Genomic DNA, 64,267 nt, shown 5'->3' with positions numbered 1-64,267 from the left:
CACCCACATGGTAAACAAACAATTCAACAGTATATGAATACACACTGTTTGCAATAAATCCCACACTGGAACTAATGTAAAAAGGTTAAAGAAGAACTTAGTGCTTCTTAACATTTACTCATTTCCTCCCCCTCTGGTTGACAAATCTCAGGCCTACGAGAAAGGTAGTCAGCAATAAGGTTTTTCTTACCTGGACATTGCTGTATGGTGAACTGGTATGTCTGGAAGGCAAGGCACCAACGTAATATTCGGGCATTCTGATGCTGCTTGGAGTGCATCCATGTCAATGGTCTGTGATCAGTTTGTAAAATGAACTCTCTTCCAAGGAGGTAATATTTTAAAGAGTCCACAGGCCACTTTATTGCCAGTCCTTCTTTTTCTAGTGTAGAGTACTTTTTTTCTCGCTCAGAGCTTCTTACTCAAGAAAAGGACAGACATTTCTTCACCAGCCTGTCCCTGAGCCAGTACTGCTCCAAGTCCAACAATTGAAGCATCCACTTGTACGACAAAAGGCTTGGTAAAGTCAGGACTCTGCAACACAGGAGCTTGACATATCTGATTCTTTAAGGTTTGAAAAGCATGTTCACAGTCATCATTTCACATGATCTTTGAAGTAGATTTTTTTGTTAACTCAGTCAGACTAGCTGCCAAAGTTGAGAAATGGGGAATAAATCTTCTATACCACCCAACTAAACCCAAAAATGACCTCACTTGCTTCTTTGTTTTGGGTCTGGGGATTGCTTGTATAACTTTTATCTTTTCAATTTGTGGCTTTATTTGTCCATGTCCAACAAGTTATCCAGGGTATTTTACTTCTTCTTGTGCCCAGGCACACTTGTTCACATTTAGGGTCAAACCAGCATTCTGGATCTTTGCCATCACAACCTTTAGGTGTTGTATGTGATCCTCCCAAGACTTACTGTCAATCACAACATCATCCAGGTAGGCAGCAGCAAACTTCGAGCATTCACTAAGGATAATATCCATTAAACATTAACGTTTTTGCTTGTATTCATGTAAATCATAGATCTGCTGGAGAAGTCACGTGTCAATACAATTCAGTTTTATTTATATAGCGCCAATTCACAACACATGTTGTCTCAAGGCACTTCACAACAGTCAGGTACATACATTCCAATTAATCCTAACCATTGAACAGTGCAGTCAGAGTTAGTTATTTATTCAAATTGGATAAAAAGTTTTTCTGTCTAAGGAAACCCAGCAGATTGCATCCAGTCAGTGACTTGCAGCATTCACTCCTCCCGGATGAGCATGTAGAGACAGTGGACAGTCACTGGCGTTGACTTTGCAGCAATCCTTCATACTGAGCATGCATGTAGTGACAGTGGAGAGGAAAAACTCCCTTTTAACAAGAAGAAACCTCCAGCAGAACCAGGCTCAGTGTGAGCGGCCATCTGCCACGACCGACTGGGGGTTTGAGAGAACAGAGCAGAGACACAAAGAGAACACAGAAGCACTGATCCAGGAGTACGTTCTATGGGAAGGAAAAGTAAATGTTAATGGATGTAGCTCCTTTAGTCGTTTCACCTAGAAAGAAAGAACAGATCAACTCTGAGCCAGTTTTCAAGGTTAGAGTCTGAAAGAGAGCACATACAGTGAGTTACAGTTAAGCTCAGTCAATTGCCATGTCTAGGAGAGAGAAAGGGTTAAACACGAAAAGACAGGGCTATGTGGATCATCTGTAGAGGGTGAGCATTAAGTTGTTGCCAGCAGAAGCTCAGACGATTCCCCTCTCCAGAAAGGTGACACAGGTAGACACAGAGCCATGCCAGGTGTAGCTTCTAGGAACACAGACTAAAACTGGGAACTGGTTCCACAGGAGACAAACCTGATAACTAAAGGATCTGCCTCCCATTCTACTTCTAGAGACTCTAGGAACCACCAGTAAACCTGTAGTCTGAGAACGAAGTGCTCTGTTTGGAACATATGGAACAATCAGATCTCTGATGTATGATGGAGCTAGATCATTAAGGGCTTTGTGAGGAGGAGAATTTTAAATTATATTCTAAATTTAACAGGGAGCCAATGAAGGGAAGCTAAAATAGGAGAAATATGATCTCTCTTTTTAATTTTCCTCAGAACTCTTGCTGCAGCATTCTGAATCAGCTGAAGGCTTTTAACTGCATCTTGTGGACATCCTGATAGTAAAGAATTACAATAGTCCAGCCTTGAAGTAACAAATGCATGGATTAGTTTTTCAGCGTCACTCCTGGACAGGAAATTGCTAATTTTGGCAATGTTCCAGAGGTGAAAGAAGGAAATTCTAGAAACCTGTTTAATATGGGATTTAAATTACATGTCCTGGTCAAAACCAGAAGTCAATGTAATGCCATCCAGGTTAAGTGATTGACTAAACAGTTTCGTTTTTAAAGACTTCGGTCCAAAGACGACAACTTCTGTCTTGTCTGAATTGACTGAAGTCATCCAAGTTTTTATGTCTTCAAGACATGCTTGTAGTCTATCTAACTTGTTGGGCTCATCAGGATTTATGGATAAGTAAAGCTGAGTATCATCAGCATAACAGTGAAGATTTATCCTATGCTGCCTGATAATTTGACCTATTGGAAGCATATATATAGTAAAGAGAATTGGCCCAAGTACTGAACCCTGTGGTACTCCACAATTAACCCTGGAGTTTAAAGATGATTAATCATTTACATGAACAAACTGGAATCTGTCAGACAAATACGATTTAAACCAGTCAAGCGCTGTTCCCCTGATCCCTACAGCATATTCCAGCCTTTCTAAGAGAATATTGTGATCGACTGTATCAAATGCATCACCGAGATCTAACAGGTGTCGAGGTAGGAAAACTTTACTGGCCATCAGTTAACTCTTACATTACTCCTCACCTCTCATCGATTCTTTTTATTTAGCACTCCAAAGGACAATCCTCAGTCAGAGATCAGTTGTACGTTTCCACAAGTTTATTAAAACCAATCTGAATTCAGAGAGGAGACACACACTTACACGGGTACCTGGAAACGTCTGTGTGTTCCCTGGGGGCTGTGTTACATTACATTTTATACCCCACGCTGCTATGCAGTACACATACACAATCATTCTGTCTGTGGATGTCTCCCCAGCAACAGTATCAAAGAAACAGAGATACATTTCATCATTTAATTAAAGAATTGTTTCCCACACGTCTTCAGGAATCTTCAGGGAGAGGAGTACCATGCCTCCCTAATGCACTGCCGGCTTCTCACGATACTACGATGGCCGGGGGGTGCAAAACACTTTTACAAGTACCGAAACAAATTTACACTTCAGAAAACAAATTTACATTTCAGAAAACACTTTTACATTTTAGAAAACAAATTTACATTTCAGAAAACACTTTTACATTTCAGAAAACAAATTTACATTTGAGAAAACACTTTTACATTTCAGAAAACACTTTTACATTTCAGAAAATCAACCGGAAAGGGAATGTACCAACGCCGAGGCTGACCCGGAAGTCAGCCTCAGGGGCTGCATCCTTCGAAGGCCGTATTTGTAGACCGATTATGTTACAGCGCGGCGACGAAGGCTGTCCCAATTCATGAATCATTCCGAGCAAATGATGCCGACAAATGTGTCCTTATTTTGACCGATTTGAAGGATGGGTCGTGAGTATCCTTCGCGGCCCATCATTTCCCATCATTCATTGCGGGTCGAAGCGGATTGGTCAAGCAGGTGAAGCCATGGCGGACCATAGCAACAAAAGCTGTGAGTAAATTGTGGGAAATTACACTTTCTGTGACACAAATTAACTTCTACAATGTTTTTAGTGCGGGAATATAACTATGTAGAAATATCTGCTTGTTTTATCTAGACATCGCTTAATTTCAAACGTGCTCCGACGTGTTCGGAGTTTTCCGTTCCCGGTGTAGTAACTGGCTCACCTCGCCAGCCCTACCGGCGGTGGAGCGAGCTAGCCCGGTAGAGATCTGACCGGACTATCGGCACTAAGCTCCCGCTGGCAGTCATCACAGTGAACGTTTAACACAAGTGATTTCTAACAGTTTATGTTATTATTTTAATTGTTACTGAAAATCGATTTAACATTTCAGGTGATATTAAGGTTAACCAGAATAAATGGACAGTTTTATGTAATCCAACTGTATCGCTGGAGAGTGTGATTGAGAATAAATAAGCTTTTCAATATGAATTTTTAATGAAGAAATTTTCTATATGTTTTAAAAGTTTATTTATAATTCAGTTAGCATTATAATTTCTGATTCCAGGTACAATCCAGAGACAATCATGTTCAGGTAAAAAAGATGTTTGATTTAACTAGCCAATAAACAAAGAGATAGCAACTTTATGGCTAATGTATGTCGACATATTTTATATATATATATATATATATTTGGAGGTGTATTCCTCGTCGGGTGTACCTGGAATCAGAAATTATAATGCTAACTGAATTATAAATAAACTTTTAAAACATATAAAAAATTTCTTCATTAAAAATTCATATTGAAAAGCTTATTTATTCTCAATCACACTCTCCAGCGATACAGTTGGATTACATAAAACTGTCCATTTATTCAGGTTAACCTTAATATCACCTGAAATGTTAAATTGATTTTCAGTAACAATTAAAATACTAACATAAACTGTTAGAAATCACTTGTGTTAAACGTTCACTGTGATGACTGTCAGCGGGAGCTTAGTGCTGATAATCCGGTCAGATCTCTACCGGGCTAGCTCGCTCCACCGCCGGTAGGGCTGGCGAAGTGAGCCAGTTACTATGCCGGGAACGGAAAACTCCGAACACGTCGGAGCACGTTTGAAATTAAGCAATGTCTAGATAAATCAAGCAGATATTTCTACATAGTTATATTCCCGCACTAAAAACATTGTAGAAGTTAATTTGTGTCACAGAAAGTGTAATTTCCCACAATTTACTCACAGCTTTTGTTGCTATGGTCCGCCATGGCTTCACCTGCTTGACCAATCCGCTTCGACCCGCAATGAATGATGGGAAATGATGGGCCGCGAAGGATACTCACGACCCATCCTTCAAATCGGTCAAAATAAGGACACATTTGTCTGCAGCATTTGCTTGGAAGGATTCATGAATTGGGACAGCCTTCGTCGCCGCGCTATAACATAATCGGCCTACAAATACGACCTTCGAAGGATGCAGCCCCTGAGGCTGACTTTCGGGTCAGCCTCGGCGTTGGTACATTCCCTTTCCGGTTGATTTTCTGAAATGTAAAAGTGTTTTCTGAAATGCAAAAGTGTTTTCTCAAATGTAAATTTGTTTTCTGAAATGTAAAAGTGTTTTCTGAAATGTAAAAGTGTTTTCTGAAATGTAAAAGTGTTTTCTGAAATGTAAAAGTGTTTTCTGAAATGTAAATTTGTTTTCTGAAATGTAAATTAGTTTTCTGAAATGCAAAAATGTTTTCTGAAATGTAAATTTGTTTTCTGAAATGTAAATTTGTTTTCTGAAATGTAAATTTGTTTAGCTTCTTGTTAAATTGTTTTTTGAAATGTAAATTTGTTTTCTGAAATGTAAATTTGTTTTCTGACATGTAAATTTGTTTCGGTACTTGTAAAAAGTGTTTTGCACCCCCCGGCCACCATACGATACAGACAGAAAACACCTGCAAGCTTTAACCTTGAATAATAAACACTCATTGTGTGACCACACCAGAAGCTACTGTTTAAGGATTTTTCTAACTCTCAAAACCATAACTAAAAACTCCTAATAATAATCAATCTATAAGCAGCAAATCCCAAATATATCTTAGCTTTAGCTACTAATGATAAGGCATTTATATTTCCACACAGGACAACTACAGACACAAGTCCATTATCTGAGGCCATAAGAATATTATTAGTGACTTTCAGCAGAGCTGTTTCAGTGCTATGATGAGCTCTGAAACCTGATTGAAACTCTTCAAACAAGTCATTGCTGTGTAAATGCTCACACATTTGATTAGCAACTATTTTCTCAAGAATTTGAGATAAGAACGGAAGATTGGATATAGGTCTGTAATTTTTCCTGCTATTTATTCTTTAAAAAATATCATAGGTGGCAGACGTTCGATCAAGGCCTGACTGTCATCTGACTTTAGGAATAAAGTAATTTTTACTTTAGGAAGAAAAACGGTTATAAATGAACTCTCAGGAGTATGTCAAAGATTTTCTTTTTAATAGAATCAATTTTATTTAAGAAGAATCCCATAAAGTCATGACTGCTAAGAGCTAAGGGAATGGATGGCTCAACAGAGCTATGACTCTGTGTAAATTTAGCAATTGTACTAAAGAGAAACCTAGGATTATTCTTGTTCTCTTCTATTAATGATGAGAAATAAGCTGTTCTGGCTTGGCAAAGTGTCTTTTTATACAACAGTAGGCTATTTTTCCAGATTAAGTAGGAATCCTCTAGGTGTGTAGAGCGCCATTTTCTCTCCAATTTTCTAACATTGTGCTTTAAAGTATGCAGCTCTGAATTAAACCAAGGAGCCAGCCTCCTATGAATGATTACCTTCTTTTTCAAGGGGGCTGCATTGTCTAATGCATCACGCAATGATGAAGAAACACTATGAACAAAAGAATCAATTTGTGAAGGGGCAGAAAAAGAATTTTTGCCCTCCATTGTGCTTTTCAGTGATAATGAGGAAATTAAAAGTGGAACAGATTCTTTAAAGGTTGTTACAGCATTGCCTGATAATGATCTACTTTTATGAAATTTTCGTTCAGGTGTGGAGTACTCGGTTAAATTAAACTCAAAGGTTATTAAGAAATGGTCAGACAGGACAGGGTTATGAGAAAATATTGTTATGTCTTTACACTCAATGCCATATGTCAGCACAAGGTCCAGAGAATGAAGACAAAGGTGGGTAGGTTTGTTAATGTTTTGAGCAAAGCCAATTGAGTCTAAGATAGCATTAAACGCTATATTTAGGCTATCACTTTCAGCGTCAACATGAATGTTAAAATCCCCCACTATAATAACTTTATCTGTATTTAACACTAAATCAGTTAAAAGGTCTGAAAACTGATCTAAAAATTGCGAGTAAGGGCCTGGTGAACGGTACAAAACAACAAACAAAAGTGGTTTTAGTACTTTGCAATTTGGATGAGGAAAACTAAGGATTAAATATTCAAAAGAGTTGTAGCTATTGATTGGTCTGGGACTAATCAATAAATCGGACTGAAAGATGGTTGCTACTCCTCCTCGCCCAGTATTTTGAGGAATGGGAAAATTTAAATAATTAGTAGGAGTTGACTCATTTATAGTAACATAATCCTCTTGCTGCAGCCAGGTTTCTGTGAGGCAAAATCAATCAATCTAATTGTCACAAATCAGGTCACTAACTAGCAATGTCTTTGAAGAGAGAGATCTTATGTTCAGCAAGCCACATTTAATGGTTTTATTTTTCTTTTCGGTCTGAGTTGTGTTTATTTTTATGAGATTTTCCTGATTTCCTCCTTTTAGATTATTTTTTAACCTATTCAATATGGGCCGTGGGCGAGACACTGTCTTAATAGGGTAATGGGTGGGTAGCAGTACAAAAGCTGCAGAGAGGGGTATTAAACTAAGACCCTGCTACCTGGTCTGAACCCTGGGTTGTCAGAGTTTTGGAGAACAAATAAATTCGGCAAGATTCCTAGAAAGAAGAGCTGCTCCATCCAAAGTGGGATGGATGCCGTTTTTCCGGATCAGACCAGGTTTTCTCCAAAATGTTCGCCAGTTATCAATGTAACCCACATTGTTTTCTGTCACCTTCCAGCTGTATGCTGAGAGGAGCTACCATATCTTCTATCAGCTTATGATAGGCCACAAGCCTGAGCTCATTGGTAAATGACCAAATACTTCAAATCGGAAGTTTAACAAAACTTAACCTTATAAAATAAAAAACCTACAGTGTTTTGTTTCCATTGTTTCAGGTGTTCTGCTTATCACCAACCCCTATGACTTCCCAATGATCAGCCAGGGTGAAATCACTGTCAAGAGTATCGATGATGTGGAGGAGTTCATCGCTACAGATGTAAAATAATATTTTGGTGTCTTAAAAATTATTTACTTAAAACACATGTGCTGATGAAAAATGTAATATCTACAAGCTCACTGGTGCTGTGATGCATCATGGCAACATGAAGTTCAAGCAGAAGCAGCGTGAGGAGCAGGCTGAACCTGACGGCACTGAGGGTAAGTTATAAAATATCATTCTCATCTTGTAGATTGAAAAATTGGTTTAAAATTGCTTGATGTTCATCATGTTATGTTTCTTTCCAAAAGTGGCTGATAAAATCTCCTACCTCCTGGGTCTGAACTCAGCTGATATGCTGAAGGCCCTGTGCTACCCAAGAGTCAAAGTTGGAAATGAGATGGTCACCAAAGGTCAGACCATCCCGCAGGTAAATTAAACCCATCTGTGATGCTATGGTTTATTTCTTTCCAATCACAACTACATTTATCCTAACTGCTGTTATATGGCAGTTTATTACATAAAACAGAAACCTTCTTCCTATAGGTCAAAAATGCAGTCAGCGCTCTGTGCAAATCTATCTATGAGAAAATGTTCTTGTGGATGGTCATCCGTATCAATGAGATGCTGGACACAAAGCAGGCAAGAGCCTTCTTCACTGGAGCCTGGGACATTGATGGATTCGAGATCTTCGATGTGAGTAAATAAAAACATTCCTTGCAATTAAGTTAAACAAATCTCTATTATTACAGTTCAACAGCTTGGATCAGCTCTGCATCAACTTCACCAATGAGAAACTGCAACAGCTCTTCAACCACCACATGTTTGTCCTGGAGCAAGAGGAGTACAAGAAGGAAGGCATTGAGTGGGAGTTGATTGTCTTTGGTATGGACTTTGCTGCCTGCACTGAGCTCATTGAGAAGGTGAGTAGCTGTATTGGTCAGGTTAAAGTGATCATCTCCAACAATTTCTATGGATTTGACGCGTCATTTGAAATTTGTGTTCTAATTTAAATTGATAACTGCTCACAGCCATTGGGCATCTTTTCCATCCTTGAAGAAGAATGCATGTTCCCAAAACCCTCTGACTTTCAAGAACACGCTGATTGATCAGCATCTTAGCAAGAACAAGGCCTTTGAGAAGCTAAAGCCTGGAAAGGGCAAAGCTGAGGCTCACTTCTCCCTGGTTCACTATGCTGGTACAGTGGACTACAACATCACTGACTGGCTGGACAAGAACAAGGACCCACTGAATGATTCAGTGGTTCAGCTCTACCAGAAGTCTGGAAACAAACTGTTCTGCTTCGTGTATGCAGCTCATGCCGGAGATGAGGGTAAGAACCAGTAAAATAAGCAGACAATCCAAAATGAGAAACACCCTGAAAAGACGCAGAGTGATAGAAGTTCTAAAACTATTGAATTGTGATCTTGAAAAGCTTTTTTTTATTTAAAGTAAACTAAATTGTGCCATGATATTCATAAGTGATGTGTTGCTAATTTTACTCTATTAGCACAAATTTGTTCTTGTCCAAGCCTTTCTAGAATTAATGTTTGATAAAATTGTACTGCTACAGTAAAGAGAGTGCGGCACAAGTTATAATTTAATACCATTGTTATAAGGTCATAATTTAGCTGAGGCTGCTGGTGGAAAAAGTGTGGCATGAAGAAGGGTGGTACCTTCCAGACTGTGTCTGCTCTGTTCGGGGTATGTAAACTTCCATAGAGAACATCTGTTTGCAATTAAACTGGAGACTAATTGTAGCTGATGACCAAATTGGGGAGCACTCATCCTCACTTTGTGCATTGTCTGATTCCCAATGAAACAAAGACCCCAGGTAAGATGCCAACTTTTACAGATTTGAATGATTTAAAGCTTAGGGACACTGAGGAATTATTTTTGACTAAATATATTTCCAACAACCAGGTCTTATGGAGAACTTCTTAGTCATCCACCAGCTGAGGTGTAATGGTGTGCTGGAGGGCATCAGAATCTGCAGAAAGGGCTTACCCAGCAGAATCCTCTATGGTGACTTCAAGCAGAGTTGGCGGCTGTTTTTAATATAAACTGAATATTTGGTCATTTTAGTAAAGATCATAAAAAACTGATATAGTTGTATTAACTTTGTAGATACAAAGTATTGAACGCCAGCGTCATTTTTTGGGGTCATTGTCGAGTGTTGTCGGCTGGAGCTCTGGGTAACGTCACTTCCTGTTTTCGCTGTTGCACTTGGTGAATTGTTTGGTGTGTAAAGGCTCTCTCTTTGATCTGATTTCTCTCTGCTGTGATATCTCTGACTTGTTATAATACCTAAGCACGTTAAAACACATACTTTCTGTTGCTGTATTTAACGTTTGGGGACTCTCCGTGTCTTACACGGTTTTTCTAGTTGTGGTAAGGGGTCGCTAGCTTAGCGTTAGCTTTAGCTCCACCATGGCTACCCGTTCTGAGTCTCCTCCTCTCTCCTGCTCTCTGTGTCAGATGTTCAGTTACTCCCCTGCATCCTTTAGTGATAATGGTACGTGTAATAAATGTAGCATTTTTGTAGCTTTGGAGGCGAGGGTGTTGGGATTGGAAGCCCGGCTCCGCGCTGTTGAAAATCCAGCAGATAGCCGAGGCCCCTTAGCCAGCACGGAGCCACCGAGGGTAGCTCCCCGTACCAGTCCTCCAACAGAGCCCGCGCAGCCGGGGCCTCAGGCCAGCTGGGTGACGGTACATAGAAAGCATAGTCCTAGATCCCAGCCCACAGGTCACCACCAACCCGTCTGCGTTTCTAACAGATTATCCCCGCTCAGCAACACACCCGCTGAGAAGCCAACTCAATTGGCAGCTCCATAGTCAAAAACGTGGCACTAGAGACACCAGCGACGAGGAGGAGTAGCAACCATCTTTCAGTCCGATTTATTGATTAGTCCCAGACCAATCAATAGCTACAACACTTTTGAATATTTAATCCTTAGTTTTCCTCATCCAAATTACAAAGTACTAAAACCACTTCTGTTTGTTGTTTTGTACCGTCCACCAGGCCCTTACTCGCAATTTTTAGATCAGTTTTCAGACCTTTTATCAGATTTAGTGTTAAATACAGATAAAGTTATTAAAATGGGGGATTTTATCATTCATGTTGACGCTGAAAGTGATAGCCTAAATATAGCGTTTAATGCTATCTTAGACTGAATTGGCTTTGCTCAAAACATTAACAAACCTACCCACCTTTGTCTTCATTCTCTGGACCTTGTGCTGACATATGGCATTGAGTGTAAAGACATAACAATATTTTCTCATAACCCTTTACTGTCTGACCATTTCTTAATAACCTTTGGTTTAATTTAACCGAGTACTCCACACCTGAAAGAAAATTTCATTATAGTAGATCATTATCAGACGATGCTGTAACAACCTTTAAAGAATCTGTTCCACTTTTAATTTCCTCATTATCACTGAAAAGCACAGTGGAGGGCAATAATTCTGTTTCTGCCCCTTCACAAATTGATTCTTTTGTTCATAGTGTTTCTTCATCATTGCGTGATGCATTAGACAATGCAGCCCCCTTGAAAAAGAAGGTAATCATTCATAGGAGACTAGCTCCTTGGTTTAATTCAGAGCTGCATACTTTAAAGCACAATGTTAGAAAATTGGAGAGAAAGTGGCGCTCTACACACCTAGAGGATTCCTACTTAATCTGGAAAAATAGCCTACTGTTGTACAAAAAGACACTTCGCCAAGCCAGAACAGCTTATTTCTCATCATTAATAGAAGAGAACAAGAAAAATCCTAGGTAGCACAGGCTTTTAAGTTAGCTGTAATTAAACCTTTACTTAAGAATCCTTCGCTTGATCGAGATGACTTGAAAAATTACAGACCTAAAATTCTTGAGAAAGTAGTTGTTAATCAAATGTGTTAGCATTTACACAGCAATGACCTGTTTGAAGAGTTTCAGTCGGGCTTCAGAGCTCATCATAGCACAGAAACAGCTCTTCTGAAAGTCACTAATGATATTCTGATGGCCTCAGATAATGGACTTGTGTCTGTACTGGTTCTGTTAGATCTCAGTGCTGCATTTGATACAGTCGACCATAATATTCTCTTAAAAAGGCTGGAATATGCTGTAGGGATTAGGGGAACAGCGCTAGGCTGGTTTAAATCTTATCTGTCTGACAGATTCCAGTTTGTTCATGTAAATGATAAATATACTTTAAACTCCAGGGTTAATTGTGGAGTACCACAGGGTTCAGTACTTGGGCCAATTCTCTTTACTATATATATGCTTCCAATAGGTCAAATTATCAGGCAGCATAGGATAAATTTTCATTGTTACGCTGATGATACTCAGCTTTACTTATCCATAAATCCTGATGAGCCCAACCAGTTAGATAGACTACAAGCATGTCTTGAAGATATAAAAACTTGGATGACTTTAAATATTTTGCTTCTAAATTCAGACAAGACAGAAGTTGTCGTCTTTGGACCGAAGTCTTTAAAAAAGAAACTGCTTAGTCAATCACTTAACCTGGATGGCATTAAATTGACCTCCGGTAATAAAGTAAAAAACCTTGGTGTTACTTTTGACCAGGACATGTCATTTAAATCCCATATTAAACAGGTTTCTAGGATTTCCTTCTTTCACCTATGGAACATTGCCAAAATTAGCAATATCCTGTCCAGGAGTGACGCTGAAAGATTAATCCATGCATTTGTTACTTCAAGGCTGGACTATTGTAATTATTTACTATCAGGATGTCCACAAAATGCAGTTAAAAGCCTTCAGCTGATTCAAAATGCTGCAGCAAGAGTTCTGATGAAAATTAAAAAGAGAGATCATATTTCTCCTATTTTAGCTTCCCTTCATTGGCTCCCTTTTAAATCCAGAATAGAATTTAAAATTCTCCTCCTCACATATAAAGCCCTTAATGATCTAGCTCCATCATACATCAGAGATCTGATTGTTCCATACGTTCCTAACAGGGCACTTCGTTCTCAGACTGCAGGTATACTGGTGGTTCCTAGAGTCTCTAGAAGTAGAATAGGAGGCCGATCCTTTAGCTATCAGGCTCGTCTCCTGTGGAACCAGTTCCCAGTTTTAGTCCGTGAGGCAGACACCCTGTCTACTTTTAAGGCTAGGCTTAAAACTTTCCTTTTTGATAAAGCTTATAGTTAGAGTGGCTTAGGTTATCAGGGAGGGAGCCTTCCTCCCTCCATGTTGGTTGGAGTGAGGGGGAGTCAGGTTCAGCCTAAACCGGCTCAGTTATGGCTGAGGTGCAAACACACCCTCCATTTCGGCTACCTGTATGACCCCCTCTCTTTTCCAATGGTTATAATCAGTCTGACAGAGAGAGGTATCCCAATCCTTCTGGTTTTTAGTATAACAATGACCATCAGTTGGACCCTTTGTGGGGTGCCTTGAGACGACGTTGTAAATAAGCGCCGTTTAACTAAATAATCTGAACTGAAACTATCTGTGTAGTTATGCTGCTATAGGCTTAGGCTGTTGGAGGACATAATGACCACTTTCACCCTCTGCGCTACATTCTCACACTACTCTCCAATTTTGCATTATTTGCTGTTATTTCAGCTTTTAACCTTGATCTCTCTATTCTCTTCCTAGAAGCTACACCTGGCCTGGCTGTGTGTCTACCTGTGACACCTTTCTGGAGAGGGGAGTCGTCCGAGCTTCTGCGGGCAACAACTTAATGCTCACCCTCTACCGATGATCCACATAGCCCTGTCTTTTAGTGTTTAACCTTTTCTCTCTCCTAGAGATGGCGATTGACTGAGCTTAACTGGAACTAACTGTATGTGCTCTCTTTCAGACTCTAACCTTGAAAACTTGCTCAGAGTTGATCTGTTCTTTCTTTCTAGGTGAAACAACTAAAGGAGCTACATCCATTAACATTTACCTTTCCTTCCCATAGAACGTACTCCTGGATCAGTGCTTCTGTGTTCTCTTTGTGTCTCTGCTCTGTTCTCTCAAACCCCCAGTCGGTCGTGGCAGATGGCCGCTCAAACTGAGCCTGGTTCTACTGGAGGTTTCTTCCTGTTAAAAGGGAATTTTTCCTCTCCGCTGTCGCTACATACATGCTCAGTATGAGGGATTGCTGCAAAGTCAACGCCAGTGACTGTCCACTGTCTCTACATGCTCATCCGGGAGGAGTGAATGCTGCAAGTCACTGACTGGATGCAATCTGCTTGGATTCCTTAGACAGAAAAACATTTTATCCAATTTGAATAAATAACCAACTTTGACTGCACTGTTCAATGGTTAGCATTAATTGGAATGTATGTACCTGACTGTTGTGAAGTGCCTTGAGACAACATGTGTTGTGAATTGGCGCTATATAAATAAAACTGAATTGAATTGAATCCCTGAGGGACAGTTTATTGACAACAAGAAGGCCTCAGAGAAACTGCTGGGCTCCATTGATGTGGACCATACTCAGTACAAGTTTGGACACAAAAAGGTATGTCTCCCATGAGATAAATAAGACATAAATACTGCATAACATAGCAGAGGATATGTCATGAGGAAGGATTTTGTTAAGATTATAGAGAGGACGACTGCGTTGCTGAGCTGGGAGAGCAGATCGACATCCCGCAGCATGTTAAACAGAAGCTGGAGAAGGAGAAGAATAAGTACAAGATGGAGATTGATGACCTGTCCAGCAACATGGAGGCTTTTGCCAAGGCCATTTATTTTTCATTTCAGAGGAGATCTCAGATCTGACTGAACAGATAGGTGAGACTGGAAAGAGTATCCATGAGCTGGAGAAAGCTAAAAAGACAGTGGAGACTGAGAAGTCTGAAATTCAGGCTGCACTGGAAGAAGCAGAGGTAATACCATTCTCACCAGCTAATAAAACATTTAAATGACATAATACATGTATTTATGTTCAGATCACTTTATTGTCACATGATCTAATCTTTATTGTATTTAAACCTTTTAAGGGCACTCTGGAACATGAAGAGTCTAAGATTCTCCGCGTCCAGCTGGAGCTCAACCAGGTCAAGAGCGAGATTGACAGGAAGCTGGCAGAAAAAGATGAAGAAATGGAGCAGATTAAGAGAAACAGCCAAAGGGTGACTGACTCCATGCAGAGCACTCTTGATGCCGAGGTCAGGAGCAGGAATGATGCTCTGAGAGTCAAGAAGAAGATGGAGGGAGACCTGAACGAGATGGAGATTCAGCTGAGCCATGCCAACAAGGTGAGTTTAGTGTTATTGTGCCTTTCATTAACCTCAGAATTAACCTACATAAAAAATACAGAACTGCTAAAAACAGTCACAGCAAGAAAGTTTTCCATTGTTGATGCAAGTAGCAGCCATCTTGATTGTGGAAGTTGGGTATGGTCCTGTTGCTCTAACTGTCTGACTCGTAACTCCAATTTTGGGGTGCGTTCCATTTGAAAATCCCACTTCCAAGTACAATTGGAACACACCATTAGAGCCCAATTTAAACAGAAGAATTTAAGACAACCAAATGATACAAAATACAAATACAAAATAATATTCATCTTGTCTATTCATTTGTCTTGTTGTTTAGTATAAGTCTTCACAAATATTTTCTTGATCCCTGTAGACTGAGGAGGACAAGAAGAATTTGGCAAGACTTCGGGACCTTGTGGACAAGCTACAGCTTAAAGTTAAGACCTACAAGAGACAGGCTGAGGAGGCGGTAAGTGAAATAGTTGATTGTCCTTCACCAAACACTGCCCCATTTAAGTAAGGACAGTATAAAACCTTCAGTTTACTTTACACTAAACTAATTGTTTTCTCAAAACTCTCAGGAGGAGCAGGCCAACACCCACATGTCCAGTCTCAGGAAGGTCCAGCATGAGATGGAGGAAGTTCAGGAGCGTGCTGACATTGCTGAGTCTCAGGTCAACAAGCTCAGAGCCAAGAGCCATGATGCTGGAAAGGTAACATTTTCAATATATTTCATGATGGAAGCAACCCTTATTCCTTCCTTTTATATCAAGCTCATACAGTGCTTTAAACCATTCATTGCTGATTGTTCTTCCCCTGTTTTTCAGAGTGATTCTGCTGAATAAGAGACCAGACCTTAATGGAGCTTTTCAGCAGAGTTCATAAAATATGAATCAAAAGTTGAATTATTTTTCCACTGTAAAACCTAAATAAAAAATAAGCACTATCATATCATGTATTAGTGTATTTTCTTTATAAAAAACACAGCATAGTTGTACAGCAAGCATCAGATTCATACTGAACATTTTACTAATCAGTTATATTATATTTAAAAAGTATGTTTGTTTCCTCATTTGCTTTCAAAATGTGTTAGACAACACATGTGCTATGTAACAGTATAGTATAGTATAATAACTAGAAATCCAAATTCTTAATTACAAAAAAAAAAAAAAAGTTTAATTACCAACCCAAACTGTGGTAAATCTACTATATCTTGAAGACATAAAAACTTGGATGACTTAAATTTTCTGCTTCTAAATTTAGAAAAGAAAGTTATCAACTTTGGCTCGGAGTCGTTGAAAGAGAAACTGCTTAGTTTGATTTTATGTGGACAACATTAAATTGACCTCCAGTAAAGTGTCCCTACTAGATGAAGCCACTAAAAGTGATACTACCATTAATGTTTTTCTTTTCTTTCCCATAGAAGGTATGAATTCTTCTGTGTTCTTTTGTGTGTATGCTCTGTCCTCTCAAACTCCATGTCAGTTGTGGCAGATGGCCACTTACACTGAGCCTGGTTCTGCTGCAAGTTTAATGCAAGCAACTGCCCACTGTTGCTACATTCTCATCCAGGAGGAGTGAACGCTGCAAGTCATTGACTCGATGCAATCCGCTGGGCTTCCTTTCCATAGAAAACTTTATAACCAATTTGAATAGTAAAATAAATTTGACAGCACTGTTTGATTGTTATGGTTAAGTGGAATGTATGTACATGACTTAAAATCTGTATGATTTGATGAAATTGACTTTGTAAAATGCCTTGAGATGACATGTGTTATGAATTGGTGCTTTATGAATGAAGTGAACTGAATGAAAACAAATTGAATTACTGCAGGGCTCCCTTGAAGACCAACAAAATGATTCCGAGACGGTTTCTCTTTGAAGGTGTTTTTGTGGTACAATGTGGTGAAGAAAATGAAGAGAGGGGATTTTTACATGTGAGCACAAAAAAGCTACACAGTCCCGAACATCTTGCATATGTGTTCAGCTGAGAAAATGGAATTGATATAACTCCATTTAGTTTAATTTAACTCTGCCACAAATGGGCATAGCTGTGTGTGAAATTAATATTAGACATATGAAGCGTCTGCACCCTGCAACCGTACACTGGTGACATTCTGTTGCTTCTGACTTCTTGAGACTCAGCACTGGCTGTGATATTAAAATTAAATTGGAGACAAGTGCATATCATAAAGTGTTTGAACTAAAATCAGAGTCTAAATAAATCCTGGTGTTTAATGGGCAAAACACATTGCAAACCATGCACTGCACTCATGCTATGTCGTTTAAACTGTGAACATGAGACCTTGTAAATATTTATGAACCAATTTCAGACCTAACATTTACAATTTAGAAATTTTTACAAAAGTATGTATAGGAACTGTAGTGGTACTTTATTTCTTAAACATTCTTAAAATCCTTTGGGACTTGAATTTGTATTAGTAAACACTAACTAAACAGTTCTGCATCAAAATCAAAATCTTTAAAATTGTTGTTGGTGTACACATATATAAAATTCAATTCAGCAATATTTATTGTAAATCAAATGAAAGAAGGGTAAACTGACTTTATTTATTTATGTTGTTACATAATAGCTTGACACCATTGCATTTAATGATTGTGTCCTTATATACAGAATATGGACATGAATGGCAAGTGAAGACGTGATGAGCATTTTGCATTTTACCAAACTAAGCCACCCCCTACTGCTGAGTAGACATACTTGAGCAAATATAAGCAGCCGCTCTAGATGCCTGAGCCATCAGGCAGGCATCTGACTCAGGTGAGAGAAGTCAATTATGTATAATATAGATGTATGGTTTTTTTTTTCTTCAGGTTTGTAAATTTGTAGTTAAATATATTGGTAAACAATCTAGCAAAATTTAAATGGTAAAAATGAATTAAGAAAATATATGAATAAAATATTAACATACTGTGTGTTAAGGTGTATAAAACATTTTAATATGGGTTATTTTCTTTTTTATAGCATTTTGGGGTTTCCACAAGACATCTGTAGTTTTCAGTCAGGATCCTGTGGTAAGGTAAGCAAATCGCTTTCATGTTTAAAAAAATCTTTTTAAAATTACACACAAACACACATTAAAATAAGACTTTTTTAAATAATGAAAGATCATCTGTAAACTATGCAGGCTCCACCAAAGTGCCACCATGAGCACGGACGCAGAAATGGAGCAGTATGGCCCGGCCGCCATTTACCTCCGGAAGTCAGAAAAGGAGAGGATTGAGGCTCAAACTACTCCTTTTGATGCCAAAACCGCATATTTTGTGGTGGATCCAGAGGATCTGTACGTCAAGTGCAAAGTCACCAAGAGGGAGGGTGGCAAAGTCACAGTTGAGACAGATGCAGGAAAGGTAAGTAGTTTTGTTTTATTGTGCATTCTTTTTGTGTAGTTTTTCTTACTATCTTCTTATAAGATGCAATCATAAAACATACAAAAAACAACTTTTTGTTTTAGACTGTCACCGTCAAAGAGGATGAAATCTTTCCCAGGAACCCTCCAAAGTTTGACAAGCTTGAGGACTTGGCCATGATGACCCACCTCAACGAGCCCTGTGTGCTGTATAACCTGAAGGATCGCTTTGCATCCTGGATGATCTACGTGGGTTTGCACTTTAGTTCAAGGAAAATGATAACATGTATCATTTAAATGTCTCTTGGTGAATTAATGTTTATGTCTTCTACTATAACAGACCTACTCCGGGTTGTTCTGTGTGGTCGTGAATCCCTACAAGTGGCTTCCTGTGTATGATCCTGTTGTTGTAGGAGGATACAGAGGCAAGAAAAGGATTGAGGCTCCACCCCACATCTTCTCCATTTCTGACAATGGCTATCAGGCCATGCTCACAGGTAGGACAAACTTACTAGTGGTTACCAAAGCCAAAATAAAATGTGACCACATGAAGAGTAACATCAAAAAAAACATTTTTAAAGATTCTTTATTTGTATTTTAGATCGTGAGAACCAGTCTATCCTGATTACGTAAGTATAGCAAACACTAAATTGGACTTTCTTTTATAAACTCCACAATAATTAAGTTGATAATTGAAAATGTATCTCTTCTACCTCAGCGGAGAATCCGGTGCTGGGAAGACTGTCAACACCAAGCGTGTCATCCAGTACTTTGCAACAATTGCAGCTCTGGGTGGCAAAAAGGAGACACAAGCTGCTGGCAAAATACAGGTGATTATGCGTTTTAAGAAGAACTGCCAACTCAATACTTTCTTTAAATGTATGAAATGTTCATGTAAATAACTGTAAAACTCAGGGCTCCCTTGAAGACCAAATTGTTGCTGCCAACCCTCTGCTAGAAGCTTATGGAAATGCCAAGACAGTGAGGAATGACAACTCTTCCCGTTTTGTAAGTTAAGACAATGTTAAAACGGTGTTTGATATTTAATAGTTGATTTTCTGCACAAAGTAACACATACTTGTATTTCTGCTTAGGGTAAATTCATCAGGATCCACTTTGGTACTAGTGGAAAGCTGGCCTCAGCTGATATTGAAACATGTACGTCAAAAATGAAGTGTTATCAACACTTAAAGTATTTTTTTTCTATTTTATAGTTTAAAACTTAATATGGTTATCAAAGTTTCAGCTTGTATTCATGTAATTCTTAGATCTGCTTGAGAAGTCCCGTGTTACCTTCCAGCTGTCTGCTGAGAGGAGCTACCATATCTTCTATCAGCTTATGACAGGCCACAAGCCTGAGCTCATTGGTAAATGACCAAATACTTCAAATCTGAAGTTTAACAAAACTTAACCTTATAAAATAAAAAACCTACAGTTTTTGAAGCTGTTTTGTTTCCATTGTTTCAGATGCTCTGCTGATCACCACCAACCCCTATGACTTCCCAATGATCAGCCAGGGTGAAATCACTGTCAAGAGTATCAATGATGTGGAAGAGTTCATCGCTACAGATGTAAAATAATATTTTGGTGTCTTAAAAATGACTTACTTAAAACACATGTGTAGTGTACTTATACCTTTCTTTTCTACACAGACTGCTATTGATATCTTGGGCTTCACTGCTGATGAAAAGTTTAACATCTACAAGCTCACTGGTGCTGTGATGCATCATGGCGCCATGAAGTTCAAGCAGAAGCAGCGTGAGGAGCAGGCTGAACCTGATGGCACTGAGGGTAAGTTATAAGATATCACCAATATCTTTAGATACATTGAACAATCAGTTTAACATCGATTCATTTTTACCATGTGTTATGTTTCTTTCCAAAAGTGGCTGATAAAATCTCCTACCTCCTGGGTCTGAACTCAGCTGATATGCTGAAGGCTCTGTGCTACCCAAGAGTCAAAGTCGGAAATGAGATGGTCACCAAAGGTCAAACTGTCCCTCAGGTAAATTAAACCCATCTGTGATGCAATAATTTATTTTTATCCAAGTATAACAAACCTTATCTTAACTGTTGTTATATGGCAACTGTTAAGATAAGTTTACTTAAAAGAATTTCTTCATATAGGTCAACAATTCAGTCAGCGCTCTGTGCAAAGTCTATCTATGAGAAAATGTTCTTGTGGATGGTCATCCGTATCAATGAGATGCTGGACACAAAGCAGTCAAGAGCCTTCTTCATTGGAGTCCTGGACATTGCTGGATTCGAGATCTTTGATGTGAGTAAATAAAAAATTATTTTAAAAAGTCTTGTAAAAATGTCCTAACTTTCAATTAAGTTAAATGAATCTCTATAATTACAGTACAACAGCTTGGAGCAGCTCTGCATCAACTTCACTAATGAGAAACTGCAACAGTTCTTCAACCACCACATGTTTGTCCTGGAGCAAGAGGAATACAAGAAAGAAGGCATTGAGTGGGAGTTGATTGACTTTGGTATGGACTTGGCATGCCTGCATCGAGCTCATTGAGAAGGTGAGTAGCTGTATTGGTCAGGTTAAAGTAATCATCTCCAATAATATATATGGATTTGAAGCTTGATTTAAAATTTGTGTTCTGATTTAAATTCATAATTGTTCACAGCCATTGGGAATCTTCTCCATCCTTGAAGAGGAATGTATGTTCCCCAAAGCCTCTGATACAACTTTCAAGAACAAGCTGGTTGATCAGCATCTTGGCAAGACCAAAGCCTTTGAGAAGCCAAAGCCTGGAAAGGGTAAAGCTGAGGCTCACTTCTCCCTGGTTCACTATGCTGGTACAGTGGACTACAACATCACTGGCTGGCTGGACAAGAACAAGGACCCACTGAACGATTCAGTGGTTCAGCTCTACCAGAAGTCTGCAAACAAACTGCTATGTCTTCTCTATGCAACTCACGGAGCAGCTGAGGGTAAGAACCAGTAAAACAAGCAGATAACCCCAAATTGAGTAGGTCAAATGAGAAACACCCTGAATAGACAGAGAATAATAGAAGTTCTAAAAGTATAGATCAGTGCTGAAGAAAACAAATGTATAATAATATATGTATATTATAGCTTTTTTTTATTTAAAGTAACCGAAATTGTGCCACAAAAATTATGAGGTGCCAATTTTACACTATTATTACATCTTTTGATCCTGCCTTTGGAACACAAACGTCTGATGAAATTGTACTGTTACAGTAAAGAGAGCTTAGGACAGGTAATGTTTTAAAACCATTGTTTACAATGTCATAATTTTAGCTGAGGCTGCTGCTGGAAAGAAGGGTGGCAAGAAGAAGGGTGGTTCCTTCCAGACTGTGTCTGCTCTGTTCAGGGTATGTAAACGTTCATAGAGAACTATGAGAAGCTAGTGTGTTAAAATTATCTAAGGACTGATGTAATAATGCTGATCTACAGGAGAACTTGGGCAAGCTGATGTCCAACTTAAGGAGCACTCATCCTCACTTTGTGCGTTGTCTGATTCCCAATGAATCAAAGACCCCAGGTAAGATGCCCATTTTTACTGATTTTAATGATCCAAAGTTTAGGGACACTGAGGAATTATTTTTGACTAAATATATTTTCAACAACCAGGTCTTATGGAGAACTTCTTGGTCATCCACCAGCTGAGGTGTAACGGTGTACTGGAGGGCATCAGAATCTGCAGAAAGGGCTTCCCAAGCAGAATCCTTTATGGTGACTTCAAGCAGAGGTGGCTAGCTGTTTTTAATATAAACTGAATATTTGGTCATTTTAGTAAAGATCATGAAAAACTGATATACTTGTATCAACTTTGTAGATACAAAGTATTGAACGCCAGCGTCATCCCTGAGGGACAGTTTATTGACAACAAGAAGGCTGCAGAGAAACTGCTGGGCTCTATTGATGTGGACCATACTCAGTACAAGTTTGGACACACTAAGGTATGTCTCCCATCAGATAAATAAGACATAAATACAGCATAACAAATCAATGAACATCATTTAATTCTGAAATTTAATACATTTGCAATATCTACATAGGTGTTCTTTAAAGCTGGTCTTCTGGGTACTCTTGAGGAGATGAGAGATGAGAAACTGGCTTCACTGGTCACCATGACTCAGGCTCTCTGCAGAGGATATGTCATGAGGAAGGAGTTTGTTAAGATGACGGAGAGGAGGTTGGAGTGGTATTATATTTGCAAATGAATTGCATTACCTTTTTGAAGCCAGCTCCTTCTGTAGTAGAAATAACCTTTTTTTTGTTAAACTGATTTTCCAAACAGAGAGGCTATCTATAGTATTCAGTACAACATCCGTTCATTCATGAATGTCAAGAACTGGCCATGGATGAACCTGTACTTCAAGATCAAGCCTCTGCTGAAGAGTGCTGAGACTGAGAAGGAGCTGCAGAATATGAAGGAGAACTATGAAAAGATGAAATCAGACTTGACTACTGCTTTGGCTAAAAAGAAGGAACTGGAGGAGAAGATGGTCTCCTTGCTCCAGGAAAAGAATGATTTGCAGCTCCAAGTGGCCTCTGTTAGTACAATTCTCTTCTTTTAAAGGGAAAATTTACAGTTTATCAGATGTTGATGCTCTCTTTATATCCTTTCGTATGTACATTTAATTGTAGGAAATGGAAGGTCTCTCAGATGCTGAGGAAAGATGTGAAGGGCTGATTAAGAGCAAGATCCAGCTTGAGGCCAAACTCAAGGAGACAACTGAGAGACTGGAGGATGAAGAGGAAATCAATGCTGAGCTGACTGCAAAGAAGAGGAAGCTGGAGGATGAATGCTCTGAGCTGAAGAAGGACATTGATGACTTAGAGCTCACCTTGGCTAAAGTGGAGAAGGAGAAACATGCCACTGAAAACAAGGTTAATATTACGCACTATTATTTGAGTACAATACACGTAAATACAAAATTTATCAACTCTAAAAAGCTTGAGTTCATTTAAAATTGTGTATTTCATGCAACCTTTAGGTGAAAAACCTGACAGAGGAGATGGCTACTCAGGATGAGGCCATTGCCAAGTTGACCAAGGAGAAGAAAGCCCTCCAAGAGGCCCATCAGCAAACACTGGATGATCTCCAGGCAGAGGAAGACAAAGTCAACACTCTGACCAAGGCCAAGACAAAGCTGGAACAGCAAGTGGATGATGTAAGAAAACTGTTTATTTACCTTTATAGTTTGGCCACAAGCATGATCTGTTTTGGTTTTGATACATAAAACTGAATCTACCTCCTATGTGATAGCTTGAGGGTTCACTGGAGCAAGAGAAGAAGCTCCGTATGGACCTTGAGAGAGCCAAGAGGAAGCTTGAAGGAGATCTGAAGCTTGCCCAGGAATCCATCATGGATCTGGAGAATGACAAGCAGCAGTCTGATGAGAAAATCAAGAAGTAAATGCAGACTTTCTTTATTTCCAAAGAATGGTGTTAGTGTCATGTCACAATGTTCAACTCAACCTTTGTTTTGATAAATTCCAGGAAGGACTTTGAAATCAGCCAACTGCTTAGCAAGATTGAGGATGAACAGTCCCTTGGAGCTCAGCTTCAGAAGAAGATCAAGGAACTCCAGGTGTGAAAAAAATACTTTTATTGCACTTGGCTAAATTGTTTCATTCTTTTATTGAAGGATCTTAATATTACTTCCATTTACTTGTATCCTAGGCTCGCATTGAGGAGCTAGAAGAGGAGATTGAGGCTGAGAGAGCTGCTAGAGCTAAAGTAGAGAAGCAGAGAGCTGACCTCTCCAGGGAGCTTGAGGAGATCAGCGAGAGGCTTGAGGAGGCTGGTGGAGCCACAGCTGCTCAGATTGAGATGAACAAGAAGCGTGAGGCTGAGTTCCAGAAGCTGCGCCGTGATCTTGAAGAAGCCACCCTGCAGCATGAATCCACAGCAGCAGCTCTTCGCAAGAAGCAGGCCGACAGCGTTGCTGAGCTGGGAGAACAGATCGACAACCTGCAGCGTGTTAAGCAGAAGCTGGAGAAGGAGAAGAGTGAGTACAAGATGGAGATTGATGACCTGTCCAGCAACATGGAGGCTGTTGCCAAGGCAAAGGTGAGTGGGTGGTTCCTATTTTGCAGTGCTCAGACATACAAATTGAGGCTCATAAGTAGTTTTAACATTTGTCTCTGTTGGTTTCAGGGCAATCTGGAGAAAATGTGCAGAACTCTCGAGGACCAACTGAGTGAAATCAAAGCTAAAAATGATGAGAATGTTCGCCAGCTGAATGACATTAATGCACTGAAAGCAAGACTCCAGACAGAGAATGGTAAAACACCCAACCTTAATTTAACAAATTTTATCTGTAAAAATGTGTAAGATTAATACATGTGTGCCTTTCATAGGTGAATTTGGTCGACAGCTTGAGGAGAAAGAATCTCTTGTTTCTCAGCTGACAAGGGGCAAGCAGGCTTTCACTCAACAGATTGAGGAGCTCAAGAGACACATTGAGGAGGAAGTGAAGGTATAAAAACGGCCAATGAGGTTTTACATTAACGTTTGTCATTTGCAAAATATTAAGTTATTGACTGGAAATGTATCTTTTTTTTAAAAAGATCGTATTGTATGAGGAGGTCAATAGAAAATCATTTTACTCTCAACTTTGTGTTTCCCAGGCTAAGAATGCCCTGGCCCATGCTGTTCAGTCGGCCCGCCATGACTGTGATCTGCTCAGAGAGCAGTTTGAGGAGGAGCAGGAGGCCAAGGCTGAGCTGCAGAGAGGCATGTCTAAGGCCAACAGTGAGGTGGCTCAGTGGAGGTCCAAATATGAGACTGATGCTATTCAGCGCACTGAGGAGCTGGAGGAGGCCAAGTGAGTTCAAATAAATGTCTCTTAAAGAAAGTACATGTAATTTTTATTGTCTGTTTCTACTAACCTTCTTACCTTTTCTACTTCTTCACTACAGGAAAAAGCTTGCCCAGCGTTTGCAGGATGCCGAGGAGTCCATTGAAGCTGTGAACTCTAAGTGCGCCTCTTTAGAGAAGACCAAGCAGAGGCTCCAGGGTGAGGTGGAGGACCTCATGATTGATGTGGAGAGAGCTAATTCTCTGGCTGCCAACCTTGACAAGAAGCAGAGGAACTTTGACAAGGTACAGTAATTTTACAAGAAAAGCAGATTTATGCAGATAAATGCATATTCTTAATAAATTCTTACTTTTCCAGGTCCTGGCAGAGTGGAAGCAGAAGTATGAGGAGAGCCAGGCTGAGCTGGAAGGAGCCCAAAAGGAGGCTCGTTCTCTGAGCACTGAGCTGTTCAAGATGAAGAACTCCTATGAAGAGGCGCTCGATCAGCTGGAGACCATGAAGAGAGAGAACAAGAACCTGCAGCGTATGTCATTCTTAAATATGCAGAAGAAATTTAACAAAACCAAATTTATACAGATAGATGCCATTTTTAGCTTTAGTTGTGACATTTCTTATGAGCCTGAAGGAAAATCATCCATTTTTAAATGTCATTCTTTAAAGTCATATTTGGCAGATTTTCTTTTTCACTTCATTCTATTTATTTTTCACTTCAGAGGAGATCTCAGATCTGACTGAACAGATAGGTGAGACTGGAAAGAGTATCCATGAGCTGGAAAAAGCTAAAAAGACAGTGGAGACTGAGAAGTCTGAAATTCAGGCTGCACTGGAAGAAGCAGAGGTAATACCTTTCTCACCAGCTAATAAAACATTTAAATGACATAATACATGTATTTATGTTCAGATCACTTTATTGTCACGTGATCTAATTTTTATATGTATTTAAACCTTTTAAGGGCACTCTGGAACATGAAGAGTCTAAGATTCTCCGCGTCCAGCTGGAGCTCAACCAGGTCAAGAGTGAGATTGACAGGAAGCTGGCAGAAAAAGATGAAGAAATGGAGCAGATTAAGAGAAACAGCCAAAGGATGACTGACTCCATGCAGAGCACTCTTGATGCCGAGGTCAGGAGCAGGAATGATGCTCTGAGAGTCAAGAAGAAGATGGAGGGAGACCTGAACGAGATGGAGATTCAGCTGAGCCATGCCAACAGGCAGGCTGCTGAGGCCCAGAAACAACTGAGGAACGTCCAAGGACAACTCAAGGTGAGTTTAGTGTTATTGTGCATTTCATTAACCTCAGAAGTTAGAACTGGTAAGTCGGAGTTCATGTCATCTCCGAAATATAACGTTCAAGTTTCTTGCTTGTTTTTGATTGTATGGCTGGCAACTGTAACAGACGACAATAACAATGACAATAAACGCGGTATTCACGTGGTATTTCATGCAAACAAACACCATTGAAACATCGCCTCCTATAAACACTGAAATGTAGTACGTGTACGACTGACTTCATAAAAAATACAGAACTGCTAAAAACAGTCACAGTAAGAAAGTTTTCCACTGTTGATGCAAGTAGTAGCCATCTTGATTGTAGAAGTCGGGTATGGTCCTGTTGTTCTAACTGTCTGACTCGTAATTCCAGTTTAGGGGTGCGTTCCATTTGAAATTCCCACTTCCAAGTACAAATGGAACACACCATTAGAGCCCAATTTAAACAGAAGAATGTAAGACAATCAAAATGTCTGACTCAATCATTGTTTTTGTTGTTAGGACGCCCAAGTGCATCTTGATGATGCCCTCAGAGGACAAGAGGACATGAAGGAGCAGGTGGCCATGGTGGAGCGCAGGAACGGTCTGATGGTGGCTGAGATTGAGGAGCTTAGAGCCGCTCTGGAGCAGACAGAAAGAGCACGTAAAGTGGCTGAGCAGGAGTTGGTTGATGCCAGTGAGCGTGTCGGACTGCTTCACTCTCAGGTTGGGCTTTAGTCATTAACAAGAAATAAGGGCTTTCAAAGCTATGAAACTAACACATCTAAAATGTATCACCCTGATTAATTTACAGAACACCAGCCTTCTGAACACCAAGAAGAAGCTGGAAAGTGATCTGGTCCAGGTTCAGGGTGAAGTGGACGATGCTGTTCAGGAAGCAAGAAACGCTGAGGATAAGGCCAAAAAGGCTATCACTGATGTCAGTTCACTGTCTAGTTGAACCACTATCTTACCAAACAAGTTTAATTTAGCAAAAACTCAAAGGTTGCAATTTAAAAAACACCCATCATTTCAGGCTGCCATGATGGCTGAGGAGCTGAAGAAGGAGCAGGACACAAGTTCTCACCTGGAGAGGATGAAAAAGAACCTGGAGGTCACAGTCAAAGACCTGCAGCATCGCCTGGATGAGGCTGAGAACCTCGCCATGAAGGGTGGCAAGAAGCAGCTCCAGAAACTGGAGCAGAGGGTATGAATATTTTGTGCTGTGAATGCACATTGTGGTTTTCATATATAACTTGTATTAATATTAAATTATTTACTTATTAAACCCCTTTAAACAGGTTCGTGAATTGGAGTCTGAAGTTGAAGGTGAGCAGAGACGTGGAGCTGATGCTGTTAAAGGAGTCCGCAAATATGAGAGGAGAGTTAAGGAGCTGACCTACCAGGTGACTAGTCTTTTTCTAAAAACATTTGAAATACTTCTAATACAAAAGAATATTCATCTTGTCTATTCATTTGTCTTGTTGTTTAGTATAAGTCTTCACAAATATTTTCTTGATCCCTGTAGACTGAGGAGGACAAGAAGAATTTGGCAAGGCTTCAGGACCTTGTGGACAAGCTACAGCTTAAAGTTAAGACCTACAAGAGACAGGCTGAGGAGGCGGTAAGTGAAATAGTTGATTGTCCTTCACCAAACACTGCCCCATTTAAGTAAGGACAGTATAAAGCCTTCATTTTACTTTGAATGTAAACTAAATTACTTGAAATTTCAAAACTCCCAGGAGGAGCAGGCCAACACCCATATGTCTAGGCTGAGGAAGGTCCAGCATGAGATGGAAGAAGCCCAGGAGCGTGCTGACATTGCTGAATCTCAGGTCAACAAGCTCAGAGTCAAGAGCCGTGATGCTGGAAAGGTAACATTTTCAATATCTTTCATGGTGGAAGTAACCCTTATTCCTCACTTAATAGCAAGCTCATACAGTGCTTCAAACCATTCATTGTTGATTTTTCCTTTTCCTGTTTTTCAGAGTGATTCTGCTGAATAAGAGACCAGACCTTAATGGAGCTTTTCAACAGAGTTCATAAAATATGAATCAAAAGTTGAATTATTTTTCCACTGTAAAATCTAAATAAAAACTAAGCATTATCATGTTTTGTATTAGAGTGTATTTGCTTTATAAAAAACAAAGCATAGTTGTATAGCAAGCATCAGATTCATACTGAACATTTTACTAATCAGTAATATTATATTCAAAAAGTATGTTTCCTAATTTTATTTCGAAATGTGTTAGACAATACGTGCAATATAATAGTATAGTATTTGTGCAATACTATGCAATCGTAGTTGAACATATTAAACACATTTGGGCATTTGCTTCTTCCATAATTACTAGAAATCCAAATTCTTAAGTACAAACAAAAGAAAACAAAATGTATTACCAACCCAAATTATGGTAAATTACTGAATTTATATAGCACTTTTCCAGTAATACTGACCAATCAAAGAGGTTTACACAATGATAAAAGGTAAATGGTGTTCACTTATATAGCCATATACATCTAGTCCGAAGAGCCCTAAGCGCTTTAGTCATCCACCCATTCACACAGTGACAGTGGTAGGCTATATTGTAGCTACAGTTGCCCTGGGAAAGACTGACAGAACCGGACCCTCTAACCACCATCAGCAGGCAAGGTGGGTTAAGTGTCTTGGCTAAGGACACAACGAGTGACGGACGGAGCAGGTGTTCAAACCGGCACCCCACCGGTTACAAGACGAACCCCTACCACCTGAGCCACATTCACCCAATCACACTCATTAACATGCAAACGTTCATACACCAAAGCAAACTAGCTTCTGCTTGTCAGTTTTTTTAATTTACCTTTTAAGAGTGCTCAAACGTACTCTACAGTAATACAAGGTTTTATGGAATGAAAACTAAAACTACAAGAAAGTTCAATGCAACTTAGTCTTCTTCTACATGGTAGAATGACTTATGATTTTTAAACCAAAAAAGGTTTATACACTAAATGAAAATTGCCAATGCAATAAAGAGACACCTTCAGCAAAAAATATTAATGCATTTGTCAAAACAATTCACATAAATGGACAGAAGCAATTCTTAGACAAAAGAGGTGGCTCAAGGCATAGCGATGGAGCGTATACTCGACATTACTGTCTGTGGTTTCATTGCCAGCTTTGGGACCCTTGCTGCATGTCTTTCCCTTTACACTCTCTGCCCATTTCCTGTCTGATTACTGTCCAAAAATGCCACTAGCACCACAAAAAAATGTTGCCAACAAATAATGAGGGATGCAAGGCTTTTAATACTTAGTTACATCTCTGAAACTTGCTGTTTGTAGCACTTGAGTTAGTGACTTGATTTGTGATAATCAGATTGATTTATTTTGTCTCAGAAACCTGACTGTAGGTTTCTGCACTACTGCAACAAGAGGATTATGTTAGAATAAATGAGTCAATTCCTTCTAATCATTAAAATTTTCATATAATACTGGGCGAGGAGGAGTAGCGACTATCTTTCAGTCCAATGTATTGATTAGTCCTAGACCAATTAAAAGTAACAGCTCTTTTGAATATTTAACCCTTAGTTTTTCTCATCCTAATTGCAAAGCACTAAAACCACTTTGGTTTGTTGTTTCTTATCGTCCACCAAGCACTTATTCTGTATTTTTAGATCAGTTCTCACACTTCTTATCTGATTTAGTGTTATATACAGATAGGTTCATAATACTGGGTGATTTAAACATTCATGTTGACACTGAAAGTGACAACCTATATTTACCCTTTAATACTATCTTAGACTGTATCGCCTTTCTTCAAAGCATCTACAAACCTACCCACTTGGGCCTTCATACTCTGGATCTTGTGCTGACATATGGCATTGAGTATAAAGAAATAATAGTATTTACTCATACTCCTGTAATGTCTGACCATTTTTAATAAACTTTGACTGTAATTTAACTAGAGCATTCTACACCTGAAATAAATTTTTATTAAAGTAGATCATTATCAGACAATGCTGTAAATTTATTTCCTCACTATCACAGAACAACACAGTGCAGAGCAGTAATTATGTTTCTTTGCTTTCACAAATTAATTTTCTTGTTCATGGTATCACTTCCTCATTTTGTTGTACATTAGACAATTTGGCCCCCTTAAAAAAGAAGGTAATTATTCATAGGAGGCTGGCTCCCTGATTTCATTCAGAGCTGCGTACTCTAAAACACAATGATGAAAAATTGGAGAGAAAATGGTGCTCTATGCACCTAGAGGACTCCTACTTAATCTGGAAATTAGTCTACTGTTGTATAAAAAAGACACTTCTCCAAGCTAGAAGAGCTTATTTATCATTATTTATAGCAGAGAATAAGAATAATCCTAGGTTTCTTTTTAGTACAGTTGCTAAAGTTACGCAGAGTCATAGCTCTGTTGAGACATCCATTCGCTCAGTTCTCAGCAGTAATAACTGTATGGGATTCGTTTTAAATAAAATTGTTTCTAATAACAATAAAATCATTGGCTACTCCTGCACATGATTACTTCATCCTCAGTAAGTAAGAAAGCATTGGACATAACTGTGGAAATCGAGTCTTCTGAGTTATCAACAATATTAGCTTGATCTAAACCTTCAACTTGTATGTTAGACCCAATTCCAAACCTTCTCACATCCTTCTGTCTCTTCATGTAATCCCAGACACACTCGATGATGTTGAGATCAGTGCTCTGTGGGGGCCATACCGTCACTTCCAGTATGTCTTGTTCTTCTTTACACTGAAGATAGTTCTTAATGATTTTGGCTGTATGTTTGGGTTAGCTTACTTAACAATTTAAATTGATAAAAATAAACAATTTCATTTAAATTACAGCAATTTTTTACACCTGCCTAAAACTTTTGCACAGTACTGTAGTTGCTAATCAAGTATGTGAGCATTTATCACTCAATCAATCAAGTAACATTTATATAGCACCTTTCAACAGCGCCTTGCATTGGCCAAGATGCTTTACAAAATAAAACAAATAAATACAGAACACAATACAACAAAGAAATTGTGTCAAGTAAAAACTAGCAATACAAACACATAAAAAAAACAACTACAAATGTCAAAAGCCTTTTCAAATAAATAGGTCTTGAATAAAATCAGGTCAGACATGGCGTGCAGTTCATAGTGAAGACTACTCCAGGATGCTTTACTTTAGACAGCAGACGAAGCTGGAAAAAGCTTGTTTTCACAGCAGAATGACCCTGTTTGTCAAGTTTTAGGCAACAGTCAAGTTTCACCACTAGATTTTTTACGACCTGATTGAAGTGGGGGCCGAAGGACCTAGGCTGGGTGAAACAAAACATGACTTACTTGAGGCATTGAACAAAATCCATTCGGTTTTATCATTATTTAGGTGGAGAAGGTTTTGAGAGAGCCGTTGCTTAACGTCCTTCAGGCAGCTGTCAGTAGAGTTTAAACTGAGTGGAGAATTAGGAGCAACCAGCAGATAGATTTGCAGGTCATCTGCATACAGATGAAAAGACAGATAATGACAGACAATAATAGGTCCTAAAGGCAGCATGTATACAGAGAAAAGCACAGGCCCAAGAATGGATCGCTGTGGCACACCAGAGGTCAGTGGAGTCGAGGAAGAGGAGACCAGATCACCTATCATAACAGAGAATGTTCTGTCCATTAAATAGGACTTAAACCACTCAAGCACTTTTCCCTGAAGACCAATTTGCTGAGCCAGACGTGTGATGAGGACCGGGAGGTCCACAGTATCAAAAGCTGCCATAATGTCCAGCATCACCAACAGAACAGATTTTTTGGCATCAAGGGACAAGAGAATATCATTCTGTACTTTGAGTAGAGCAGATTCAGTGCAATGTCTAGATTGGAAGCCAGACTGAAATTTTTCGAACATGTTATTTTCTAGAAAGGGTTGTAGTTGGATGAAAATAATCCTCTCCAGAACTTCGGAAAAAAATGACAAATGGCAAACTGGCCTAAAATTAGAAAAGACTGCAGGATCTAAGTCAGGTTTTTTAAGAAGGGGCCTGACCACACCATGCCTGAAAACAGACGAGACAGAACCTGAACTTAGACAACTATTAACGAAAGTCAGGAGAAATAGACCAATGGTGTCAAAGGACTGTTTGAACATCTTAGAGGGAATAATGTCCAGAGGACATTTAGTAGGTTTTGTCTCCTCAACCGCCTGAAAGAGGTGTGGCAGCGACACCAGCTCAAAATGATGAAAGAGAGAAGAGTTCCCCATAGGAGCACATAATTGGACTGCACTATATGTACAAGCAATGTTTTGCTTGATAGAATCAATTTTATTAACAAAGTCAGTCAGTCATCTTCTATACCGCTTCTTCCATAGTGGGTCAGGGGAAGCTGGTGCCTATCTCCAGCAGTCTATGGGCGGGATGTGGGGTACACCCTGTACAGGTCGCCAGTCCATTGCATGGCAACACACAAACAACCATCTTTGGACTGCTGGGACCTTCTTGCTGCAAGGCAACAGTGCTACCAACTGCGCCACCGTGCATCCCTTTATTGTAGTGTGTAGCATATTTCAGAACATTGACAGAGTGAATGGTGGTAAATAGGAACCTTGGCCGAATACAACTGTTGGAAATTAAATTAGAAAGATACTGAGACTTAACCTGCTTAACAGCATTTTGATTGTTACAGAGACAGTCTCAAAATACGTCCAGGGACACATGAAGCCTGTCCTTCTTCCATCTGCATTCTGTCTGTCTGCAATGCTGTCTAATGGCCCGGGTGATGTTATTGAGCCAGGGGTCTGGCTTGATTTTTATAGAAGTCCGCTTTTGAGGTGCGATGGAGTCCAAACTCTCTGTGCAGGTACACTGGAAAGAAGTAATAAATTCTTCAGGACGCAGAAGAAGGTCTGGAGTATAATTCAATGCTTCTGAAGGCAGCAGCAAACTGCCCTGCAGTGGAGGGAGTGATACTGGGCGCATAGGCTTTATCAGGGGAAAAGGGGAAGATTCAAATCTGATGGTGAAATGGTCCGAAATACGTGTGTCCCAAAACTCTATAATAGATACAAGAAGACCATGAGAGATATTAGGTCCAGTGTATGACCAAATCTGTCTGTGGGCCCTGACACTGATTGAATCAAGCTAAAGAAATCCAAAAAGCTTTAAATCTCAATTGCTAGTTGGTTAGAAGGACAGAAAACTTGAACATTAAAGTGGAACCAATTCCAAAATGATTTTTTTTTAAGATAAAACATATAAATTGGGCCTTAAGGTTGCTATCTTTATGTTACTGTGCATTTTTTTACATTTTTATATAAACTTGTTTAATTCTGCAATATTTGTCCTAAAATCGTCTTAGTGCTGCCCTCTTTGGGTTGAACAGTGGCTAATGCAGTTGAATTTTTCCATTGGTTGAAACAGTACAGTTTGGTACATATCTACATCACAGCCCCATGTTCAAGTATAAAACCATCTCACTCAGACACACACCCCTGTAGTGAGTCAGGAGGTGAAATTGTCAGCATTGATCATAGAGTTTTATGCTTTATACCTTCGATCATATGCTTTACTTGAGATAATATAAAGCAATGATGCTGCTAACATCACTTTACCACTCAGAAATTAAACCCGTTCAGTTCTTAGCACCGGCTTCGGGCATCACTGAGTCAGCCTTGAGCCAGCGTTTCAATCTAAGAAAGGTACAGGCCCGGTGGGCTCCATAAAGCCTTCCTGTGTTTCAACAACTAAACAACTTCCTAACAATGACCAACCGTTTTGATGCCTTCCAGTCAGGCTTCCATGCTCACCACAGTACAGATACTGCTCTTGTCAAGGTGTTCAATGACATCCGTATAAATGCAGACGGTGGAAGAACCACAGTGCTGTGGACCTTAGTGCAGCATTTGACACTGTTGATCACTCCATTTTATTAGAGCGCCTGAAAAACTGGGTTGGCCTTTCTGGTACAGCACTCAATTGATTTAAATCCTACTTGAAGGACAGGGACTTGTTTGTGTCAGTAGCTAACTTTACATCAGAGACCACAGAAATCACATGTTGCATTCCTGAAGGGTCCATCTTAGGGCCCCTTCTATTCAATATCTACATGCTCCCCCTAATTCAGATTTTAATAAACAACAACGTAAGTTATCATAACTATACAGACGACACACAGCTATACGTTACGATGTCACCAGGTGACCATGAACCCATTCAAGCGCTCGGTAAATGCTTAGAAAAAAATCAATCCATGGATGTGCCAACATTTTCTTCAGCTGAATCAAAACAAAACTGAAGTAATAATCTTTGGACCAAAGGAAGAGCGTTTAAAAGTTAGCACACAGCTTCAGTTAATACAGCTAGAAACCACCAGTCAGGCTCGAAACCTGGGTGTAGTGATGGACTCAGACCTGAACCTTCAGAGACACATAAAGGTAGTAACTAGGTCGGACCTTCTATCACCTAAAGAACATCTCCAGGATTAAAGAACTAATGTCTCAGCAGGACCTTGAAAAACTAATTCATGCATTCATCTTTAGTAGAATTGATTACTGCAACGGTGTCTTCACAGGTCTGCCTAAAAAGTCAATCAGACAGCTGCAGTTGATCCAGAACGCTGCTGCCCTCACTAGAACTAGAGGAGCACATCACCCCGGTTTTAAAGTCCCTACGCTGGCTCCCTGTAGCTCAGAGAATAGACTTTGAAATACTTCTGTTAGTCTATAAATCACTGAATGGCTTAGCACCAAAATACATTACAGACTTGTTGTCAATGTATCAACCAGCCAGACCTCTCAGGTCTTCTCGCTCAAATCTACTCTGCATACCCAGAACCAGAACCACACATGGAGAAGCAGCCTTTAGTTCTTATGCTCCACTAATCTGGAATAAACTCCCAGAAAACTGTAAAAGCGCTAAAGCCCTAAGTTGCTTTAAATCAAGATTAAAAACTTAGTTGTTTAGAGTGGCCTTTGACTTTGCTATCTAAACATTATTAGTTAAGTTTTCAGTCCAATTTCCCTTTCATTTTCTTATCCATCATTCGATTCTCTTTATTTTTTTTCTTGAGTGCCTTGTTGCTGAAAAGCGCTATATAAATAAACCTGACTTGACTCACTCTCCATGTTTAAATATGTCAAATTAAGCTAGGTGCCACTTTCCCATTTCCTTTTAACCACACCCCCACTTAACCTCCTTCACTCATCCTCACACTTTGCCGTGCCCCTCAGTGTCCCTTGGCGCTGCCCACTTTGGTGGCATTTTTCAGAATTTGTCTGACAGGGTTATGCTTTTACATCGGATTTAGTTCCACTTTAAAGTCATCACATAACAGCAGACTGTCATACTTTGGCAACAGTCCAGCTAGTAGTTCTGCAAACTCTTTAATAAAGTTGTCAGAATATTTTGGTGGACGATACAGTTCAAAGTGGCTGTAGTTTTTGGAAGGCAGTGAGCGGCAACAAAAGTTATAGCTGAACACAGCAGCGAGAACGCCTCCCAACGAGATCTAGCAGTGTACTTAGGTAAGAGTAGCCGGGTGGGAGGAGCTCAGAGACAGCACTGTTGTCCCCTGGTTTCAGCCAGGTCTAATTCAAGAAGACAAAATCCGAATGATGGGTGGAAATAAGATCACTCAACAAAAAGATTTTATTCGTGAGTGATTCTGAGCCAACAAGTACAAGCTGTTGGAATAATTGAATAAAGATTTGTCTTATATTGTTCTTATTCTTTAACTTGACTATTTGATTATATAACTTTTCATGATATATGTGTGAGAAAGGATGTGATGAGTTTGTCTGCAGGCAAAGATCGTAAATGGAGCTGAGCTAGCAGAGAAGGAAGCAGTCCAGTTGAGGAGGTCATAAAGAGAGGCTGATTGCACTGAACAAAAGGCAACTGACCCTGGAAGATGGAGAGGATTGTGGAAATGTGTTGTTAAAGGATAAAGTTGTTTATGACCTGTTTACGATGCAGCTGTTGTTTTCCCATCCTTTAGAGATTAATGTTTTTGTAAACTAGGGACCCCCAAAAGACAATAAAAAGAGGGAGCGGTTAGATGGGTTTCAGAGCGGTTGGGAGACTTGTAACTGGACACATCTCTGACCGTTCTCCTCGTGCGAGTAAAATAACTAATACTTTGTCTCTCTCTCTCTTCTTTTTGTGTTGTTATAAGTATTGTAGGTTATTTAAACCTGACATTAATTTGGTCCTTTCGAGCCGGATTCCAACTACGCCTGATGGTTCCAGCGGGTCGGTAGACTCCAGGAAAAGACCGTGCGCACGGCTGTCTTCAACAGGGAGACACACAGACCCTTTCCAGGACTGGATTTCGGCCCGCCCGCTGGAGTCTGACGGCTGACGGAACTCTGAGAGAGAGGAGAGGACAAAGTGGTGAGTGAATCTGGATTTAAAACAAAAGTGTGATGAATGACTGGGGGTCATTGCGTGAAGTAAACAAACCCTGTGAATCCTAGGCCCTAACAGGTAACAGCAGTGCGCCGGAGTCCTGCTTAAAGTATTAGGGAAAATACTGAAAATTCCGTGGTTATAGGGGACGACAGAGTCCTCTTAAGTATTAAGAAAGTAATACTAAAATTCCGTGTTTCCAGAACGGCGGAGTCCGCGTTTAAGTATTTTAAACAACAAAACATACTAAGAAAAATCCGCGTTTAAGTATTTTAAACAACAAAAATACTAAGAAAAATCCGTGTTTTAGTATTTTAAACAACAAAAAATACTAAGAAAAAGCCGCGTTTAAATGTGTGCATGTGAGAAATGAATGGAGGATTTAAACCACTAGGTTTGCCTCAGACCAAAGCAGTGGGATTGTAAGTGACTAACTTTTGTGGATGCAAAGGTAAGAATTCTCCACTCGAAAGAGTTGAAGTGAGAATTACCACAAAAGGAGATTTTGTCTGTCACTACTGAGCAGAAAAATCCAGCATTTAGAATACCCTAGGTATTTATATGCTGGACCAAATTTAAATAAAAGAAATGGGAAAAGGGGTGAGTAAAATACACTAAAATGAATAATAATGCAAAGATTAGAAATTTATGGAAGCACAGGATCAAAAATTAAAATATTTAGATAAATGGATAACCACATATAATTATGATGGTCGATTAAACTCTAAAAAAAAGAAAGTAGCTAATCTACAGGATGAAATAATTAAAAGTACATTAAAAGTAAACGTGATTTAAGAAAAATGGACAAAGAAGGTTATGAGGATGTAGATTATTGCTTAAAAGTAACTAAAAAGAGAGAGATGTGATGCAGGAGAAAAGAATGGACGTTTTTGTGGAAAGCAGAAAAGGTCAGAGGGCTAAGAAGTAATTTTTGATGGATTTGCAAAGTGGAATAGCAGGACAGAAGAAAGGGAATAAAAGAGTAGGTGGAAAGTTTTGTTTTGTACCAAAGATCTGATGTGGTTTGACAGGATTGGATGGGCTAAAATGAGTCCTTTTGGTGAATAAATCCATCCCCACCATGGCTGTATGTTTTCTTTGTGTTTATTTTTTATTATTATTGTTTTGAGACGCTGAAGGCTGTTGATACAGTGTGTCACTGAGGTTTATGGCATGACATGGTTTTTTTTCTGTGTAACCTTAAAAAATATTTTACTCTTTTTAATAGCCAGAGTGAAAAAAAAAAGAGGAATAACCATTTGAAGAATATAGGAAAATACATAGAGGTCTACAAGAAGATGAAAACAAGCAAGGAGCTTATTGACAGCAGTTAAAAAATGCACTACATGCTGGTTCCAGGGATGCAATTAATACCTGGGTAAGGAGACATTTTATAGGGTTCCCCACAGCAAATCTAGAAGACTATGTAAATCATGCCCTCCATGCAGAAAAAGTTATGAAGGATAAAATAAATAAATAAATAAATAGGCAACACCTATTTTCAGCAAGAAGAAGAAGAAGAAGGGCAGATTTATTATTAAAGCAACAGAGGAAGAGAAAGATTTAGAGGCAGAGGACAAAACCGCAGGTGTCAGAGGAGGAGTGAGCAGAGCAAATTATAGAAAAAACACCTCAGGGTGTTGGTGTTGTGGGAGAGAGGGACATCTGGCCAGAGACTGTCCTGATAAGAGAAAATAATGATTTAGCATGACTAGAACAGAAAACAAGTGAAATTGTTCCTAGTACCTCAGATACTAGGAATAAAACCAGTAATAAAGAATTTAATAACTGCAGGGGTGATAATAAAATGTGAGGATTCACCATGTAACACCCCCATTTTTCCAGTTAAAAAACAAGCTCCATCAACAGGAAAGATAGGCAGTTCTGGTTTGCATTTACCTTTGAGGGACAAAGATATACTTATACCAGACTACCTCAAGGCTACTGTGAAAGTCCAACTATATACTTTCAGGTAATGAGTGCAAGTATTGTCAAGTTTGACCCTCCAGGAGGTAGTCAGAGTTTATTATATGTTGATGATGTGCTATTAGCCTCTCCTGATGAGGAGACCTGTAAAAATGACACCATAGCATTGTTAAAACATTTAGCAGAAAAGGGACACGAAGTCAATAAAAGAAACTTTAGTTGTGTAAAAATGAGGTTAAATACCTAGGCCACAATCTTAGCGCAGGGGGACGCACAATTGTAGAAGAAAGAAAGACTGCAATATTACAAGTTCTAAAACCAGTAACAAAAAAGCAAATGATGTCCTTCCTTGGACTAACTAATTATTGTAGGAACTGGGTGCCAAATTATGCAGAAATAGTAGCTCCATTAAACAAATTAATGTATGAGGAAGAGCTGAAAATGACGTCTAAATTGAAATGGAGTGTAGAAGCTGAAGAAGCATTTACCAACATAAAACAAGTTCTAGTTTCCAGTACTGCTTTGGCATTACCAGACTATAGTAAACCGTTTGTTCAGATGGTAGATTGCAAGGGACATTTTATGACTTCAGTTCTGGTTCAACAACATGGAGATTAAATGAAAATAATAGCCTATTTCTTTTCAAAATTAGACAGTGTTGTGTGTGCGCAACCATATTGTGTGAGAGCTGTAATTGCAGCCTAAAATGACAGTTGCAGTGCTACAATACTGTTGTTTCACCTTTTAACCTTAAGAGTTTCCCATGCAGTTTCAGCATTATCACTGCAGAATTAGAAAAAAAAAATAATAAAATAAATCAGAAGTGATTTGCAGGATCACAAAATAGTTTATGTGAATGATTTCTCCAAAAAAGATGAGAGAGGGAAGACACAAACAGGATATGCGTTGGTGACAAGAGATAGTGTTAAAAGCAGAACAATTACCTTCACATTATTCTGCACAGGCTGCAGAGTTAATTGCGCTAATTGAGGTCTGCAAACTATTTGCAGATAAGACAACAAGAAAGGCTGCAGCTGGACAAATCAAAATATTAGTAATGGAAAAACAACATAATATCGACAATATATAGTGTTAAAAGAAATGCAACAACAAAGCCCACTACAGGAGATAGAAATGTGGAGAAAACATGGAGCTGCATTAAAAGATTAAAACTATATTTGACCAGATAATACACCTGTCCTACCAAAGAACCTATATAAATGGGCAGCAATATTGAGCCATCGTGTTTCACAATGTCTCAACAGGGGGGAATGGTAGGACAGATATATTAATATTATATAACATATAGATTAAATTCTAAATTCTTATTAAAAATTTTTTGTAAAACATGTTTAGCATGTGTAAAACATTATCCACAAGGGAAGTTAAGACCACAAAGGGGACAATTTGCAAAACTAAGATACCCTTTACAAACAATTTATCACGTTAAGTGTTTGAATCGGACCAAAGTGCAGAAAAGAGCTTGGCAGCCGCATGATGAGTTAATCTTGAGGTTTTATTCCAAAACCGTCAAAAGCGTCACAAAAATCACTGCAGGTACATAACCGAGTTCAGAGCCAAAAACCTACATGAGTACTCAGTTCTCCAACGTAGCAAAACTGAACATCAACAAGGGTAGTGACGAGGAACAGTGATGGAGAAACCAGCAGGGAACAAAGAACACAGACCAACTAATATACAGGGAGAAAACAAAGGCAGGTAATCACAGAAACTAAGAACAGGTGTGACAAGCTGGCAGGGAGGCAGAGGGGACAGGTGGAACTAATAAACAATAAAGGAAAACATAAACCTAAACACAGTTAACACAAAAACACAAACCAAGTCCCAGGATGTCATATCATGACACAATTCATATGGATTTTATTGAGCTAAACCACAGTGAAGGGAAAAAGTTATGTTTAGTCATTATAGATGCATTTTCTAAATGGATAGAACTATTTCCAACTAAACATTACAAGCACCTCAGGGTTAACACCCTATGAAACGTTATTTGGAAGACCATACAGATTACCACAGTTAAGAAATCAGTGGAAGTTAGATGAAGAAGCCAACCTAGCTGATTATATGAGGAGTATGTTAGAAAAGCAACAGAAACAAATTTAAACTATGAGAAATGTTCTATTTCCCAGCAGGAAAACCAACTAGTGAAACCAGGAGACTGGGTGTTAATAAGGAGTATAAAAGTATTGGTACTTCACCTAAGTGGGAGGATCCATATTAGGTATTATTAACCACTGCAAGGGCAGTAAAATAGCTGAGAGATCAACCTGGATTCACCTTACACATTGTAAAAAGATAATTTCGGTTGAAAGCTCCGTCAGGGGAAGTGATTTATAGACTGATAATAGGGTGGACCCAGACATTTAGAGTCTGGAGAGATCCGAAAGTCAGTGAAGAAAATTAAGACACTGGAACCATTTAGAGGAGTAAAAATTTCAGCCAAAATGATTTTTAGATGGATGAGCAATGCAATCCGTTGCTGGGTATTTATATTTTTTCTCATATTGATTTTTATTTTTCTGGTATTTCTGGAAACCAGTCAAGATAAATCAGAATGTAACAACACCTGCTATGAGTCATATGAAACAAGTAGCGCTAAATCAAGGTAGGCAAGATAACCTAACTATGTGCACTAAACAAACTTCTTATACTTATGGCATTCAAGTGTGCGTGAAATCTAATACCATAGCTGTGTTGCTGATCCCACTCATTAGCTTGACAATCGAGGAAGGAAAGGGCAGGATTATAGAAGTCATAAATGATACTTAACTAATGATAGAAGACACCTCATGGTCCATGATGGTAGCTGATGAAGGAAACAATTGGACACCAGAGTGGGGCACCACTGCTTATGCTAGTTATTAAAAGAAGTTGTTGAAGTTCCATAAAGCTGATAATGCAATCCAGGTAACAAAGCGAAGAGAGTAAAATTATGTTAGAAACGTTAACCACTAGATGACTAAGTTCCAGGTTATTACTGGAGTATCAGGAACAAATAATAACTGGTTATTGATGGTAGAGCAAGCGGCTAACAGGACTAAAAGAGATTGTGTTGTATATATGGGTCCTAGGTTTTTGTTACAAATAATTCCAGCTGTGATACCACAACTCTGTGTGATGGAAGTAATGAATCAAACTAATCCTAATGAAATGTGTAGCACAAGGATTCTGTTTTTCCTGTAATTAGAGGAGATAAGGATAAATCAGTTTTCCATAAGTGAGTCACCACTGGAAACTATACATGTATAAATATGACAGAGAGAGGTAATAAATTGGGAAATCTCATTGCAGTATGGTGTATTAGCAGTTGTAAAAGTAAATAAGTGTTTTAAACCAGTGTCTAGAGGAGACATTTGATGGTGGTGTGATGACGACAGGTTGTTTGATTGATCACCTTCAAAAGTAACAGGACTCTGTGCTCTAATTACTTTATGGTTACCAGTTTCAGTATATCCTATGTTAGTAGATGAAGTAACAGATGGACTATCTAGTGTTAAATCCACATGATTGGCGTGATAGGAAGTGCAGAGAAGCAGCTTGGCAGACTGAGGGAGACTCTACATACATAGATGCTATAGATGAATATAAATTAACTGATCAAGTAGCCTGCAGGATTTGAATCAAGTATCTGTTGGTGGTGTACGTTGAACAAAAATGTAGACAGGATCAATTATATCCATTGCAATGTACAAAAACTAGGAAATTGGACACAAAGCAGGTTTGAAACTGTCCATGACCAATTGGCTTCAGTTTCCCTGATGGCATTCCAGAATAGAATTGCTTTGGACATGTTGCTAGCTGAAAGAGGAGAAGTTTGTGCCATTTTTGGAGAAAAATGTTGCACATTTATACCTAACAACACGGCGGCTGATGGCAGCCTAACAAAAGCCATAGAAGGTTTGAGATCTCTAAATGGCAAAATGAAGGAGCATTCTGGAGTAGACGCCTCGATGTGGGACTCCTGGCTGGATATGTTTGGGAAGTATAAAATTTTAGTATCATCAGTAATAATTTCCTTTGCAGTGTTTGCTGCAATTTTGACATTGTGTGGATGTTGTTGTATTCCCTGCCTTCGTTCTCTGTTTAACTGTCTTATCACCACAACTATTTCTCCTATGGAAAACAGAGTTACACAACTCTATCCGTTATTTAAACATCAGGATGACGAAGATGATGAGGATGTGACTGACTACTTTTCTGGACTGTATCCAGATCCATTTCTATATGATTCTGTGATTTAAATGTCAGTAAGTACCTCTGAGTATAATTGTCTTTGTACTCATGAAGATAATCTTACAGTTAAAAATCTGAGAGAAGCGGCTGTTTAAGTGATATGAGAATATGAGCAGATATAAGACAAACAGGGGGGAAATGTTGGAATAATTGAATAAAGATTTGTCTTATATTGTTCTTATTCTTTAACTTGACTATTTGATTATATAACTTTCCATAATATACAGTGCCTTGCGAATGTACTCGGCCCCCTTGAACTGATCAACCTCTTGCCACATTTCAGGCTTCAAACATAAAGATATAAAATTCAAATTTTTGTGAAGAATCAACAAGTTGGACACAATCGTGAAGTGGAATGAAATTTATCGGATATGTCAAACGTTTTTAACAAATAAAAAACGGAAAAGTGGGGCGTGCAATATTATTTGGCCCCTTTATTTTCAGTGCAGCAAACTCACTCCAGAAGTTCAGTGAGGATCTCTGAATGATCCAATGTTGTCCCAAATGACTGATGATGATAAATAGAATCCACCTGTGTGTAATCAAGTCTCCGTATAAATGCACCTGCTCTGTGATAGTCTCAGGGTTCTGTTCAAAGCGCATAGAGCATCATGAAGACCAAGGAACACACCAGGCAGGTCTGAGATACTGTTGTGGAGAAGTTTAAAGCTGGATTTGGATACAAAAAGATTTCCCAAGCTTTAAACAAGGAACACTGTGCAAGCAATCATATTAAAACGGAAGGAGTATCAGACCACTGCAAATCTACCAAGACCCGGCCGTCCCTCTAAACTTTCAGCTCGAACAAGGAGAAGACTGATCAGAGATGCAGCCAAGAGGCCTATGATCACTCTGGATGAACTGCAGAGATCTACAGCTGAGGTGGGAGAGTCTGTCCATAGGACAACAATCAGACGTATACTGCACAAATCTGGCCTTTATGGAAGAGTGGCAAGAAGAAAGCCATTTCTCAAAGATATCCATAAAAAGTCTTTAAAGTTTGCCACAAGCCACCTGGGAGACACACCAAACATGTGGAAGAAGGTGCTCTGGTCAGATGAAACCAAAATCGAACTGTTTGGCCACAATGCAAAACGATATGTTTGATGTAAAAGCAACACAGCTCATCACCCTGAACACACCATCCCCACTGTCAAACATGGTGGTGGCAGCATCATAGTTTGGGCCTGCTTTTCGTCAGCAGGGACAGGGAAGATGATCAAAATTGATGGGAAGATGGATGGGGCCAAATACAGGACCATTCTGGAAGAAAACCTGTTGGAGTCTGCAAAGACCTGAGACTGGGATGGAGATTTATCTACCAACAAGACAATGATCCAAAACATAAAGTCAAATCTACAATGCATGGTTCACAAATAAACGTATCCAGGTGTTGGAATGGCCAAGTCAAAGTCCTGAGAGACCTGAATCCAATCAAGAATCTGTGGAAAGAGCTGAAGACTGCTGTTCAAGGAATGCTTACCATCCAACCTAACTGAGCTCCAGCTGTTTTGCAAGGAAGAATGGGCAAGAAATTCAGTCTCTGGATGTGCAAAACTGATAGAGACAAACCCCAAGCGACTTGCAGCTGTAATTGCAGCAAAGAGTGACGCTACAAAGTATTAACACAAGGGGGCCGAATAATATTGCACGCCCCACTTTTCAGTTTTTTATTTGTTAAAAAAGTTTGACACATCCAATAAATTTCATTCCACTTCACATTGTGTCCCACTTGTTGTTGATTCTTCACAAAAAATTTGAATTTTATATCTTTATGTTTGAAGCCTGAAATGTGGCAAAAGGTTGAAAAGATCAAGGGGCCGAATACTTTCGCAAGGCACTGTATGTGTGAGAAAGGATGTGATGAGTTTGTCGGCAGGCAAAGATCGTAAATGGAGCTGAGCTAGCAGAGAAGGAAGCAGTCCAGTTGAGGAGGTCATAAAGAGAGGCTGATTGCACTGAACAAAAGGCAACTGACCCTGGAAGATGGAGAGGATTGTGCAAATGTGTTGTTAAAGGATAAAGTTGTTTATGACCTGTTTACGATGCAGCTGTTGTTTTCCCATCCTTTAGAGATTAATGTTTTTGTAAACTAGGGACCCCCAAAAGACAATAAAAAGAGGGAGCTTTTAGATGGGTTTCAGAGCGGTTGGGAGACTTGTAACTGAACACATCTCTGACCGTTCTCCTCGTGTGAGTAAAATAACTAATACTTTGTCTCTCTCTCTCTTCTTTTTGTGTTGTTATAAGTATTGTATGTTATTTAAACCTGACACAAGCCACTAATAGTGGTGATCCAGGGACCGATAGAGTTCAAAGATACCAAACGCCAAAGGTAATTGATACAGTAGGTTGCCATGATGGTTCACACTACAAGAAGATATGTAAGCTTTGAGTTGGACAAACACTAATCCTCTCTTTCCACATCTTCTGCGCCGCTTGTAGCGTGGGAACATACTGACAGTTTGCCACAGATATTCTGGTACAGACATTAGGAAGCGTGGCCCTTAATGGTTCTCAGACTGCAGGTTTACTGGTGGTTCCTAGAGTTTCTAAAAGTAGAATAGGAGGAAGAGCCTTTAGTTATCAGGCTCCTCACCAATGGAACCAACTCTCAGTTTTAGACTGAGAGATTGACACCTGTTGACTTTTAAGACTAGGCTTAAACTTTTCCTTTTTGATAAAGCTTATAATTAGAGTGGCTTAGGTTATCCTGAGCTATTTCTGTAGTTATGTTGCTATAGGCTTAGGCTACTGGAGGATATTATAAACACTTTCCCTCACTATACAATATTCGCATACTACTTTTCCATTTTTATGTTATTTGCTGTTATTTCAGCTTTTAACTTTATGTTCTCTTTCAGTTTCCTCTTCTTAGAACCTACATCTGGCCTGGCTCTGTGTTAGCTGTGACACCATCCTGGAGGGGGCATCGGCTGAGCATCTGCTGCCAACAACTTAATGTTCTCCTTCTACAAAAGATACACTTTGTCTTTCAGTGTTTAACCCTCTCTCTCTCCTAGACATAGCTACTGACTTAGCTTTTACTGTGACTTATGTATGCACTGTTGTAAATATGAATCTGAGAATATTATTTAATATTAATATTTTAATATTAATATTTTACCAAATATTCCGGTCTGTTAAGGATTGTCTTGTGAATACCAGCCCCATTAAGGCGATGGTATTAGGACAGAAGAGAAAGGTGGGAGACGAGCTCTGGCATTATTGAACAGCATAAACTCTGCACACATATGGAATGAATTCACACAATTTCTTAAAATACAAGAATTTATTAACAAAAATAAGTCAACTCAAAGTCCAACATATTTCAATCAACAAACTCTTTACTATGCTAAAACAATCCAACTAAACTACCAAGCAGAATTAAAGAATAATGACAACTAATGGACTATGTACAATATAAACAAGTTGATTAAAGATGATTAGAAATCATGACCAAAAAGAGTGATGCAACATTACCATGCAATGTTTATGTTTGAGAACCAAGGATTATCTTGAAGAATCTGGAAGTGAAGTTAAGTTAGTTTTGGAACTAACTTAGAAAATAATCAGCAACCTTTAGACAACCCTTCACAATGCAAGATCAGATAAAATATTATTTTAATAAAATAATGTTTTAAATAATGATCTGATGAATAAAACCCACCTCCTGGATGACTAATTCTCAACGGTGTCTAATTAGCTGCCTTCATTTATTAAAATAATATTTGAAGAAATATTATTGAGTATTTTGGAAAAGAGCCAAATCTTTCTGGAGAAATTGGGCTTAATGGTGTTTACTTAGTTATCAACTTTAGTAAATGATGTTCGGGGACTATAATTCACTAGCTTGAAAACTAACAACCTTTCTGTTGACTAGCCTTAATGCTAGCACACGTGTATTTACCGGCTGGCCGTTGGGCTAACAAAGAAGCTAGCTAAAGTGCTAAGCTAGAGATAGCTTAGCGCCAGAATCAACACATACCTTTAAAATACCAGGGTTAAAATGCATAAGCGCTGACGGCGCGTTATGAGCAATGTTCTGGTTAAAACCACCCTTTAAATAAAGTTTATCTTAGCTTTAACACAACCGGCCTCGGTGCTACAGGTAGCATGCTAGCACCAAGATAGCCGAGTTCCACAAAACAAACTTCATAACATGAAAACGTTTAGATCATTTCATCCTAAACCAATCTGTTAATCTGCCCAAACCCCAACCTCTGAAGCTGTTGAGGGAATGTCGTCCCAAGGCGAAGTTTGAAGAAGATATCCGTCGTGAACAAAGAGTTAGCTTCCCGCTAACTTCCTCAGTTTCTCCCGATCAGAAGGTGACCAGCTGTTCGTTACCGTAAACACGGTTGCGGCCGTCATCTTTCCTCCAGACTCGGCTTGTCGAAACAGCTTCTCTCGGAACACCGTTTGCTTCTGTGGGGCCTCGAAGAGAAAATGTAAGCAACTCTTACACCTTAATTTCTCCGTTCATGAATGAAAATACCGGATACACAGACAGTATTTCATTCTACTTAACTTTTGCAAATGATCGGTCCTTGGGTCCAGTTGAATTTATGTCCTTTTGCCAGCAAAAGACATTCAGCGCGCTGTGTTCCCTCCTGACCCGATGGTCATCGGTTTGGAAGAGGAAGACTTGTGGAAAGGTGGGGCTTTTATTTGGGTATTGGCGCCACAGGAAGTCCGCAGTTACCCAATTTCCTGGCTGTGCTGGAAGAAGGTTAATGCACTTTATTTTGAAAGGTTCCAGGAAAGTATGTACCGGAGTTTTAGTGTTGAACACCCATGGCTGTGTGGTCCCAACAGCGCTGTCTTTCACACTCAACTTGAAAACTGACTCATTTTATCTCCTTAGCTGTCTTCCATTCCTAGATGAAGCCACTGAAGGTGCTACTATCATCAATGTTTTTCCTTTCTTTACGATAGAAGGCATCAAATCTTCTGTGTTTTTTTGTGTGCATGCTCTGTCCTCTCAAACTCCATGTCAGTTGTGGCAGATGGCCGCTTACACTGAGCCTGGTTCTGCTGCATGTTTAATGCAAGCAACTGCCCACTGTCGCTACATGCTCATCCAGAAAGGGGTTAATGCTGCAAGTCACTGTCTCGATGCAATCAGCTGGGCTTCCTTTCCTTAGAAATCTTTGTCACCAATTCAAATAATAAAACAAATTTGACTGCACTGTTTAATAATTATTATTAATTGGAATGTATGTACTTGACTTAAAATCTATATGATTTGATTAAATTGACTTTGTAAAGTGCCTTGAGATGACATGTTATGAATTGGCGCTATATATAATAAACTGAACTGAATTGAACTGAATTGAATTATTTATTTGCTGGGATGACACAAACTTAAAAAGGATAGCAGCCTATAAAAGAATTCTGCATTTCAAGTTGAAGACAAGTGTGACATGGAAAATCTCTCATTAAAAATCTAGTGAAATATTTCCAATGGTGTTCAATTTGTAAGTACTGTATATTTCTAAAACCAGGCGAAGAGAATAATAAATTAAACCTATGATGCCAGGAATTCTCACATATATTTTCCCTACCTTTAACAAAATGATTCCCAGACAGTTTTTCTTTGAAGGTGTTTTTGTGGTGCTATGTGGTGAGGAAACTTTAGAGAGGTTTTTTTTAAATGTGAACACAAAAAGCTGCACACTCCTGAATGTCAAGCATATGTGTTCAGCTGGGAAATTGGAATTGATATAACTCAAATTAGCTTAATATAACTGCCACAAATGGGCATAGCTGTGTGTCAAAATTAATATCAGATGTCTGAAGCATTTGCAGCCTGACACCGTACACCGGTGACATTCCGATGCCTCTGACGTCTTGAGACTCAGCACTGGCTGTGATAATACAATTAAATTGGAGACAAGAGCATATCATAAAGTGTGTGAACTAAAGTCAGAGCCTAAATAAATCCTGGTTTTTAATGGGCAAAACACTTTGCAAACCATGCACTGCACTCATGCTATGTCGTACTAAATAACTGTGAACATAAGACCTTGTAAATATTTATGAGCCAATTTTAGACCCAACATTTACAATTTTGGAATTTTTACAAAAGTATGTATAGGAACTGTAGTGGTACTTTATTTCTTAAGCATTAAAATCAGTTGAAACTTCAATTTTTATTAGTAAACACTAACTAAACAGTTCTGCATCAAAATCAAAATCTTTAAAATTGTTTATGGTGTACACATGTATTAATTAAATACAGCAATAATTATTGTAAATCAAACGAAAGAACGGTAAACTGAATTTATTTATTTATGTTGTTACATGATAGCTTGACACCATTGCATTTAATGACCATGTCCTTATATACAGAATATGGACATGAATGGCAAGTGAAGACGTGATGAGCATTTTGCTCTTTACCAAACTAAGCCACCCCCTACTGCTGAGTAGACATACTTGAGCAAATATAAGCAGCCGCTCTAGATGCCTGAGCCATCAGGCAGGCATCTGACTCAGGTGAGAGAAGTCAATTATGTATAATATAGATGTATGTTTTTTTTTTCAGGTTTGTAAATTTGTAGTTAAATATATTGGTAAACAATATAGCAATATTTAAATGGTAAAACTAAATTTAAAAATATATGAATAAAATATTAACATACTGTGTGTTAAGCTGTATAAAACCTTTTAATATGGGTTATTTTCTTTTTTATAGCATTTTGGGCTTTCCACAAGACATCTGTAGTTTTCAGTCAGGATCCTGTGGTAAGGTAAGCAAATTGCTTTCATGTTTAAAAAATCTTTTTAAAATTACACACAAACACACATTAAAATAAGACTTTTTTAAATAATGAAAGATCATCTGTAAACTATGCAGGCTCCACCAAAGTGCCACCATGAGCACGGACGCAGAAATGGAGCAGTATGGCCCGGCCGCCATTTACCTCCGGAAGTCAGAAAAGGAGAGGATTGAGGCTCAAACTACTCCTTTTGATGCCAAAACCGCATATTTTGTGGTGGATCCAGAGGATCTGTACGTCAAGTGCAAAGTCACCAAGAGGGAGGGTGGCAAAGTCACAGTTGAGACAGATGCAGGAAAGGTAAGTAGTTTTTCTTTATTGTGCATTCTTTTTGTGTACTTTTTCTTACTATCTTCTTATAAGATGCAAACATAAAACATACAAAAAACGACTTTTTGTTTTAGACTGTCACCGTCAAAGAGGATGAAATCTTTCCCAGGAACCCTCCAAAGTTTGACAAGCTTGAGGACTTGGCCATGATGACCCACCTCAACGAGCCCTGTGTGCTGTATAACCTGAAGGATCGCTTTGCATCCTGGATGATCTACGTGGGTTTGCACTTTAGTTCAAGGAAAATGATAACATGTATCATTTAAATGTCTCTTGGTGAATTAATGTTTATGTCTTCTACTATAACAGACCTACTCCGGGTTGTTCTGTGTGGTCGTGAATCCCTACAAGTGGCTTCCTGTGTATGATCCTGTTGTTGTAGGAGGATACAGAGGCAAGAAAAGGATTGAGGCTCCACCCCACATCTTCTCCATTTCTGACAATGGCTATCAGGCCATGCTCACAGGTAGGACAAACTTACTAGTGGTTACCAAAGCCAAAATAAAATGTGACCACATGAAGAGTAACATCAAAAAAAACATTTTTAAAGATTCTTTATTTGTATTTTAGATCGTGAGAACCAGTCTATCCTGATTACGTAAGTATAGCAAACACTAAATTGGACTTTCTTTTATAAACTCCACAATAATTAAGTTGAGAATTGAAAATGTATCTCTTCTACCTCAGCGGAGAATCCGGTGCTGGGAAGACTGTCAACACCAAGCGTGTCATCCAGTACTTTGCAACAATTGCAGCTCTGGGTGGCAAAAAGGAGACACAAGCTGCTGGCAAAATACAGGTGATTATGCGTTTTAAGAAGAACTGCCAACTCAATACTTTCTTTAAATGTATGAAATGTTCATGTAAATAACTGTAAAACTCAGGGCTCCCTTGAAGACCAAATTGTTGCTGCCAACCCTCTGCTAGAAGCTTATGGAAATGCCAAGACAGTGAGGAATGACAACTCTTCCCGTTTTGTAAGTTAAGACAATGTTAAAACGGTGTTTGATATTTAATAGTTGATTTTCTGCACAAAGTAACACATACTTGTATTTCTGCTTAGGGTAAATTCATCAGGATCCACTTTGGTACTAGTGGAAAGCTGGCCTCAGCTGATATTGAAACATGTACGTCAAAAATGAAGTGTTATCAACACTTAAAGTATTTTTTTCTATTTTATAGTTTAAAACTTAATATGGTTATCAAAGTTTCAGCTTGTATTCATGTAATTCTTAGATCTGCTTGAGAAGTCCCGTGTTACCTTCCAGCTGTCTGCTGAGAGGAGCTACCATATCTTCTATCAGCTTATGACAGGCCACAAGCCTGAGCTCATTGGTAAATGACCAAATACTTCAAATCTGAAGTTTAACAAAACTTAACCTTATAAAATAAAAAACCTACAGTGTTTTGTTTCCATTGTTTCAGATGCTCTGCTGATCACCACCAACCCCTATGACTTCCCAATGATCAGCCAGGGTGAAATCACTGTCAAGAGTATCAATGATGTGGAAGAGTTCATCGCTACAGATGTAAAATAATATTTTGGTGTCTTAAAAATGACTTACTTAAAACACATGTGTAGTGTACTTATACCTTTCTTTTCTACACAGACTGCTATTGATATCTTGGGCTTCACTGCTGATGAAAAGTTTAACATCTACAAGCTCACTGGTGCTGTGATGCATCATGGCGCCATGAAGTTCAAGCAGAAGCAGCGTGAGGAGCAGGCTGAACCTGATGGCACTGAGGGTAAGTTATAAGATATCACCAATATCTTTAGATACATTGAACAATCAGTTTAACATCGATTCATTTTTACCATGTGTTATGTTTCTTTCCAAAAGTGGCTGATAAAATCTCCTACCTCCTGGGTCTGAACTCAGCTGATATGCTGAAGGCTCTGTGCTACCCAAGAGTCAAAGTCGGAAATGAGATGGTCACCAAAGGTCAAACTGTCCCTCAGGTAAATTAAACCCATCTGTGATGCAATAATTTATTTTTATCCAAGTATAACAAACCTTATCTTAACTGTTGTTATATGGCAACTGTTAAGATAAGTTTACTTAAAAGAATTTCTTCATATAGGTCAACAATTCAGTCAGCGCTCTGTGCAAGTCTATCTATGAGAAAATGTTCTTGTGGATGGTCATCCGTATCAATGAGATGCTGGACACAAAGCAGTCAAGAGCCTTCTTCATTGGAGTCCTGGACATTGCTGGATTCGAGATCTTTGATGTGAGTAAATAAAAAATTATTTTAAAAAGTCTTGTAAAAATGTCCTAACTTTCAATTAAGTTAAATGAATCTCTATAATTACAGTACAACAGCTTGGAGCAGCTCTGCATCAACTTCACTAATGAGAAACTGCAACAGTTCTTCAACCACCACATGTTTGTCCTGGAGCAAGAGGAATACAAGAAAGAAGGCATTGAGTGGGAGTTGATTGACTTTGGTATGGACTTGGCAGCCTGCATCGAGCTCATTGAGAAGGTGAGTAGCTGTATTGGTCAGGTTAAAGTAATCATCTCCAATAATATATATGGATTTGAAGCTTGATTTAAAATTTGTGTTCTGATTTAAATTCATAATTGTTCACAGCCATTGGGAATCTTCTCCATCCTTGAAGAGGAATGTATGTTCCCCAAAGCCTCTGATACAACTTTCAAGAACAAGCTGGTTGATCAGCATCTTGGCAAGACCAAAGCCTTTGAGAAGCCAAAGCCTGGAAAGGGTAAAGCTGAGGCTCACTTCTCCCTGGTTCACTATGCTGGTACAGTGGACTACAACATCACTGGCTGGCTGGACAAGAACAAGGACCCACTGAACGATTCAGTGGTTCAGCTCTACCAGAAGTCTGCAAACAAACTGCTATGTCTTCTCTATGCAACTCACGGAGCAGCTGAGGGTAAGAACAACTAAAAAAAGTAGATAACTCCAAATTGAGTAGGTCAAATGAGAAACACCCTGAATAGACAGAGAATAATAGAACTTCTAAAAGTATAGATCAGTGCTGAAGAAAACAAATGTATAATAATATATGTATATTATAGCTTTTTTTATTTAAAGTAACCTAAATTGTGCCACAAAAATGATAAGTGATGTGGTGATAAGTTTACACTATTATTACATCTTTTGATCCTGCCTTTGGAGCAAAAATGTCTGATGAAATTGTACTGTTACAGTAAAGAGAACTTAGGACAGGTAATGTTTTAAAACCATTGTTTACAATGTCATAATTTTAGCTGAGGCTGCTGCTGGAAAGAAGGGTGGCAAGAAGAAGGGTGGTTCCTTCCAGACTGTGTCTGCTCTGTTCAGGGTATGTAAACGTTCATAGAGAACTATGAGAAGCTAGTGTGTTAAAATTATCTAAGGACTGATGTAATAATGCTGATCTACAGGAGAACTTGGGCAAGCTGATGTCCAACTTAAGGAGCACTCATCCTCACTTTGTGCGTTGTCTGATTCCCAATGAATCAAAGACCCCAGGTAAGATGCCCATTTTTACTGATTTTAATGATCCAAAGTTTAGGGACACTGAGGAATTATTTTTGACTAAATATATTTTCAACAACCAGGTCTTATGGAGAACTTCTTGGTCATCCACCAGCTGAGGTGTAACGGTGTACTGGAGGGCATCAGAATCTGCAGAAAGGGCTTCCCAAGCAGAATCCTTTATGGTGACTTCAAGCAGAGGTGGCAGCTGTTTTTAATATAAACTGAATATTTGGTCATTTTAGTAAAGATCATGAAAAACTGATATACTTGTATCAACTTTGTAGATACAAAGTATTGAACGCCAGCGTCATCCCTGAGGGACAGTTTATTGACAACAAGAAGGCTGCAGAGAAACTGCTGGGCTCTATTGATGTGGACCATACTCAGTACAAGTTTGGACACACTAAGGTATGTCTCCCATCAGATAAATAAGACATAAATACAGCATAACAAATCAATGAACATCATTTAATTCTGAAATTTAATACATTTGCAATATCTACATAGGTGTTCTTTAAAGCTGGTCTTCTGGGTACTCTTGAGGAGATGAGAGATGAGAAACTGGCTTCACTGGTCACCATGACTCAGGCTCTCTGCAGAGGATATGTCATGAGGAAGGAGTTTGTTAAGATGACGGAGAGGAGGTTGGAGTGGTATTATATTTGCAAATGAATTGCATTACCTTTTTGAAGCCAGCTCCTTCTGTAGTAGAAATAACCTTTTTTTTGTTAAACTGATTTTCCAAACAGAGAGGCTATCTATAGTATTCAGTACAACATCCGTTCATTCATGAATGTCAAGAACTGGCCATGGATGAACCTGTACTTCAAGATCAAGCCTCTGCTGAAGAGTGCTGAGACTGAGAAGGAGCTGCAGAATATGAAGGAGAACTATGAAAAGATGAAATCAGACTTGACTACTGCTTTGGCTAAAAAGAAGGAACTGGAGGAGAAGATGGTCTCCTTGCTCCAGGAAAAGAATGATTTGCAGCTCCAAGTGGCCTCTGTTAGTACAATTCTCTTCTTTTAAAGGGAAAATTTACAGTTTATCAGATGTTGATGCTCTCTTTATATCCTTTCGTATGTACATTTAATTGTAGGAAATGGAAGGTCTCTCAGATGCTGAGGAAAGATGTGAAGGGCTGATTAAGAGCAAGATCCAGCTTGAGGCCAAACTCAAGGAGACAACTGAGAGACTGGAGGATGAAGAGGAAATCAATGCTGAGCTGACTGCAAAGAAGAGGAAGCTGGAGGATGAATGCTCTGAGCTGAAGAAGGACATTGATGACTTAGAGCTCACCTTGGCTAAAGTGGAGAAGGAGAAACATGCCACTGAAAACAAGGTTCATATTACGCACTATTATTTGAGTACAATACACGTAAATACAAAATTTATCAACTCTAAAAAGCTTGAGTTCATTTAAAATTGTGTATTTCATGCAACCTTTAGGTGAAAAACCTGACAGAGGAGATGGCTACTCAGGATGAGGCCATTGCCAAGTTGACCAAGGAGAAGAAAGCCCTCCAAGAGGCCCATCAGCAAACACTGGATGATCTCCAGGCAGAGGAAGACAAAGTCAACACTCTGACCAAGGCCAAGACAAAGCTGGAACAGCAAGTGGACGATGTAAGAAAACTGTTTATTTACCTTTATAGTTTGGCCACAAGCATGATCTGTTTTGGTTTTGATACATAAAACTGAATCTACCTCCTATGTGATAGCTTGAGGGTTCACTGGAGCAAGAGAAGAAGCTCCGTATGGACCTTGAGAGAGCCAAGAGGAAGCTTGAAGGAGATCTGAAGCTTGCCCAGGAATCCATCATGGATCTGGAGAATGACAAGCAGCAGTCTGATGAGAAAATCAAGAAGTAAATGCAGACTTTCTTTATTTCCAAAGAATGGTGTTAGTGTCATGTCACAATGTTCAACTCAACCTTTGTTTTGATAAATTCCAGGAAGGACTTTGAAATCAGCCAACTGCTTAGCAAGATTGAGGATGAACAGTCCCTTGGAGCTCAGCTTCAGAAGAAGATCAAGGAACTCCAGGTGTGAAAAAAATACTTTTATTGCACTTGGCTAAATTGTTTCATTCTTTTATTGAAGGATCTTAATATTACTTCCATTTACTTGTATCCTAGGCTCGCATTGAGGAGCTAGAAGAGGAGATTGAGGCTGAGAGAGCTGCTAGAGCTAAAGTAGAGAAGCAGAGAGCTGACCTCTCCAGGGAGCTTGAGGAGATCAGCGAGAGGCTTGAGGAGGCTGGTGGAGCCACAGCTGCTCAGATTGAGATGAACAAGAAGCGTGAGGCTGAGTTCCAGAAGCTGCGCCGTGATCTTGAAGAAGCCACCCTGCAGCATGAATCCACAGCAGCAGCTCTTCGCAAGAAGCAGGCCGACAGCGTTGCTGAGCTGGGAGAACAGATCGACAACCTGCAGCGTGTTAAGCAGAAGCTGGAGAAGGAGAAGAGTGAGTACAAGATGGAGATTGATGACCTGTCCAGCAACATGGAGGCTGTTGCCAAGGCAAAGGTGAGTGGGTGGTTCCTATTTTGCAGTGCTCAGACATACAAATTGAGGCTCATAAGTAGTTTTAACATTTGTCTCTGTTGGTTTCAGGGCAATCTGGAGAAAATGTGCAGAACTCTCGAGGACCAACTGAGTGAAATCAAAGCTAAAAATGATGAAAATGTTCGCCAGCTGAATGACATTAATGCACTGAAAGCAAGACTCCAGACAGAGAATGGTAAAACACCCAACCTTAATTTAACAAATTTTATCTGTAAAAATGTGTAAGATTAATACATGTGTGCCTTTCATAGGTGAATTTGGTCGACAGCTTGAGGAGAAAGAATCTCTTGTTTCTCAGCTGACAAGGGGCAAGCAGGCTTTCACTCAACAGATTGAGGAGCTCAAGAGACACATTGAGGAGGAAGTGAAGGTATAAAAACGGCCAATGAGGTTTTACATTAACGTTTGTCATTTGCAAAATATTAGTTATTGACTGGAAATGTATCTTTTTTTTAAAAAAGATCGTATTGTATGAGGAGGTCAATAGAAAATCATTTTACTCTCAACTTTGTGTTTCCCAGGCTAAGAATGCCCTGGCCCATGCTGTTCAGTCGGCCCGCCATGACTGTGATCTGCTCAGAGAGCAGTTTGAGGAGGAGCAGGAGGCCAAGGCTGAGCTGCAGAGAGGCATGTCTAAGGCCAACAGTGAGGTGGCTCAGTGGAGGTCCAAATATGAGACTGATGCTATTCAGCGCACTGAGGAGCTGGAGGAGGCCAAGTGAGTTGAAATAAATGTCTTAAAGAAATTACATATAACTTGTATTGTCTGCTTTTAACAATTAAAACACCTTTCTACTACAGGAAAAAGCTTGCCCAGCGCTTGCAGGAGGCTGAGGAGTCCATTGAAGCTGTGAACTCCAAGTGTGCCTCTTTAGAGAAGACCAAGCAGAGGCTCCAGGGTGAGGTGGAGGACCTCATGATTGATGTGGAGAGAGCTAATTCTCTGGCTGCCAACCTTGACAAGAAGCAGAGGAACTTTGACAAGGTACAGTAATTTTACAAGAAAAGCAGATTTATGCAGATAAATGCATATTCTTAATAAATTCTTACTTTTCCAGGTCCTGGCAGAGTGGAAGCAGAAGTATGAGGAGAGCCAGGCTGAGCTGGAAGGAGCCCAAAAGGAGGCTCGTTCTCTGAGCACTGAGCTGTTCAAGATGAAGAACTCCTATGAAGAGGCGCTCGATCAGCTGGAGACCATGAAGAGAGAGAACAAGAACCTGCAGCGTATGTCATTCTTAAATATGCAGAAGAAATTTAACAAAACCAAATTTATACAGATAGATGCCATTTTAGCTTTAGTTGTGACATTTCTTATGAGCCTGAAGGAAAATCATCCATTTTTAAATGTCATTCTTTAAAGTCATATTTGGCAGATTTTCTTTTTCACTTCATTCTATTTATTTTTCACTTCAGAGGAGATCTCAGATCTGACTGAACAGATAGGTGAGACTGGAAAGAGTATCCATGAGCTGGAAAAAGCTAAAAAGACAGTGGAGACTGAGAAGTCTGAAATTCAGGCTGCACTGGAAGAAGCAGAGGTAATACATTTCTCACCAGCTAATAAAACATTTAAATGACATAATACATGTATTTATGTTCAGATCACTTTATTGTCACGTGATCTAATTTTTATATGCATTTAAACCTTTTAAGGGCACTCTGGAACATGAAGAGTCTAAGATTCTCCGCGTCCAGCTGGAGCTCAACCAGGTCAAGAGTGAGATTGACAGGAAGCTGGCAGAAAAAGATGAAGAAATGGAGCAGATTAAGAGAAACAGCCAAAGGATGACTGACTCCATGCAGAGCACTCTTGATGCCGAGGTCAGGAGCAGGAATGATGCTCTGAGAGTCAAGAAGAAGATGGAGGGAGACCTGAACGAGATGGAGATTCAGCTGAGCCATGCCAACAGGCAGGCTGCTGAGGCCCAGAAACAACTGAGGAACGTCCAAGGACAACTCAAGGTGAGTTTAGTGTTATTGTGCATTTCATTAACCTCAGAAGTTAGAACTGGTAAGTCGGAGTTCATGTCATCTCCGAAATATAACGTTCAAGTTTCTTGCTTGTTTTTGATTGTATGGCTGGCAACTGTAACAGACGACAATAACAATGACAATAAACGCGGTATTCACGTGGTATTTCATGCAAACAAACACCATTGAAACATCGCCTCCTATAAACACTGAAATGTAGTACGTGTACGACTGACTTCATAAAAAATACAGAACTGCTAAAAACAGTCACAGTAAGAAAGTTTTCCACTGTTGATGCAAGTAGTAGCCATCTTGATTGTAGAAGTCGGGTATGGTCCTGTTGTTCTAACTGTCTGACTCGTAACTCCAGTTTAGGGGTGCGTTCCATTTGAAATTCCCACTTCCAAGTACAAATGGAACACACCATTAGAGCCCAATTTAAACAGAAGAATGTAAGACAACCAAAATGTCTGACTCAATCATTGTTTTTGTTGTTAGGACGCCCAACTGCATCTTGATGATGCCCTCAGAGGACAAGAGGACATGAAGGAGCAGGTGGCCATGGTGGAGCGCAGGAACGGTCTGATGGTGGCTGAGATTGAGGAGCTTAGAGCCGCTCTGGAGCAGACAGAAAGAGCACGTAAAGTGGCTGAGCAGGAGTTGGTTGATGCCAGTGAGCGTGTCGGACTGCTTCACTCTCAGGTTGGGCTTTAGTCATTAACAAGAAATAAGGGCTTTCATAGCTATGAAACTAACACATCTAAAATGTATCACCCTGATTAATTTACAGAACACCAGCCTTCTGAACACCAAGAAGAAGCTGGAAAGTGATCTGGTCCAGGTTCAGGGTGAAGTGGACGATGCTGTTCAGGAAGCAAGAAACGCTGAGGATAAGGCCAAAAAGGCTATCACTGATGTCAGTTCGCTGTCTAGTTGAACCACTATCTTACCAAACAAGTTTAATTTAGCAAAAACTCAAAGGTTGCAATTTAAAAAACACCCATCATTTCAGGCTGCCATGATGGCTGAGGAGCTGAAGAAGGAGCAGGACACAAGTTCTCACCTGGAGAGGATGAAAAAGAACCTGGAGGTCACAGTCAAAGACCTGCAGCATCGCCTGGATGAGGCTGAGAACCTCGCCATGAAGGGTGGCAAGAAGCAGCTCCAGAAACTGGAGCAGAGGGTATGAATATTTTGTGCTGTGAATGCACATTGTGGTTTTCATATATAACTTGTATTAATATTAAATTATTTACTTATTAAACCCCTTTAAACAGGTTCGTGAATTGGAGTCTGAAGTTGAAGGTGAGCAGAGACGTGGAGCTGATGCTGTTAAAGGAGTCCGCAAATATGAGAGGAGAGTTAAGGAGCTGACCTACCAGGTGACTAGTCTTTTTCTAAAAACATTTGAAATACTTCTAATACAAAAGAATATTCATCTTGTCTATTCATTTGTCTTGTTGTTTAGTATAAGTCTTCACAAATATTTTCTTGATCTATGTAGACTGAGGAGGACAAGAAGAATTTGGCAAGGCTTCAGGACCTTGTGGACAAGCTACAGCTTAAAGTTAAGACCTACAAGAGACAGGCTGAGGAGGCGGTAAGTGAAATAGTTGATTGTCCTTCACCAAACACTGCCCCATTTAAGTAAGGACAGTATAAAGCCTTCATTTTACTTTGAATGTAAACTAAATTACTTGAAATTTCAAAACTCCCAGGAGGAGCAGGCCAACACCCATATGTCTAGGCTGAGGAAGGTCCAGCATGAGATGGAAGAAGCCCAGGAGCGTGCTGACATCGCTGAGTCTCAGGTCAACAAGCTCAGAGTCAAGAGCCGTGATGCTGGAAAGGTAACATTTTCAATATCTTTCATGATGGAAGCAACTCTTATTCCTCACTTTATAGCAAGCTCTTACAGTGCTTCAAACCATTCATTGTTGATTTTTCCTTTTCCTGTTTTTCAGAGTGATTCTGCTGAATAAGAGACCAGACCTTAATGGAGCTTTTCAACAGAGTTCATAAAATATGAATCAAAAGTTGAATTATTTTTCCACTGTAAAATCTAAATAAAAACTAAGCATTATCATGTTTTGTATTAGAGTGTATTTGCTTTATAAAAAACAAAGCATAGTTGTATAGCATCAGATTCATACTGAACATTTTACTAATCAGTAATATTATATTCAAAAAGTATGTTTCCTAATTTTATTTCGAAATGTGTTAGACAATACGTGCAATATAATAGTATAGTATTTGTGCAATACTATGCAATCGTAGTTGAACATATTAAACACATTTGGGCATTTGCTTCTTCCATAATTACTAGAAATCCAAATTCTTAAGTACAAACAAAAGAAAAATTTTTTTATTACCAACCCAAATTATGATAAATGACTGAATTTATATAGCACTTTTCCAGTAATACTGACCAATCAAAGAGGTTTACACAATGATAAAAGGTAAATGGTGTTCACTTATATAGCCATATACATCTAGTCCGAAGAGCCCTAAGCGCTTTAGTCATCCACCCATTCACACAGTGACAGTGGTAGGCTATATTGTAGCTACAGTTGCCCTGGGAAAGACTGACAGAACCGGACCCTCTAACCACCATCAGCAGGCAAGGTGGGTTAAGTGTCTTGGCTAAGGACACAACGAGTGACGGACGGAGCAGGTGTTCAAACCGGCACCCCACCGGTTACAAGACGAACCCCTACCACCTCAGCCACATTCACCCAATCACACTCATTAACATGCAAATGTTCATAGACCAAAGCAAACTAGCTCTGCTTGTCAGTTTTTTTAATTTACCTTTTAAGAGTGCTCAAACGTACTGTACAGTAATACAAGGTTTTATGGAATGAAAACTAAAACTACAAGAAAGTTCAATGCAACTTAGTCTTCTTCTACATGGTAGAATGACTTATGATTTTTAAACCAAAAAACGTTTATACACTAAATGAAAATTCCCAATGCAATAAAGAGACACCTTCAGCAAAAAATATTAATGCATTTGTCAAAAGAATTCACATAAATGGACAGAAGCAATTCTTAGACAAAAGAGGTGGCTCAAGGCATAGCGATGGAGCGTATACTCAACATTACTGTCTGTGGTTTGATTGCCAGCTTTGGGACCCTTGCTGCATGTCTTTCCCTTTTTACTCTCTGCCCATTTCCTGTCTTATTACTGTCCAAAAATGCCACTAGCACCACAAAAAAATGTTGCCAACAAATAATGAGGGATGCAAGGCTTTTAATACTTAGTTACATCTCTGAAACTTGCTGTTTGTAGCACTTGAGTTAGTGACTTGATTTGTGATAATCAGATTGATTTATTTTGTCTCAGAAACCTGACTGTAGGTTTCTGCACTACTGCAACAAGAGGATTATGTTAGAATAAATGAGTCAATTCCTTCTAATCATTAACATTTTCATATAATACTGGGCGAGGAGGAGTAGCGACTATCCTTCAGTCCAATGTATTGATTAGGACCCACTTTGGTACTAGTGGAAGGTTGGCCTCAGCTGATATTGAAACATGTACATCAGAGATTTAGTGTTATCAGCACTTAAAGTAATACAGGTCCTTCTCAAAATATTAGCATATTGTGATGAAGTTCATTATTTTCCATAATGTCATGATGAAAATTTAACATTCATATATTTTAGATTCATTGCACAGTAACTGAAATATTTCAGGTCTTTTATTGTCTTAATACGGATGATTTTGGCATACAGCTCATGAAAACCCAAAATTCCTATCTCACAAAATTAGCATATTTCATCCGACCAATAAAGGAAAAGTGTTTTTAATACAAAAAACGTCAACCTTCAAATAATCATGTACAGTTATGCACTCAATACTTGGTCGGGAATCCTTTTGCAGAAATGACTGCTTCAATGCGTTGTGGCATGGAGGCAATCAGCCTGTGGCACTGCTGAGTTCTTATGGAGGCCCAGGATGCTTCGATAGCGGCCTTTAGCTCATCCAGAGTGTTGGGTCTTGAGTGTCTCAACGTTCTCTTCACAATATCCCACAGATTCTCTATGGGGTTCAGGTCAGGAGAGTTGGCAGGCCAATTGAGCACAGTGATACCATGGTCAGTAAACCATTTACCAGTGGTTTTGGCACTGTGAGCAGGTGCCAGGTTGTTAGGGTTAATTAATGATTATATATGTTTTAACTTTAATAGAAGTGAAGCTTGCTGTTCAGAGTGATTATATCTTATATGTACAAGAGCTGCAAGATAGAGACAGGATGTTCTAGAACATTCTGTCAGTGCAGCTGTTTCTAATCAATATGAGTGTGCATCTCTCCCTGTTTTGTGCTTGGAACATTTTGTAACCAGGGCCTCTTCTCTTATGAATAAAAGGCAGAGAGAGCAGGGGCTGTCTCAGAGTGTGTTTGGAGGATTGTAATTGAGCAGCCTCTGAGACACTCTCACCTGCAGGTTAAAATGAACTAACTTCTCTGTGTCTTTCTTTGTGCAGAATTGTGAAAGTGTTTGGTGTTTAAACCTAACATAAATGGTCCTTCGAGCCGGAGACCAAGACGCTTGACGATCCCAGTGGGTGAGTGAGATTCCAGACAAATCTGTGGCCACAGTACTAATACCCTTTCCGGGACTGGTCCCTCCCTGACAGGCTGGGGTCTGACGGCTGACGGTACTCCCGAGGACACAGAGAACCAGTGAGTAGGTCTTTCATTTAAAAGGAATGAGTGATGAAATGCAAATGACCTAAAATAGTACAGTATAGAGAAACCCTGACAATTCTAGACACTATCAGGTGAACTAAAATAGACAGTTAAATTCCGCAGGAGGGTAGACTCCCTTAGTTGAAATAGACTAATTAAACTCTACACAGGACGGCGGAGTCCTCTGTTGAACTAAAATAGACAGTTAAATTCCGCAGGAGGGTAGACTCCCTTAGTTGAAATAGACTAATTAAACTCTACACAGGACGGCGGAGTCCTCTGTTATGTTTTTGTGAAAGTAATTACAGTAAGAGTAAAACGCGTAAAAAAAGTGTGACTGAAAAACGTGTGGAAGAGTGAATGGAATCGTAATGACCATTAGGTCCTTACTTTTCATATAAACTGAAAACAGATAGTAAATGGTGAGCCTTTGTGGATGCTTGTAGGCAAGAAAATCCCACCTGAACAGGGTTGAAGTGGATTTTACCACAACTGACTTCTTGATCACCATCCTGTTTTCAAATACATAAATCCAGTATTTAGAATACACCAGGTATTAAAAAACATACTGGATCTAAATTTAGTTCAAAATGGGAAAGGGGCAAAGTAAAGAGAAACAAAGTAAACTAATTGACTTAGAAGGGGAGGTAAAGTTTATGGAGAACTATGTAAAAGGAGCAGGTATGATCTGTCATAGATGGAATAAAAAATAAAAAACATGGGTTTTTGGGCAAATTAGATACAAAGGATGTCTTAAAATTACAAGGGGATCTAAAATTAGCAATAATGAAAACTAAAAAGAGAAAAATAACAAAGAACAATGGGGGAAGAACAGAGAAAAAGCTCTGATTTAACAGAAATATGTACACGATGGCATAAAAATACGGATTTTCAGGTAACTTAATTATCACTGAAATCCTAAAACTACACGGGGATCTTAAACTGGAGATTATGCATTTAAAAGATTCAAGAGACAATGTGGACAACATGGAAACTGTCCAACTGGACAACCCAGTGAACAATGACTAGAGTTGTTAAAGAAGTAATCTGAGAGTAAAAGATTTTGTAGGCAAGCATTAGTGAGAAACAGGTGCTTTAAAAATCATTCTATGGTGTTATACTACCAACAATATCATGATAAAATGCAAAAGATTCATTTTACAGGGAAATAATTCCATATTTGGCTCAGATTGTTTGCATTCTTGATTTTTCCTCTTTTAGAGAAGTTAAATTTCAGCTCTGTGAAACGACCTTGAGCAAGAGATGCAGCTGCCTGAAAACAA

At 39.2% G+C, this 64,267-nt stretch overlaps 2 protein-coding genes and 2 pseudogenes across 2 annotated transcripts; all 4 read left to right on the top strand.

Annotated features, from left to right (window-relative positions):
• The first annotated feature begins 7,739 nt into the window (after window positions 1-7,739).
• On the top strand, window positions 7,740-14,509 carry LOC124863141 (annotated as a pseudogene).
• LOC124863140 (myosin heavy chain, fast skeletal muscle) lies at window positions 14,468-16,089 on the top strand. Its single transcript, XM_047357385.1, has 6 exons — window positions 14,468-14,579; window positions 14,653-14,777; window positions 14,892-15,149; window positions 15,523-15,618; window positions 15,731-15,862; window positions 15,977-16,089. The coding sequence occupies exons 1-6, from the start codon at window positions 14,468-14,470 to the stop codon at window positions 15,992-15,994; spliced, it is 741 nt and encodes a 246-aa protein (XP_047213341.1). The 3' UTR covers window positions 15,995-16,089.
• Window positions 16,090-17,908: 1,819 nt separating this feature from the next.
• Window positions 17,909-28,686, top strand: LOC124862915 (annotated as a pseudogene).
• Window positions 28,687-49,581: 20,895 nt separating this feature from the next.
• On the top strand, window positions 49,582-60,371 carry LOC124862869 (myosin heavy chain, fast skeletal muscle-like). The gene is made up of 41 exons (XM_047357050.1): window positions 49,582-49,642; window positions 49,842-49,896; window positions 50,004-50,226; window positions 50,331-50,474; window positions 50,566-50,722; window positions 50,827-50,854; window positions 50,944-51,055; window positions 51,141-51,233; window positions 51,320-51,383; window positions 51,493-51,591; window positions 51,682-51,785; window positions 51,867-52,005; window positions 52,101-52,219; window positions 52,342-52,491; window positions 52,576-52,746; window positions 52,855-53,161; window positions 53,499-53,572; window positions 53,655-53,742; window positions 53,832-53,949; window positions 54,036-54,159; window positions 54,259-54,395; window positions 54,501-54,756; window positions 54,851-55,093; window positions 55,201-55,377; window positions 55,473-55,618; window positions 55,706-55,796; window positions 55,889-56,278; window positions 56,366-56,492; window positions 56,569-56,687; window positions 56,839-57,035; window positions 57,119-57,302; window positions 57,376-57,541; window positions 57,731-57,855; window positions 57,971-58,279; window positions 58,787-58,990; window positions 59,079-59,204; window positions 59,301-59,471; window positions 59,566-59,670; window positions 59,793-59,888; window positions 60,007-60,138; window positions 60,253-60,371. Exons 3-41 carry the CDS (start codon window positions 50,023-50,025, stop codon window positions 60,268-60,270), a joined length of 5,814 nt encoding a protein of 1,937 aa, XP_047213006.1. The 5' UTR covers window positions 49,582-49,642; window positions 49,842-49,896; window positions 50,004-50,022; the 3' UTR covers window positions 60,271-60,371.
• Window positions 60,372-64,267: the final 3,896 nt, after the last annotated feature.

The sequence above is a fragment of the Girardinichthys multiradiatus genome, chromosome X (genome assembly GCF_021462225.1).
Source record: "Girardinichthys multiradiatus isolate DD_20200921_A chromosome X, DD_fGirMul_XY1, whole genome shotgun sequence".
Lineage (NCBI taxonomy): Eukaryota > Metazoa > Chordata > Actinopteri > Cyprinodontiformes > Goodeidae > Girardinichthys > Girardinichthys multiradiatus.
This window is presented reverse-complemented; position numbering and strand designations above follow the sequence as displayed.

Coding starts and splice junctions, on each gene's coding strand:
- LOC124863140 (XM_047357385.1), top strand. CDS start 14,468: ATGAGGAAGGATTTTGTTAAGATTATAGAGAGGACGACTGCGTTGCTG. Junction 14,580..14,652: donor CTGGAGAAGGAGAAGAATAA/GTACAAGATGGA, acceptor TTTTCATTTCAG/AGGAGATCTCAGATCTGACT. Junction 15,150..15,522: donor AGCTGAGCCATGCCAACAAG/GTGAGTTTAGTG, acceptor TGATCCCTGTAG/ACTGAGGAGGACAAGAAGAA.
- LOC124862869 (XM_047357050.1), top strand. CDS start 50,023: ATGAGCACGGACGCAGAAATGGAGCAGTATGGCCCGGCCGCCATTTAC. Junction 52,006..52,100: donor TGAACCTGATGGCACTGAGG/GTAAGTTATAAG, acceptor TCTTTCCAAAAG/TGGCTGATAAAATCTCCTAC. Junction 54,396..54,500: donor GTTAAGATGACGGAGAGGAG/GTTGGAGTGGTA, acceptor TTTTCCAAACAG/AGAGGCTATCTATAGTATTC.